Genomic DNA, 61,419 nt, shown 5'->3' on the forward strand with positions numbered 1-61,419 from the left:
CACTTGAAGTAAACACCTTAGAGAGAACAAGAATCAAGACCTATAAGAGATTGATAAGGACTTGAAGGTCTAGAGAGCAACTAGGCCCGGTGAGTTGGTGCAATTTAGTAACACTAGCTAGGTGAAGTGTTGAGCAAACTAGGTAAACCCCATCAAATTGGTATCAGAGCCTATAAGATTTGGGCTAGGTGATTAGATGTCCTCAATGGAATCTATAGGAGATAACAACATGGTGACCAATGCAGAGTTGGAAAATAAAGTGAATGATCAGGAGGAAGAGAATAGACTTCTGAAGGCGAAGTTGCTAGAATTGGAGAGTAAGCTTGGAGAGGTAGAAACCAAGGCAGACGAAGTGTTGGTAAAAGTGGAAGGAACATAAGGGAAGGGTAAATAAGTGGTAGAGATAGACAAGATACCTGAACCTGATCCTATCCTAGATCAAGAACCTTTTTTGAAGTCATTGAAGGCCTTGAGTGGCAAATCATTGAAAGAATTGCCATTGTTCACTGGTAAGATGGAGGCAGAAGTGGTCCTAGAGTGGATAGAAGGCATGGAGAACCATTTTGAATGTGAAGGCATAACTGAAGCCCAAAGAGTCAAGGTATCCAAGTCAAGGATGAGAGGAGTTTCTCTCGCATGGTGGAAATTTGTGCAAGATGAAAGGAAAAAAATGGGCAAAGCACCCATCTCTTCTTGGAAAGGGATGCCAGTCAAAATCAAAGAAGTCTATCTCCCTTATGACTATGAAGTGAAAATTCATAGGAAGAGGCAAAACTTAAGACAAAAAGATCTTGATGTCAGTGACTATACAGGGGAGTTTCACAAGCTTAGCCTTAGATCTCATGCAGTGGAAGAAGAGAGTCTCAAGGTTGCTAGGTACCTAAATGGTCTACGGTGGAACATCCAAGAGAAAATTAGTCTAATGAGCCCAAAAACAGTCCATCAAACCTATCCACTTTCCCTTAAGGTGGAGGAAAAACTGAAAAGAAGACATGACTCAAGCAACAATAGGGGAAGGGATAGAGGAAAAGACAATAGAGGCCATAAAGGAGGCTTTGTAGGAAGAAGTTTTGAACAAAGAACTCAAGGAGAGACTAAACTCACTAAGCAACAAGATAGTGGTAGTAATAAAGAAGGATTCAATAGAGGAAGGGGATCCAATAGTGGTTTCAGAGGAAGATCTAGTGGCCAAGGTAGAGGTTCCTCATACTTTGCAACAATGAAGTGTTACCATTGTAACTAACTTGGTCATCCAGCATATAGGTGTCTAGAGAAGGGATCATCAACACATGGTGGTGAAAGAAGAGTGAGCTATCTTCAAGAAGAGTCTTCAAGCAGCAAGACTTCAGAGGTTGCCTTAGAGTCATAGGTAGGTGACAACTTGATGATAAGGAGAACATTTATCAAAGAATCGATCAGAGAAGAGCCAAGCCAAAGAAGGTCCTTATTTAGGATCAAATGCAAGATTATGGACAAAGTGTGCAAAGTGATCATTGATTCAGGGTCTACAGACAACATTGTGTTAGAAGAGGCAGTGAGTAAGCTCAAATTGCAAAGGATACCTCACAACAATCTCTATAGAGTCACTTGGTTGAACAAAGGCCAACATGTCCTAGTCAATGAGCAAGCATGGGTGGATTTTACCATTGGAAGGTATAAGGACAAGGTGTTATTTGATGTCCTACCCATGGATGCATGTCATCTTCTATTGGGAAGACCATGGAAATTTGATAGACAAGCTATCCATGATGGAGCCAAGAATGCATACTCATTCAAGAAAGATGGAGTCACATTCAAGATTTAGTCTATCCTTGAAGAAGGTGAAAAAAGGGCAGTAGGTCCTAATGTTCTTTTGGTGAGTGAAAAATAGTTCTTAAATACACTTGAGGAAGGTGAAGGTATAGAGTTTGCACTTGTGATGAAGCCCAAAGAAGAAGACAAGAAAGAGCAGCAAGATTTGCCATTAGAGGTGCAAGATTTGTTGAAGAAATTCAAAGGCATAGTAAGTGAAGGACAACCATCCACCTTACCTCCTAAAAGAACCATAAGCCATCAAATAGACTTCATTCCCGGAGCATCCTTTCCTAATAAGGCAGCTTATAAAATGACTCCTCAACAGAACGTTGAAATTGCCAAGCAAATCCAAGAGCTCTTAAACAAGGCCTAATTAGGAAAAGTATTAGCCCTTGTGTTGTCCCTATCGTGTTAGCACCAAAAAAAGGTGGTACTTGGAGATTATGTACTGATTCTAGAGCCATAAATAGGATCATAATCAGATATAGGTTCCCTATTCCTAGAATAGAAGACCTAATGGATTGTTTAGGGGAAGCCAAGTACTTTACCAAGATTGACCTTAAGAGTGGCTATCATCAAATTAGGATTAAGGAGGGTGATGAATGGAAAACTGCATTTAAGACTACTGAGGATCTTTATGAGTGGCTTGTAATGCCATTTGGCTTATCCAATGCTCCAAGCACCTTCACGAGACTCATGAATGAGGTGATGAAGGACTTCATAGGTAAATTTGTGGTAGTATATCTTGATGATATTCTCATTTTCAGTAAAGATAGGGCAGATCACATTAATCATTTGCAAGATGTATTACAAAGATTTTATGATGAAAAGCTAACCATGGATTTAGATAAGTGTGATTTTGTCAAGCAGGAGTTGGTTTACCTTGGGTTTGTGTTGTCTCAAGGAAACCTCAAGATGGATCCAAGCAAGGTTGAAGCCATTGTAAATTGGCCTACTCCTAACACAACAACAGAGGTGAGAAGCTTCCATGGACTAGCTCAGTACTACAGGAAGTTCAATAGGCAATTCAGTGCTATATGTGCACCCATGTTAGACACCATTAGAGGTGGAGCAAAAGCAAATTTTTAGTGGGGTGAAGCAGAAAACAAAGGTTTTGAAACCTTGAAGGAGAAGATAGCTACCCAACCGATGCTAGTGTTGCCTAGTTTTGAGAAACTTTTCATTGTAGAATGTGATGCAAGCAATGTTGTAGTAGGTGTTGTCCTAAGCCAAGAAGAAAGACCAGTAGATTTCCATAGTGAGAAGCTAAGTGATGCCAAGAGGAAGTACTCCTCTTATGATCTTGAGTTGTATGCTTTAGTGTAGACATTGAGGAAATAGAGACACTATCTCCTCCCTAAAGAATGTGTGGTCTATACGGACAACCAAGCATTGAGTTTCCTAAACTCACAAGATAAACTCAGTCATAAACACATGAAATGGGTGGAGTATATGCAGGCCTATACATTCACCATTAAGAAAAAGAAAGGGCAGTTAAACCAAGTAGCTGATGCATTGAGTCCAAGACTTTTGACAGTCCAAGAAATCCTATTGAGAAGCATAGGTGTGGACAGTTTTAGAGACTTGTACCCGGAGGATGAAGACTTCTCAAATGCCTACAAGGTGTGTAAGGAGTACCAAAATCACTTCCATAGTGAGTATTCTGATTTTACTTTGCAAAATGAACTATTGTTCAAAGGTGGGCAACTTTGTGTGCCTAGAGGCTCAATGAGAGAAAACCTTATTCAAGAGAAGCATAATGGCAGCCTTAGTGGACATTTTGGATTCAAATAGACTCAAGAGTTGGTTCAAAGATACTATTATCGGCCAAGAATGAATCAAGATGTGAAGAAATATGTGGAGACTTGCATAGTTTGCCAAAAGGCCAAGGGTACTTCTACAAATGTCGGTTTATACCAACCTCTTCCATACCAAATAAACCTTGGGAATGCATTAGCATGGATTTTGTAGTAGGTTTACCAAGGACAAAGTAGGGATATGACAACATTTATGCCATTGTGGACAGATTTAGCAAAATGGCTCACTTTGTGCCTTGCAAGAGTACTCATGATGCATGCCAAATTACTTAATTGTTCTTCAAAGAGGTGGTGAGGATACATGGTTTACCCATGAGCATTGTTTTAGATAGGGACTCAAAGTTCATGAGTCACTTTTGGAAGACACTATGGCAAAAGCTTGGCACCAACCTCTCTTTTGGATCAGCCTACCATCCTCAAACATATGGGCAGATCGATGTGGTGAATAGAAGCTTGGGAAACTTGTTAAGGTGCCTTACTAAGGAATATGGTCAAACATGGGATCAACTACTCTCACAAGGTGAATATGCATATAATGACACCATAAATAGGACTACCGGCAAAAGCCCTTTTGAAGTGGTCTATGGTGTGTACCCAAGAGGAATTTTGGAGTTGAGAGACTTAGGAGGTGCAATAGAAAGAAGTGGATATGCAAAGGATTTGTCTCAATCAATGAAGGAGGTCAATGAATCAATTAAACAAGCATTAATGGAGAAGACAAGCAAACTTAAACAAAAAGTTGATGAAAAGAGGAAGAACCTACAATTTCAAGTGGGGGATCTTGTCATGGTGCACTTAAAAAAAGCAAGGCTACAACAAGCAGTGCCAAACAAGTTTCAAATGAGGAGGATAGGTCCATGTGCCATTCTAGCCAAGTATGGAGAAAATGCATACAAGGTGGATCTACCTAGTGACATAGGATTGTCACCGGTTTTCAATATAGAAGACTTAGTTGCATACAAGGGACCAGTTCCAGGTTCAGATTGTAGTCACTTAGAGGTTTTAGATGATGTGAACAACCTTCAGTTACCAGCCAAACCAAATCCAAAGGCCGAGAAGGTGTTGAGTTCAAGGATCGCCAAGAAGATAGGGCATCAAGTCTATTTGGAGCACCTAATCAAATGGCAGGGTATGGATGATGTTGAAGCTACATGGGTACTAGAGACAAAGTTTAAGAAGCTTGGAATTGATTAGAATCTGATTCCTAAGAAAGTGACATGATCTTCTTTTGTTTGGGAGAATGGTGCAGGAGCACCTAGGACTTAGATTATTTAGTTTTTTTAAATTTTGGCTTGTACTGACCCTAGCCAAGTCAGAGGTGAATAAGGACTTTGGGAGGGTCCAAGAGTTATATTTTTGAGTCAATATAGGCCTAGGTTGTGTTCTTACTTCTTAGGTTTGCACTTTTGTGTAAATAGTGAGTTTGAGTAGGTAATTGACCTTTTTGATGGTCAAAAGTGTCAAAACTTGGTACAGGCATTAGGGAGGGTTAAATTAGTATTAGGAAAGTTTTAAAAGTCATTTTTTATGACCTCGAATAGGTCTTATAGGTTGGAAAGACCAAAAGTGCAAAAATTGCAAAGTTGCAAAAAGTTGTCATGACAACTTTTGTCCTGAGATGGTCAGCGATGGAGTTAGGGATTGTTCAACGCCCTAGGATGAATCCACACATGGGAAGGATATAAGAACCCTCTCTTTAATGGTTACCAAGGTTGGTGAATATGTTTTACAAGCTTAACAATCTGAAACTACTCATTTTCAGAGTAGTTGGCAACGTTTTGGCTTGATTTTACTCATTTTGTATTCAAAGATGGATTGAATCCATTGATCCAAAAATGTATTGATTTTCTCTTGAGTTTTATTATGTTTTGGTTCAATTTAGATCTTTGTGAATACTATTCATTAGTGTTTTCTTTCTTTAGTTTGCAAGCAACTAGTTTTGGCTTGTATATGGCAGTTTTCTTGCAAATATGGTTGCCCCATGAGTTCCACACGTGCTTCCATCACGGATTGTTGGTACATGATGGGAAACCATATATATAGTGTACATATGCAGGTGCAAGTTCTGAAGAAGAGATTTGATATGACTGTCACCTTATTCTAGGCGAGTCCAGGAGCAACCTGGCTAGAGGAAATAAGGTGAAAATGAAGTGCCAAATGCAGGAGTGGATGTAAAATCACTTTCTAAGATTTGGAAGGGGTCTAAGGAGTTGGGACATAGTTTCCAATGCAAGGAGGAGCCTTTAAGAGGTCATTTAATGCACAAACCCCAACTTGACCTGTCACTACCACCTAGAAGGCCTAGAAACCCTCCAAAACCCTCATTTTGGGGTTAGCACATTGAATGGTGGAACAAGAAGCTAAAACCACAAACATATATTGAGGTTAGATGAACCATTGAAGGAAATCCAAGATTTTTTGGGGTGTTTTGGACCGTTTTCACTCAAGCCCTAAAAAACCAGTTTTAGGAGGCCTAATTGGGCTAATTCCTTGTAGCCCTTTTTTAGGCAAGATTTTGGAATCAGTAAGAAAACTATTGATTGAAAACCTAAAATGGACCCTAAATGCATCCAAAACATGAATGAAGATACCTCCACACCTTTGCATCATCTCACAATGGTAGGAGGTCATTTTGACAACTTGAAGCCAAGAAGCCATAATAGAGTACATGGGAAGCACTATGAATTGGTAGGGTTCCTAGCCAAAACACTTTAAGTAAACACCTTAGAGAGAACAATAATCAAGCCCTAGAAGAGATTGAGAAGGACTTGAAGGTCTAGAGAGCAACTAGGCCTGGTGAGTTGGTGCAATTGAGCAACACCAGCTAGGTGAAGTGTTGAGCAAACTAGGTAAACCCCATCACTCCTCCTCCATAGCTTTGATCCAATGATCATCTCCAAATGCTTCCTTAGAAATTCTAGGCTCAATAGTGGAGATCGTGCAAGAATTCTCTCTAATTCTTCTTCTGGCTAACACTCCATCATCCTTATCTCCAATAATTTTTTCAGGATTGTGATTGAGTCTTACATACCTTGGAATAAGATGATCATTATCTTCAAATTCTTCTTCTTCACTATCATCATCTTCTTCTGAATCTACCTATTCTGGTCGAACTGGTACAACAACATTCTCTTTACCAGTTTCAGGTTTCACAAGTTCTGGTTACAAAAACAAAATGCAAGGATCTTCATCCTTTTTCTCCACACTGGTTTCTCTTGAGACTTCAGGACACTCATCCACTCGAACATTAGAACTCTCAATGGTTCTTTATGTCTTGTTGTTGTAACATTTGTAGGCCTTACTCTTGGTGGAATAACCAAGAAATATACCTTGATCACTTTTAGCACTTTTAGCCTCAAACTTACTAACATAGTCACCTCTCTTAATAAAACATTTGCTGCCAAATATCTTGAAATAACTAACATTAGGTGATCTACCATACCTATATTCATAAGGAGTCTTATCCTTACCTCTTTTTACCAAAATCTGGTTCATAATGTAGACAATTGTGCTAATAGCTTCTCTCCATAAAGTTTTTGCTATACTTCCTTGTATCAACATCATCGTAGTAGCTTCAACAACTGACTGGTTGTTCCTCTCTGCAATACCATTCTGTTGTGGTGTCCTCTGTGTAGAAAGTTGTCATTTGATACCATTTTCTTCACAATATCTAGTGAATTCCACATAAGTAAATTCACCGCCTTGATTAGTCCTCAAACACTTTATCTTCTTACCACTCCCCTTTTCAGCTAAGGCCCTGAATGCCTTGAACCTACTAAATGCTTCTATTTTATCCTTCAAGAATGTGACCCACATCATTATTCAACAATCATCAGTGAAGATCATAAAATATTTGTCACCTTGAATACTTTTAGTCCTTATTGGTCCATAGAGGTCTGTATGAACCAAATCTAACAGATGTTCCGCTGAAAAAGATTTGCTCTTAAAAGTTGAGGATGTCATCTTTCCCAACTGACATTCCTTACATAGAGCATTAACCGGTTTGTCCAACTGAGGCAAACCTCTCACTGTCTTGGACTTACTCACTTTAACAATGTGATCAAAATTAATGACAAAATCTCCTATGTCAAAGCCAACTATCATCTATTTTAGCAATTAAACAGTTGCTGACTTTAGGATTTAGGTGAAACAAATTACCTTTAGTCTTCTTGTCGGTTGCAATTAGTTCACCTTTGCTCCCATAGATTTTGAACATACCATTCTTAAACTCCAATGGATATCCTCTATCATTGAGTTGAGCAACACTCAAAAGATTGTGCTTTAATCATTCAACCCAGTAGACATCATCCGCACTACTCTTTCCATTAAGAGAAATAGTTCCCTTACCTTTCACCATGCAGGGTGAGTCATTACCAAATCTTAAAACTTCGCCATCAAATTCCTTCAAAGAAAGAAATTTGCTTCGGTCACTGGTCATATGATGTGAACAACCACTATCAATGATCCAATCATCAGAATTATCCATGCGAGAAACGAAAGCCTTCTAATCAGATGTCTCCTCTTTAATGGCTACAAAAATAATGTCTTTATTAGCATCACCCTCAAATTCCTCATCAGTGATACCACCATCAACTGCAATAAGACAATCTCTTTTTCCTTTTCCCTTGTACTTTTTGAACTTCTCTAGCTTGTGCTCATTATCACCATTAGGACAGTTAGCTGCAATGTGTCCAATCTTAGTTGCATACAAAACATTTCAAAGTTAATTTACCTCTATACTTATCATTACCTCTAAGCAACCGCTTGGCCAACAATGCTTCAAGCTCAACCAAACTGTCTTCATCATCAACTTCTCTGTTGGATCTAGATTCATAACCATGACTGACATCTCTACTTTTCCTCATAGATGGGTTAAAAACTGAAGCTCTAAATGTAGATTCAAATTTCTGAACACTACCATCATACCCATTTAACTCAAAAGCAGTAAGCTTACCAATGATGGAGTCAAGAGCTACCTTAGTTTTGTCAATTAATTTTATCTCTTGAATGGTTGCAACTCAGATAGCGTAGACCGGTAGCAAAGTTCTCAACACCTTACTAACCACTATGGCATCTTCCACTTTACCACCAACACTCTTGATATCACCAACTATCTCTTTTATCCTCTATCCATATTGTTGGATATTCTCACCTTCAGCCATCTGCATGTCATCAAACTTTCCTCTTAGACTCTCTTCCTTGGAAATCTTCACATGTTCATCACCGCTATAAATCTCTTCAAGTTTCTTCCATGCCTCATATGCAGGTTCCAGACCATGGACATCTACATATTCTGCATCAGACAAAGAACTGATAATAGCCTCCAGTGCTTGATTGTTTTCTTGTTGCTCTTTCTTCTGATCATCAGTCATAATCCCATTAGGTGCAACATATTGAGTACCAACATGTTCCCAGTATTGATTTCCTAGACTCTTGATATAAATTTTCATTCTATCACTCCATATTCTATAGTTCTCTCTATTAAACTTTAGGCCTTCCTTCTTCATCATGTTCTACAAGATCTTTACCTCAAGTTGTTAGGCTTAGACCTTAGAGGACCTGAGATGCTCTGATATCAATTGATGGTATGATGAAAGAATAAGGATCCAATCAACTACTAAGAGGGGGGGTGAATCAGTAGATAGAAAATTGATATAAACTTTCACCAATCTCAGAACCAACCTCTCAAAGCAAACTATAAACTGACAAGTTAAACCACTGAACTATAAATGCAATATCACTGTCAAGATAAATTGGTTGACTGTTACAATAGATTAAAAGTAAACAACTTGAAACTCACAAACATCCAAATACTTTACTGACATAAGTAAAACCTCATTTCATATTGTTGTTGGTTAACATGACTTATCAAAGTGGATTAAGTAGTTAAGCAATTCAACCATAGTAAACATAACCACAAAAACATTCACCACTTGACACAATATTTTTGACATGGAAACCCAAATGGGAAAAACCACGGTGAGATGAGACTCACAAGTTAACTATTGAACTCTTCTGAAGTTCACCCTATTAGGAGCCAAGCCTGTTAAAGCTTTACAAAAAGTCCTGTTAAGTACAAATCCTGTTAGGGACCACCCGGTTAAGGGATTGACTATAATGCCCTATTAGAAGCAATACCCTGTGAGGAGTAACCTTAGTAGAGGATTTGAAATCAAAGCTAATGGACCACCTGGTTAAAGGATTTGAATAACACCAAGCTTGTTAGAGCTTACCTGGTTAGGGGATTTTACTGTTGTAATTGTTAGAAAACAACAAGAGTTTGTTAATATGTTAAAATAGCACTACACTTGCTTGTTCATATCTTTTTCATGCTCCTATCTACCTTTACACAAAATTCAGATGCATCATCTGGCTCGGCAACCACACTCTCAACTAGAACTTTTCCAACTCTGAAACAAAACAACTCATCAACCTTATAAACAAATCAATAGGTCGGTAACACAACAAAAACCTAATTCTCTCATAGAGATTACATAACAATCTCTACACATCATTCAAGAAAGCCTTGACCGCTCCTTGACCACCATTTCATCGAACTCCATAACTCATCACGCGTTTTGCATTACATGCAATATACTTGCTCATTCCCAAGACAAAAACCGTTATCTCAACGCGCCAAAAACACTTTGAAACTCTCTTCATACAATATGTATACGTGTCGTAATCTTTACCGCTCATCATCAGATCATAAACCAATACAACCAATTCACCAAACTTAATTGGTTAGGGTTTATCAAATCAATAGGTAGGGTTTACCGGTTCAACTCTCCAATACTTAGCAATATCGGTTTGCTCCACAAACTCACCTACCAGTTATAGTTCCCTTCACTAGCTCTTCCTACTGGTTACAAAACAACAATATCATTACCGGTTAATTGATATCAATGACAACATAACATATCATTAATGCAATCTTCATGCAGATGCCAACAATCTCTATCGAAATCAACCAACACTATCTGATGAAAAAATTGTTAGGTGGCAGACACTCACATATTTGAACAATCTTGATAACTTTTTATAAATCGATACAAATGGGGAGGTATGTGCCAATGTATGGGGAGATGAGATACCAATGCACTTATGTGCCATGGTCGACCCTGAGGAACCAAGAAAGCACCCTAGGAAGCAACTAGCAAGAGTTACAAGGGAATATTTCGACAAGATTGTTGAGTCTGTAACTACTTCTGTGAAGAAAACTGCCAATGATCTTTCCTCAAAGATTAGAAGTAGATTCCCTCCTGACAACCTACTCGAATCCATGTCTATTGTGTTTACTCAATATTGGAGCCTCAACAGTGCAACTGATTTTCAAAGTAAGCTACTGAATTTGATAAAACAAATTTGCATATCCAGAGAATTGAATGGAATAACTATAAATGAAATATTAGATGAAACTCATCTTAGAGAGCAATCATCTCATTTTGCATACACTATGAGGGAACAATATGGTAGAATGGAGAACCCCCGTGAAGAGGGATCAATAACAAGGCTTTGGAAATATATAGATGAGAACGTAGCTTTGCGTGATTCAATACCATAATATTTGAAGCTTGTTGATTTATGTCACCATAATATTGGGTTCGGTGGAAGATGAGAGAGTTTTCAGTGCTTTGGGGTTCCTAAAATTAAAGCTAAGAAACAAACAAGACACAATTTGAAAAATTGCTTGAGGCTCTATACATCTAGGTATGATGTCCACACTTTTCCTTACGATAGGGCACTGAAAATATGGAGGTCCAAATGTGAAAGAAGAGGTTTGGGAAACACTTCAAACCAAAGTGCCAGTGGGACTATTGACTCATGTACTGGACCTACTGATAGCATTGAGATGCAGTTCAACCAAGGTATGCAAACTCAGAGTGAAGAAAACACGGACAAAAATCAAGAAAGCTCTGAATTTGATGAGGATGAATGGAAACTGTAAGAGATTGGTATTTATTAATCTTATTACTATATCTCATCATTCATATTACAAAATAATATTATTATGGTTGATATCTTGATGATATTTTATGAGTCTATCAACTTTTTTGCAATTAGAATTTAATATTGATTTGTAATTGTATTTTTCAATTTTCTATTTCCAAATTTAAAATAGCATAATAAAACACCATAATGTGTTTATTGATATAGATATGTTTATTTAGACATGTTGAGAAATTAGATTTTCATTAATTCTTTCAAAATATAGCCATATGATACAATTCATTCAATACACCACTTTGTGTGATTCTCCATGCAAAAGTCAATACAAAGTTTCAGAACCCTTTGCAAATGACCCTGAATTCCTTTTTATAGAAACAAGAGAGCAACAACAGCTCCAGGTCGATTTGCAACATGTGAAGACTCAACATCAAAATCAATTACTAAGGCACTGAACATTGAATATATCACCCCAACTGCCATCAGTATCACAAACTCAGCACAAATTTACATGGCCATCATAGGCCGAATTAGTAATTTAGCAATTTAACAACTGCTACATGTCTCTTGTTCAAAAAACAAAGTTCAAAATTAAATATTAATTCAAGCCATGATAAATTAAATATAGATAATAGCAGTGCCCAAAACCTAGTAATCAGAAATATAGAAATACAACAATGTTAAAACTTGGGCTCGAATTTGAGAATACAAATTTACAAGCTGAAGGTTTGCACTGTGTATCATAGATTCATAGGCTGGATTAGCAATAGCGAGTGTTGGTTTTTTCCTGTTCATAAAACAAAGTTATTTCAAGTGATGCCAAATTCCAAACAGAAAAAACATAAAACCTTGAAATTAAGAGTAAAAGCAGAAAACTGTGCAATACATACTATGATTCTTGAGATTTTTGTGCCAATTTTTGTAGGGTGCTCCACTCATCGTTTGATGGAAGGTCAATATTTTTAAACTATGGAAAGTCAACTACAACTTCGTCAACAATCCATATTTAGAGAGTGACTTGACATCATTGTTTCATCCAATACCGCATTCAGAGTTGTAAATGGTTTGATGAATTCCAGAAAGCTTTGGGGAGTTGTGTTCTTAGGAAGCAAGTCTAAATCAGACTTCATTTTTTTCTCCATGTTTTTTTGTAAGCTTCTTTTCCAATGAATTTATTTGATGGGTCAATGGACTTAGGCAAACCAAGTTTAATCAAAGTAGTTGTCTTTTCTTGCATCTTCAATATCTTTTTTCCACATTTATCCATAACTTCTGATGTTTCCCTTAGTTTCTGGCATTTTTTAAGGATAGATGATGTCTTAATTGTGGCATCAATGCGGTTGTTAATTCCCTTGGATGTCAAATAGTTGTCACTAGTACTGTAGACTACTTGCAAAATCTTTTTTGCCATATCCTCTTTTGAATAAACATTTATGCTCTTCTCAATGTGCCCTTTGATTTTCATATAAATCAATCTCAGACTTTCATTCAATTCAAACCATTCACACAACTTGTCACTCCTCTGTATTATTTGCCCCCAAATGTTTTCTTGTATATACTTCGTTGTATTTTTCATATTACCTTTCTATCTATCCTCCAAAGTTTTAATTTTATCATTTGCATTGTGCAAATCTTCTTTCATTTGTGCACATTTTTTTCTTTCTTCCTCTACATCCTCTTCCAAATGTTTTTCTTTTTTCCTTCTCATGATCCAATAGGTCATGTATTTTTCTTATTTCGGCAACAATAGACTCATAACTTTTGTATAATTTTTAAAAACTGGTTCTTTCATCATCAATTTTTTTACTGCTTTTAGCCAGTTTTTCCCTTAGTTCCTTCAATTCTGTCTCCATCTTCTCCTGCTTTGTAATTTCTACTGCAGAGCCCGAATTTTTTATCCCTTTCTGTAAATCATTGCACTTGTTATCTGTTGCTTTCCTCTTTGATTTTTTTGTTTGCCATTTCTGCCTATAACTTTTCTATTTGTTTCTCCAGTTTATTTTTTCTCTCTCTCCATCTTTAGCAGTGAAGTGTAGACTAGTTCGTTAGTCCCTTTTTACACACTAATTTTGTCCACATTTTGTACTTTGGAAAAATCCATTTGGAGGGCGCTAACTTGAAATTTAGAGGCATCTATCTGACTATGTGGTGGATTTTTATCTTTATTTGGGGGCATAACAACCATGAACTCCATCATATCTTTGTGTGGGTCATATGTTGGAAATACCTCGTTCCTTGCAGGTTGTTCGTCTAAAACTTCAGTCAGGGCAACCCTTTGTAATGCTCTCTTTTTTTCTTTATTTGCATTTGTTTTGTGTTCAAATTTTTCATAGTAATCACGAAATTAAAAATCTGGGCTTATTGAAGCAATTGAATGTTTGAAAGGTGAAATAGCAGAGGCTCCAGTTCCACCTATGCCTGTGATTTTAACTAATGCATTATGAGGAGTACCAACCACCATTCCCGATCCTGTCCCACTGTGATGCAAGAGCATCCCCGGTCGATGAGCAATCTTGCATCAACCAAAAACATTTTCCTTTCTTGTTTAGTTCTTTGTGTAGTTTTTGTGTTCTTACCAGTATGTACCGGTAGTTGCTTGTTTGCAGTTTCCTGGTGGTTTCATGTGGTTGATTCTAGATTTCTAGTTCATTTGGGTTCTTCTCCAATAAGTTATCGCTTCCGGTTGGCCGTTTCTGGGTTTTTGAGACGGTTCTTGTGCTTACCAATTGGTTTTCCTTCATTAGCGGCATGATTCATTTGGATCCATCTTGGGTCTTGTTTGATGTTCCTTGGCGTGTCGCTGACCTTCCTGCTAATCCACATCACTTGGTTGTTATTTTCCAAAAGGATTTCTTAAATCTTAGGGCCGACCTATTTACACGTTTTATTTTCCTGCATTGGTGAATGTAATCTTTTGAGGCCGACCCAAATATATTCCAGTGGGTATAAATATGATGCTATGTAGTCATTTGTAGGGTAGAGGAAGTAGAACTAAGAATAAGGATTGAGATTCACATATCATGATCTGGTTGATCTTTAGAGTCCATGTTGGGCTATTTCTGGCTTGAAGCCTGCATGTAACCGGTTAACTACCGGATGTTCTTTGATGATAATCTGACGATTATCAGATGTTTGTTGGACGCTCTATCCCTAGAATATGATCTATTTATATGAATTTGTTATGTTTTCTTGTTGCTTTCGATGTGTTACTCTTGCTGCATAAGCCGATTGACTCTTTTGAGGGTTTTCACCGGTTATGGTTGCATCAATTGGTATCAGAGTTGGTTATGGACCGGCTGGTGGAAGAATCGTCTGAGGCATTCCTTGAGGTGGACAGATCATCGTTTGGAGGCAGGGTGCATGGGTGTTCAATAGATCACCGAGGGGAGGCAATTGAAACCAGTAGTCAGATCGCCAAGTTGATGCAGTTCGTCAGAGTGGAAGGAGAGATGTTGTCGGGAAGGACAAACCCCTGAAGGATAGAACAGATGATGGAAGACTTCAAGAATGAAGTGAGGAATGAAATCCAGAATGCTTTGGCTGGTTTACGAAGAAACCCTTACTCTGAGGATGAATACGAGGAATTCGGTGAAGAGCTTGAGGAAGCTGAAGGACCGAAAGATGAGAGAGAGGAAAGATTCCTAAGAGCAGTGGTGCAAGCAAGTAAAGTGCACAAAGTTGAGGTTTCTAACTTTTCTAGAACACTAAACCCGTAGGATCTGATTGATTGGATTAGAGAGTTAGAGGACTACTTTGAGTTTGAGGATGTCAAGGACCCACAAAGAATATGGTTGGCACAGACCAAGTTGAAAGGGTATTTTGCCTTATGGTGGAAAGAGTTGTAGAAAGATAGAGTGGAGAATGGTGAATTGAAGATCACTCGGTGGAGACAGATGGTTGCAAGGTTGAAGGCCAAGTTCATACCAGGAGACTATGAATTGGAGTTGTTCAAGAATTTGCAAAATGTGAAACAAAGAAACATGACTATGAAGGAATATACTAAGGAATTCTACAAGGTGGTAATCAGATTTGGACATAGAGAGATGGACAAAGAGAAGGTGTCGAGGTACATCAATGGGCTTGCTTTTAACATTCAAGATGAGATGAGTATGTTGAAGGTTTCAATGGTTGAAGAAGCTTACCAGTATGCTTTGAAGCCCAAGGAGAAGGTGAGAAGAAGACAATTGAATAAGGGAAAGGAGAAATTCAAAATGAATGATAGTATGAAGAAACCGGTTGAAGAAGAGGATGCAAAACCTAAGTGGAGTAAAGAACCGGAATAAAAGACACCAAGGAAAGATAGCAACAATATCAGTAGAGAATTTCTTGGAAAATGTTTCAAGTGTGGAGAAACCGGACATAGATCTTATGAATGTAAGCAAGGAATGGAAAGAATTTGTATGGAAAGTGAAGAACCAGATGGTACCAGATCTAACCTGCACCAGAGCAAGGAGAATCCCTTATGTTCAAAAGAAAGGATACTGGATCTACTTAGAGGAGTCTTTTTCGGACTATATGCAAATAAGGTGGTAAGTGTTGCAAGGTCATTGTAGATAGTGGAAGTACTGATAATTTCGTATCTGAGGAGATGGTTGAGAAACTTGGGTTGAAGAGTCTTGAGCATCCTTGTCCTTATGAGGTAAGTTGGTTACAAGATGATCAGAAGGTAGAGATAAAGGAGCAGTGTTGGGTGAATTTCAATATTGGGCCTTTCAGAGATGAAGTTTTATGTATATTGTGTCAATGAATGTTTGTCATGTCTTGTTGGGAAAACCTTGGTAGTATGATAGAGGAGCTATTTATGACTATAGAAGAAACCTAGTTACTATTGAAAAGGATGGGAAAAAGTTCACATTGATTTCTTTGATAGAGAAAGAGAAGGAGGTGAAGAATCTGAGTCCTGAGAAAAGTTGCAGGAAACTGGTAGTAGAGGTTATACTGGAAGGTTTGACAGAACCGGTTGCAGAGGTTTTGAAGAAAGATTTGATAGAACCAGTTGTAGAGATTAACCGGAAGGTGGCATGAGTTGGCAGAAGGATCTGACAAATGAGTCTGATGAATAGATGGAACCGGTCATCAAAGAGCTCATGGTGACAAACTGAATGAAGTCTTGTGGCAGAAGAAATCTTGAGTTGCGGAAATAGAGACAATGTGTTGATCAAAAGCAAGGAAAGAGAAACAAAGAAGATCAAAGGTTAGAGAAGCCGGTTGAAGCACTGAGAGAGATAGAGCTGAGATTGGCAGATAAAGAAGATGTTTGGATCAGAAATGAGCATGGGATCTTCATCCCGAATCCTTTTAGATGTTCATGAGTTGCCTCTCATGGAACATCTTTTTCTACCTGGGTTGTCTGATGCAGGAGCATCCCTGTTTGATGAGCAATCTTGCATCAACCAAAAACATTTTCCTTTCTTGTTTAGTTCTTTGTGCAGTTTATGTGTTCTAGTTACCAGTATGTACTGATAGTTGCTTATTCTTAGCGACAGATCTTGTTTGTAGTTTCCTGGTGGTTTCATGTGGTTGATTCTAGATTTCTAGTCTATTTGGGTTCTTCTTCGGTCAGTTATCGCTTCCGGTTGGCCGTTTTTGGGTTTATGAGATGGTTCTTGTGCTTACCAGTTAGTTTTCCTTCATTATCGACGTGATTCTTAGCGTGTGGATCCATCTTGGGTTTTGTCCGATGTTCCTTGGCGTGTGGCCGACCTTTCTACTGATCCACACCACTTGGTTGTTATTTTTTGAAAGGATTTCTTAAATCTTAGGGCCGACCTATTTACATGTTTCATTTTCCTGCATTGGTGAATGTAATCTTTTGAGGCTGACCTGGATATGTTTCGGTGAGTATAAATATGATGTTATGTAATCATTTGTAGGGAAGAGGAAGTAGAACTGAGAATAAGGATTGAAATTCACATATTATGATATGGTTGATCTTTAGAGTCTCGGTTGGGCTGTTTCTGGCTTGAAGCCTGCATGTAACCGGTTAACTATTGGATATTCTTTGATGATAATCTAATGATTACTAAATGATTGCTGGAAGTTCTATGGTTGGAATATGATTTGTTTATATGAATTTGTTATGTTTTCTTGATGCTTTCATTGTGTTACTCTTGCTGCATAAGCTGGTTGACTCTTATAAGGGTTTTCACCGGTTATGGCTGCATCACACTATCACTTGCATGTGTAGTTTTTATTGTCTTTTGAGGGGTCTGTTGTGAAGCTGCAAATGATAGATATGTAGCGGCATTGGCACTTGATATAGGATTCTGAATAGTATGAGTATCTACCACTAGTGGCCTCTTGCGAGAGATATTTTATTGTTGCACTTGTCCAACACCAAGACAACTAGTATCAGTAGTAGTACCCATGCCAACCCCACCAATCACAGTGGCACTTGACTGAACACTAATAGAAATACTATCCTCATATTCCCCACCAGTGGTAGTGGCACTTGATTCACTACCAATGGGAATACCATGATGTGGTGGTGGTTGTGGATTTGAACCTTAGGTAGACCTGGAGGGTAATGAGTAGTACCTTTCCGTGATGAATCTGATGAATCAAGTCCAATGACTAGTTTAACATGAGCTTTTGATTTTGATTTTGATGGAAGTTGTACCTCAAGTGGAAACCAAATGCCTTCTCCGTTGGGACCTAGACCACCACCTTCAAAACCCATTTTTTCCACAATGTTTTCCCCTTTGCTATATTTTTCTTTCATGGACTCATTGAATCCACCTAATATTGCAGGGACTGTAGTAGTTGTTGGAGTGGCCTCAACCTCGTACTCATTTTCATCATCACTCCTGTCATATGTTGTGGGATGCTCCATATTCCATAATTTGCTAAACTCTAAATCCTCGTCGATGGTCTCAAAATCTGCATTGGTCTTTGGTTCACCGAGATTCCTCCTCATAGTCCAAAAATCATTTATTTTGGTTTGAGTCCAACAACTGTCTTTACATTCTTGCAAAATTGTTTTGGGAATAGATTTGTTAGATGTATTAGCAGATTTTTGGTAGAAATTGTAGGACCTCCTGTTTTGGATGCCCTGCTTTGTTGTCCTTTGTGTGTGCCATGCCATAATTTGTGATGACAATTCTTCTATTGAAATGTTATTGTCAACGGCAATTTTCTCCATCTCTTTTTTTACCTCATCCCAGGAGTCCATGTTTCTAAGCTTTTCTAGCAATGGTTTAGTTTCATGTTGACATAACGCTGAAGAGTTCCCATTTTTCTTAAGCCTTGCTTGAACTACACCGATTGGATCATACTACCAAAGACCCTCATCACCAAAGCTAAAAATTGTCAAAACATTATGTGCCACATTAAATGTTTTTCTCTCAAATGTGAACCCTCCACATGAGAAAGGCAAGGAAGGAAATATACTCTTCTTTTGCTGACCATGAAAGTGCCTATCTGTGCTCTCCAACTGCCATACATATTCCAATGAAAATACCCTCTCTGTCATATGTATTGGAAGTATGTAGGGTTTTACAGCTGATCCATAGAACCTTAACACAGTGTATTCTTCCATGAAGAACCAGTCAACCAATTGTATTTGAATTCCAAGTTGAATGCAATCTCTACAAGACACAAGTAATCTAGGCATTGGAGTGCTTGTAATTTCATTATACATTAGTGCCAAAAAGAAGTCTACAAAATGGTTGTAGTTATTTTTGTTATCATGCATCCTTATCTTAGGTGTCCATTCATATATTGGACACTCTATTCTATTCTGAGTCTTCTCATCAATCTTATAGTTCACAATGTGAAGATTATTGGTCTCGAATATTGCATGATACTTGGATAGAAGAAGATAGCACAAGTAGGATGAGAACCTAAATGTCTTACAAGAACCTTTTTTGATCATTAGTAAATGTTTTTGCATGGATTGAAAAATGTGCTCAACAAAATTATATCTTATTGGTTGAATTACACAATAGATATTAAAAATCATTTCAAGAAGGCTAGCACCCACTTCCCTATCATTTTCCAATCCCAGGCAAAATGTCAGCAAGGAAATAGTATCCCAAACTCATGGAACAAAAATGTTACAATCATAAGGAGGCTTATGATTTTGATCCAATAGAGTACCACACATTATTAGAGCTCTGATAAATGAATCTCTATGACTTGGATCGAGACTCTCATAATTCTCTGCCACCTTTCCTATGTCAATGTGGACGTTTGAGTTTTGTGCTTCAAACCCTAGATTCAATAAACGAGCAAATTCTCCCTCGTTTATGGATAGAATTTCCTCTCTTGTATTTATATTAACAATTGCTTTTTTATCTTCATCATAATTTTCCGTGCAGACCATGACAAATTCAAGGTAAGGGAATACTTCAGGTAACACCATGCATCCCAATCCAGCATCCCACGATGCAGTTTTATTTGTTCTTTGTTTTAACATTGTGTTGAAAACAGTAAATTTTGCCCTGCTTAGATCTACCGCCTTATTAGACAATACATATCTAATTTCTATGATAGGCTTTTCACTATGGATAGCAGGGTCATAAATATCATGGTATTCATCAGTGAAACCTAGTGTTTTAACCAGTTCGATTAGGTATTTTTTTAATTCACTTGGCTTCCTGTTGAACTATTGCTTCCATGTTTCCCCATTGTTGTTATTGTTGATAATTCAAAATAATGCTAGATACAAGCCTGAAAATGCTAACCCTCAAATTGAACCATGAGATTAAAAAAAAAAATGCGGGATGTAGGTGTTCTAGATTTTACCCAAAATTTCTATTTCACTAGATTGGCGCAGACAGACTCTGTTGCATTCCTTAATCTAGTAGTTGTTTCTGAATCTCCTTGGATTTACTGGTTTGTCCATGAAATGAAATACAATTATGAGTCACTTATTTTAAAAACACTGAAAAGTTCAAAAGTAATACCTAAAGGGCAAAATTATCTAGAATCTTGTTGTAATTTTATAAATTATTATTAATATCTATTCGTCGTCGAAGGAAAAAACATTCATTGCTTCATTCTAAATGCTGAGTACAGTGGACACATCACCAAACTCAAGTGATGAGTCACTTTTCTGGACTATTTTTGAAGTCTTTTTAATCCTTTTCAACTTCTGCTAGAAATAGAGCTTAATTATAGTTAATTAAATAAGTCGTTGATCTATGCTCATCCAACAGATGATGGTATTTGTTGTCAGTTGTCATGGGTCCCAGGACTTTTACCATTTTTCGACCACGTCACTAGACTCGAGTCACTTTTCGGGAATGATTTTGAAGACTTTTTAATCCTTTTCAACTTCTGCCCGAAATAGAGCTTATTACAGTTAATTAAGTATACAATTACAAATTTAGAATTTAACTATACTTAATTAAATGTTTATCGTTTATGGAAGTGTTCCGTTAGAAGTTTGCAAAAAAAATTTATCGTTCCCACATTTGGCCCGAAATACACCTCATGTCGTTGATCTGTGCTCATCCAACAGATGACAGTATCCTTTGTCAGTTGTCGTGGGTCCCATTATACATAGGATTTTTGCCACCCAAACGCCATGTCACCTGAAACTTCATCGTCCCATGGGCCATAACCTTTCTTTCCTGTCGGTGTTCAATGACACGTGTTTCCGATGAAAGTTTGCAAAAAAATTTAGAGATCCCACATTCGGCCCGAAATACACCTTAAGTCATTGATCCATGCTCATCCAACAGACGACAATATCCGTTGTCAATTGACGTCCGTCCCATTATAAATAGGATTTGAATATAAATTAAATGAATTAAATATATAAATTTATAATGAATTAAATATATAATTTAAATATGTAATTTCAAAACTTGCATGATATTTCATTTTTTTTTATCAATAATTTTTGGATTGTATTACTTGGAAATAAAATATTACAAATATGCAACTATAGGTGGTATAGTAAAACCACCGGAGTTCTGCCACCGCAAAAACACCCCCAAGGGCCAAAAACACCATTCCTAACAAAAAAAAACCCTACTACATGCAAAAACCCCATAATTCAAATTTGGCATACCAAAATTTGTTGCAGACATCCCCTCATACATACAAAGTTGGGGAGAAAAAGGACATGGAACAAAAAGATACAAACAGACAATACCAAACACCACCGACCATAGCAAGATTAACCCAAAAACAACCTATACTCTGGGTCATCATAGAATTTTGAGAGCCGCTTCATTGCTTGGGTAGTCTTGGGTCTCGGTTGCAACTCTTGACCCACCTTTGCACGTGCCACTTCATGAAGGACCGTTAAAACCTCATCACATTGCATCAACCTTGCAAACATTTTGAAGACCTTCCACCCGCGCCAAGCAAGAGCTCTGCATCTTGCCTTCAAATCATCATCAACCCATTGAATGAATGGTAGCGGCACCATCGGACCAGTCACCCTTGCCTCAGGAACAATGCCCACCTTCGGGACCACACGAGCACACACACTATCCAGATTTAACAGGTAGTGCCCATCAATTACAACTCTCAGGGCATTTTTTACCTTTTCCACCTCGTCCTCAAATTGGAAACCCCAAGCGGCAATCAATGAATATGCCTCCATGTTTGTCCTGTAGCGATGACCTACATGGACAATTTCCTCTCCCAACAACATTTTCACACTCTTGTACAACCACTCATCCTTAAACAAGAACAAACCTTTCAGCCTCATGTTCGTAAATTGTCTGAGAAATGGGACTAATTTCTTATCAGTATGGAAGGAGAAATTGGCTTCAATGTTGCTTAAGAAACCCAAGACAATGTTGCAAGTATAGATAGTATGATACCAAGACTTCCAATCCACTCAATATATAAACACCTCTTACTCAATTCTAATTTTTGGCATCCAACGGTGGTGGCCGTCGGCATTAATCACAAATTCTACCATCATTCCTCTGCACGCACTAGTTCAACCACATAATTCATCCGCACAAGTTGGCATTAAAGCTGCATAAAGGCTAAATGTTAACCATTCACTTTCAGTGATGTGCATACCATAAGTCCATAAGGCAATATCACTGCATATCTGTTGTCAGTTCTCGTGGGTCCCATTATACATAGGATTTCTGCCACCCAAATGCTACGTCACTTGACGTTTCATCGTCCCATGGGCCATAGCCTTTATTTCGTGTCAATGTTCAATGACACATATTTTCTATTTAGTTGGAGTTTTTTTTAATATTGAAATTATGCAGAAAAAATTACAACAAGTTGGACTTTTAATTCACTTGTTTTTCGCGAGATAAACATCTTTTTTTTTTATATTTATAATCAATGATAATCAATGTACAAATAATTAATAAAACGAGTTGGATTATATATATATATATATAGAGAGAGAGAGAGAGAGAGAGAGAGAGAGAGAGAGGAAGAAACGTTACATAAAAAAGATCACAATATTAAATTTATTTCCATTGTTTAACAAAATATTGAAATAATGCAGCTCATAGACATTGAGATCCTTATTTGATGCTATCACTTGCACCCAATCCCTGACATTATATTTTTTCAAATACTTCTTTGTCAAACACTTCAAATATCTTTTAGAAAAGGTCGTCTCAGAAGTGACACTGATTTTGTTCTTTAACTTAAAAGAAGAAATTAGAATAGACCTGCTATTTTTTTATGGTGAAAATTAAATCTTATATCCACATAAATTAATAACTATTTAAGATATTTCAAAACATAATGATTATGCTAAGTATCCTGCCATGGCATGATGGCAGCAACGAATAATAAAATGAAATAGAAAGCATTTTTATATCCATAAGAGGCAAACTGAAATGAACTCGAATTTACAAAATTATCATTAATATATATGTTTCGCAAATTTACAATTTTTACATGTCGGAGTCCCTCAAAAACTTTAAAGCCAAAATGAGTGAGGTTTCGAGGAAATAGCCAAAAAAAAAAAACTACTAGGGGGTCGGGACTAGGGCACAGACAGTGGACACATTCATGGTTTACCCTAAGAATCTTGTCCTCCCTCTATGTAGAATTCTTTAGACATTATAAGTTGTGAGAATTCTTCAAACCAACTATAGTCTGGAAAGTCGTCCAGGAGGAACCATTTCTAGAGAAAGTCCCTACCAATCCGCACCCATTTCCTACGACGCATCAACTGCTCCGCATTCAGGTTCAAAAGAAACGGATGCCTGGCCACTGTTTGGTCAGGGAGGAGAAGCTTGGTTAATTTATTCTCCCAAGGGATCCCCACCCCTACTTCTACAAAGATGACAACAATAACGTCGTCTCCAAGGAAGTCTTATTTAAACATCCTCCTTAACAACATCAACATATCCACCTTGTCTCCTCTGAGGTCTAGAAGAGACGCCAAGAACCGAGACGTAGCGTTCGTGTTAACATGGTATCTATTTTCATTATGCTCTGTCCAGCACCATCCTCACAGCCTCATTAGTGAACATCCCAACCTCCTTACAGACCGGTTGGAGGGTTGGGTCTCTAACAAAGCCCAAAAAGGCCCTCTGGTCCTCTGTAGAAATGCTTCTCAAGCGGATAGGATTGTCCATCTTGAGAAATCAGAATACCAAATTATACAGCCTGAGCCTATAGACCTAAACCAGAGGCATAATTTAAATACTGTGAGCTCCAATGATTTATCTACCAAAGGCTAATTGAAGATGAAAGAAGCAGAGATTGTCTATAAATATCCGAAGCTCTTGATTGTATTAATTTTTTCTCTAACTGTATTAATTTCTTTTAATTTTTTTAAATCTTTCTAATATCTCTACAAATCTTTCCCATAATTGCACTAGTGTGCGAAATTGGAAACAACTATAAACCAGTACCAAATACCATATTGGAAGTTGTGGGGACAGAGTGGATTGCAGTTAGTAACTAGACATATATTAAATGACCAACATTATCGACCGTGACATTTGATACATGTCTATTGAATCCAATTCCATTCTGGGCACTTTTTGGAGAACTACGTTCTCTTCAGAAATTTGGGTCGAAATAAAACTTCAGCCATTGATCTACGATCATCGAATAGTTTAAAATCATTGATTGATTTTAGGTACGTGTCACATGTCAAAGAGGTCGCGCTTATCAATACATCGTGCAGAGTCTAGACTCAATATGATGTACTGATGTGATGTGATGTGCCTTGTCTATTAATGAAAATGAATTCATAAAATTGCCAATAAAATATATATTTTTTCATAAATAACAAAATATTAGCCAAACAGATTAAATAATTTTCAAGCGGTGGATAAAAATCGCCAATACACTTAAATAATTTTTCCTTCAGAGTATAAATTTTTGCCCATACACTTATATATTTGTTCCTCTAAATGAAAATATTTGCCTCCTACAATATATATTTTCCCCCACAAAACAAGGTATTATTTGCCAGAATTTTATGGAATTTTTGTACCCTAGAAAAAAATCACCAATACAAATTAATTTTTTCCTACTTTGAAATTTTTGTTTTCCATCAATATGAAAATTTCCCCCAAAAAATAATGTCTGGTTCGCCAGGGTTTTACAAATTTGCCCGAGGGGTACTTTCTTAAAGTTATCCCTGGAGATAAATTAGCAAAATTTTGGAGATTCGATTTGGCAAACTGCCAATTAGATTCCTTGGGACCTTGCTATTCTCAAGAGCTTGTCGATCATCCTTATGGAACAAACTAGTGGACACTTATATGGCAAGGCTAGAAGATTGGAAAAGTCATTGGTTAATGACGACTAAAAGATTATTAATGTTGAGCTCTATGATTGCTACAATTCTGATTTTCTCTATGATGTGTTTGAGAATCCTAAAAAACCTTCAAAGATATTAACCAAAATATGAGGAAGTCCTTTTGGAATGGAAAGTAAGATCAAGATAGAATGTCATTGCTTGCACGAGACTAGGTTTGTTCTTCTAAAGTAGCTGGTGGTGCAAGCATTTACAAGTGGAGTATTATGAATGAGGCAATGAGTGCCATGTTGGTGTGGAGTATGTAATCCAACCTTGATAAAAAATGGGTTAGGATCCCTAAGCATAAATATCTAGAATCACAAGAAAGGTAGAATTTTCACCATTGAAAATCTAATGAAAGGATCGGCTATTTGGAATTTTTTGGTTACTTGCAGACCGATCATCACTAAGCACATCACGTGGAAATTGGGGAACAACACCTCAACTAGTTTTTTGTGAGGACTCATGGGATGGTCACAAGATGTTGAAAATGGAGCATAGTATCAAGGAAATTAAACAAATTGTTGAAGACAAATGACGAGTGAAAGTCATTGACTATTTGCAGAAGAAATTGATAAATAGGGTGGAGGAATGGTGTTGGAAGAATGTTGATAGTTAATGTCAATCATTCACAAGATAAAAAGTTCAAAGAGATTTTAAATCAACGAATAATTACACTCAAGAGTAAACAAGACGAAATCAAATAGTGTGGAGCTAAGAATGGAAGATGTACAATTAAAAGTGGGTATAAAATTCTTCAGCAGACAAGGGTAGAGGAAGCTTTCCCTTATTATCTTTGTTGGAATAGGAAGGTACTACCAAAGGTGGGAGCTTTCACTTGGTTGGGGTTGAAAGCACACATTTTAACAAGAGAGACTTACAAAGTTTAGATTCCATGGTCCTTTTATATGTGCTTTGTGTAAGGAAGAGGAAGAAACTCTTGCATAGTTATCACGAAGTCATTATTAAATACTCTTATTTGATGGAATAAATCATGAACATTGTAAGAATGATGATGTTTCATCTTCGAAAAGGAAGTTATTTATGATTGCTTATGAAAGCTTATGAACTTGACTTGTGGATATGCCTAGACCATGGCAGTTGCATGCACTTATGTGTTCTTATATTCTTATGAGTGTTCATGTATGCTTTTGAAGTGCTTTTATGTACATTGTTGTGTTTTATCCATGTTTGAGTTAAATTCATGTTTACTTTCAAAATAAATGGAACTGGGATCTTGAAATGATTTTAGATAGTTAAACAAGGATTGTTGTTTCTATTTTTTTTAATGTATGTTACATGCATCTTGCGTGCCCATGATATTGTTACATTAGTAATAGAATGCAAATATATTGTGTTGCACAAACTCCATTACTCTTGCTAGTATCACATTTCTAGTCTTTCTTGTGTTAGGTTGGGTATCTTTCATGTCATGAAAAATTATAGAGAAATGTAACTACTTTGTGGTAGGGTGGAAATGTGCCCTAACAATGTTCTTGCCCATGGTGTGCTCAAGGGAGACAGACGTCAAGCGTTCAGGGTGATCTTCATGATTGTTCATTATGTATTTATTGTATTCAACATGGTGGTCTATTGTAAAGGTATATGCTTCATATTGTTTAGCCTTGTCACCAACTTATGTACTAAATCTTTATGTTAAAATATAATTTCACGTCTTTGACCTTGTAATTTGAACATGTGATATTCCTCTATGCTTGAATATGTGTATTTTATGTTTAATTTTATATTTTAGTGATCCTTATAGTATCTCCTCCTACTACTATCTCATCTTTGGTCACACAAGTGACTCCCCCATAGCTATCTTCTTTGGTGATCATTGACTCTTCCTTACCTCGTCATCCTGATGCCCCTCCTTCAATTGTGATTGTTGTTCCTACAATTGGCAGATCACCTCTTATTTATCCTAGTAATGGGTGTTGAAATGTGGTGATTGATCAGCAAAGTACTATACACTCAGCACGTATCCTTGCCGCCCTCGAGAAAAGCGGGGGTTTGGGGGTGGCAGCCCCTGAGAAATTTTTTTTTGCCGTTTTTCGTTGATGAAAACCGACATTGTTATAAAACCCTAAAAAAACCGACTTTGTTTGTTGCCCTAAAAATGCATGTTATAAGCGGCTGGGATGCTTAAGACATTGCAAGGTTGATGTACTGTTTTTGCTAGATAATAAGAAAGATTGGACGGCTGTGTATGGTGGGCGTAACCCATTCTGGGTGAACCACGTTAAATCTCTGTGTTATCTGTGTCCTGTTTTATTTCTTTATCTTTTGTATTTAAATCTGCATATAATTGTTAGTTCATATTTGCTTCGAATCTGCTTGAAACCCTAACAATGGGGTGTTGAATGATAGCATTGCTTCGACCATTGCTCATAGGAGGAAAAGTCCTCCTTCTCCTCATACTCTTTTAAGTGTGGTGAAAGAGATTTTTGTATAGGATCGAGACCTTAGTCTCCTATGGTTCCCAATTTTAATCAAAAGCTTTCTCTCTATTCTTCTTCCTTTCGCCAATCTCACGTCTCATGAAATTTGCTCATTTTGCCTTGATGGCTATCTTGTTTCGAGTCTAAGCCCTTCACATGCATATCTAATCAAAAAGTTTGGACTATGAAAATTACATGACACTAAATTTTCAATATTTTGTGAGATTTACTTCATCAGTTTTTTATAAATTATCTAGGCAAGATGATTTATATATTAACAATAGGGAATGACAAGCTTTATAATAAGCTTATGACTATATATTAACAATAGGAAATGATAAGCTTGAGTGAATTAATATAATACAATCTTTTTCAAACTTAATACCACAAGCATATCAATTTGCACAATATCATTCACATAAGATGCAATTACACAACATAAGAAAACAAGATTTATGTGGAAACCCTTGGGTGAACCCACAATAGTGGGTTACACTTTTTTGCCAACTTTGACACTGCAATATTCATTTTCTTAAAAAAAAACTTCATATTCAAACACCTATTACTTCTAAACCGTAAGAAATTTGTAGATGATGTGAACTAATGATTTTTGTCATTTTGTATGTACATTCTAAAAAAAAAAAATTGATAATTTTTTGAATCAATTTGCTTCCATTTCTCAAAAGCCAACATTTTTAAAAAGTGATACTCACTCTGTATAGCATAACTTTTTTTCTATAATAGATATGAACGTGATTCTTTTGAATTTGGTTTTGTAACACCCATATCTAGTGTTTGCAATTGGTTTTGTAACATTATCTTTAATATTTCATATTTTATTAAAATTTGAAATCAAATTAACTGTAATTTTGACATATGTTCATTTCATATTACATAACTTGTTGTATATGTAACGAAAATCAATTTATTTATTTTTGCTCAAAAGAGGACTTCAATACCTAGTGCATAAATATTTTTCAAATTTTTTTGGGTGACGTTTACTATTTTTCCATAAACATTGAACAAAGTTCATAAGAAATAAAATAAAAATATATTAAAAATTATACTATTTAAAAAGCTTATAATAAGGGCTAATGTAAAACTGGTTTTTTATCAGCATTTGATAGATACAAAGGAGACTCCATTGTAAGTATGATTTAGAAGTAAAGAAGTTCTATCCAAGAAATTTTGATCTAAGTGTCTTTGATCTAACTCTCTTCAATTAATTACTTCAAATGAGACTTCTAAAATCATTATATTTTCTATAAAGTGTATGATTTCAACAAAAACTAGGATGCACGAAAAAATGAGAACCAGCGTTGTGAGTTCACCCCCTTATAAAAAAAACCACGACGGAGTATTCCTTATATAAACTTGTCTTACAAATTTTTTACATACCAACTCCCACAACTAAATTTGAGACACCAATCTCTTCTTTAAGATGCACCATCTTTTGAATTTTTCAAGAGATGATAACAAAATCTGAGAGTAGATAAACTTTCCTTCACAAATCTACTTGAAAATGATCCAACAATTATCATACAAATGCTCTTCTTCAAAAATCTACTTAATGACGATGCAATACTTTCCTCGACAAATTTGAGTGCAATGTTTTCATGTATATTTATGTCATAGACTCCTCTTTTAAATCTTGCATATACTCTTCTTTACGAATCTGTTATAGATCTCTTCTTTATATTTTTCAATAAATCTATTATATATTAATATTTTAAATTTACATAAAATCCTCTTTATCTGCCTTTTATAAACTTTTTATAAATCTACTCACGACTCCTCCCTAAATCTGCTCATAATCTGCTCAAGTATGCCTCATAAATATGCTCCAAACATCTGCTCGAATATGTCACATAAAATAGCTCCAATATGCAGCAAAACAAATCTGAAATGCATTTCATATTTCTCTACTCCAGGATTGTTCTATATGTGCTCTTATTCAAATAATATTCATTGTAATTTCTTACATGTCATCATAGTTTTATACCCTCTTCACACCTATTCAAAAGAGGAACGACTTTCACTTTAGGTCATGTCTTTTGTTCATGCTCCTTAATGTTTGATTGCGACGTTTAGAAACTCATTCTTAATCGTTGCAGGAGGAGAATGTTGAATTTTGTGCGCTGATTTGTGACTAATTTGTTTCATTGCTTAAACTGAGAGATTCGAACTCTCGACCTCTCTCTTAACCAGTTGTCTGCATTTGTTCTGTCCATGCAATAGAATGCTCCGATTGTTACGTCTTAAATTTATTTATACACATATATACGCCTTCGACTTGGGCACCAAAATATAGTCGGCTAGCATAGATATTGACGCAAAGAGTGTCAGCCAAAATAAATTAAATGTATTACTTCTCCGTGTGACAGTTACAGTAAGATCTTTAAACTTGGGAGTTCTTGTATTGTCCATCTTCTTACCAAAAAAAAATTATTTATCAAGGAAAGAGCATCAGTAGTCGTCATAGCTAATTTTGCACACCTACAGATCTTAAATGGTACATCGGATTTTGATTTTTTTTTAAGTTTCTTCGTATGCAACTTAACTATATAGCTATTGATCTGGCTTCTGAGTAATAACGATGCACGATATGGAATCAGTTATCTACCATCCGCATATTTTAAGAATTCATTATTAAATAAAAAAATGATGTCAACAAATCTATGATATGTTGAGTTTGCTTTGTTGTTTGACTATAGTACTAATTAGTCCCTTGCTTGTATATTGCTTTATCTAATTTATTGTTATCATGCCCACTAGAGGGTTGTGGTGTAGATCTAATCTTTTATTTAAAAGTTTTTGTTTTAGCAAATCTTCATCCAAGTAGTTGATATTGGATATATCTAATTTATTGTTACTTTGCTCACTAGTGTTGTGGTGTAGTTGTTCTATCATTTATTTCAATTGTGAAAGGATGGAAGTGCAAGGAAAACTATAGCTGTTACAAAGCATCCTCTTCAATGTGTATGACTAGCCACAATAGATCTTTCAAATTATGTATTAGAAAAAAAACTCGAGAGGATCAAATACCCCAACCTTGATAACAAACATCAAAATTCTCAACAAATACTCTATAAATATAAAAACAAGACAAATGTGATCCTACAAAGAGAATAATACTTACTCAAACACAAGCCAAGAAGCACCATATGGTCAAGCTTCTCCACAAATAGTAACTTATCTACCATCCACATATTTTAAAATGTTGAGTTTGCTTTGTTGTTTGACTATAGTACTAATTAGTCCCTTGTTTGTATATTGCTTTATCTAATTTATTGTTATTATGCCCACTAGAGTGTTGTGGTATAAATCTAATTTTTTATTTAAAAGTTTTTGTTTTAACAAATCTTCATCCAAGTAGTTGTTATTGGATATATCTAATTTATTGTTACTTTGCTCACTAGTATTGTAGTGTAGTTGTTCTATTATTTACCTTAAAAGTTCTTGTTTTAACAAATCTTCATCCAAGTAGTCTTTTGTTATTAGATATCTTATCATCATGTTAATTACAAGATAGTAAAATGTCATGTTACAACTCTTAGACACTAAATCTTAAGATCCAATTTTTTGCTTATATCTTGAATGAAAAACATGATTGTCCACTATGCACTAGAATCAATAGCATTAATTTTACTACCAACCACAGATTCTCATCCAACATTTTGTGAATCACCCTTTCACCTCATTTCATTTTTATATAATTATTCTAGCATTAATGCTCAAGATTTTGTAAGTTGCATCTTGGAAAAAAGTTTGTAGTTGAGCAAACTTGTTAAACTAGTTCTCAAATGGGTTACCTTCCATGAAGCCTTGATGTTTCACCCCTATAAACCATGATAAAATTTACTAGTCTAACATTCACGATCATAAAAGACGGGTTCTTGTGAACCACTGATAGAAAATATGGGACTGACTCAAGAACTGCACAATTGAAACCTAATAAAGCATCACATAATTTGACAAGCTGCAAAAAAAAACACAGTTGATAATGACTGATCTCTATAATGAATGGTTCACAAAACACAACACTAACTAAAGGTTTTGCAAATAGGATGGACTACCAAGCGAACAAAATCTTGGGTGAAACTCCTCGGAAGTTCCAATGCCTAAATGCGATGAATGTTAAGTGGACAATTCATTCACATGAAGGATGAGTTCTTCTAAACTATGACTCTTGGAATATAGACATGAGATTGACTCAAAAACTACACAGTTGAATCATGATAAAACATCATATAATTTTAAAATAAATGCTTTGGAGCACACTATGCCCATCGCTAGTTCATCTTCAATTCTTCAGAGATGCTCAGTCAACTTTATTTCTCTAGCAATGAAATTGTCACTACGATGGTTATTGGTATATGGAATATTTCTTTATATGTACTTGATTAAATTGTATGCGTTAATATTTCGTTGCTTCAGTTTTTGTAATCAATCTGGGACAATATTACTGTTTTCTAACAAGAAATTTTAAATCCGTTAAAAGGAAAAAAATAATAAATATCTAGTAAATGCAAAAGACTACATTTATCTCTGCGAGAAACTTTGACCTCCCTCCTCTCAGTTTATACACCACAAATTTCTCAAAGAGAGTACCTGCAAAGAATTATTTACATTTAGTTTCATAAAAACGATTTCAAATCAAAGGGCTAATTTAGCTCCATTGTCCATCCCATGCTATCCTCAGACAAGCCCATCTGAATGCCTGTAAGAGCCGAATACAACTCACGGGAAACTCCTCCTGAACTTCCATTCTTGTAAACCACGCTGCGGGCAGCAAAAAGTAAAAACAATCATGTTAATATATTTGAAAACTGTGAGCTAATGAATAGTACAGATGTTTAAAATCTCTTCCAACATTCTCAGTTTTAAAACCGTGCTGTGGATGGTTTTAAATTTTAAATAATTCTACAGTAGAGAACAATGTAGCGTCCGACTGAAGACTAGAACACAATATAGATGGCTAAATTAGTCATATTTTACATGAACTAGTCATATTTTACGCTCTGCCAACTGTGTCTATGATTTCAAACAGTTTGAAATGAATAGGCCCCCGGATAAGTTACTTGCCGGTTATCAAAATAAGTGATGCTGCCGACAGGAGAGACCACCACTGCCGTGCCAGTGCAGAACACCTCATTTGCATCAAGCAATTCGTCTACAGATATCAAACGCTCTTGGACCTTCATAAATAAGGAGCTCAAAGACGTAAATTATAGTATCTGCTTTATTGGACAAATAGCGTTCAAAGACTATGCTTTATTCTATTTTTTACTATGTTGTCGTACAAACACCACTATGAACAACCCAAACAAATGACTAGTTAAATTCAACTACATATAAATACCTCATAACCTCGACTACGAGCCACCTCAATTATACTTTTCCTAGTAATTCCTGGTAGTATAGTTCCATGCAGTGCTGGAGTAGAAATGACATTATCCTGCAGGAAATATCAAAGGAAATTTTTAGTGTCTAAAATATAAAATACTAATGCTAATATTTAGTTTATATAAAATGAAAAAAAACTAATATTTTTCAAATCTGTGAAAAAAAAAATTATTTATAAAAAATGAAAAAAATAAACAAAACAACAGAAGTTGTACCTTCACCACAAAGATGTTGCAAGAACTGACTTCTTCGAGATACTTCTTGTTAATTGCATCAAGATAGACCACATCAGAAAAGCCATTCGCTTTAGCGCTAGATTGTATGCTCAAAACCTGGAAGTAAAAGGTTGTGTTCATTTATGTTTTTGGCAGAATGAAGCCATGCAATCCATATGTTTTGTAAGCAACTCTAAATATATAATAATATATTATGTTTACAATACACACAAATTTGCTGCTAACGATAGGCCATAACTAAAAAAAATTGCTTTACCTAGCATACTAACCTACAGTATACGTTGTCTTCGTCATTGCTAACCCTCTAAGGCCCTCTAAGGCCATCATTCGAGTTTATGTATTTAAGTCTTTTAAGGGTTTTTTCTGATCTTCATTACTATGCTTAATTGTTCGTTATCTCAAACCCTTAGCACCGCTATGCATTTTACATGTTCACATGAGTTAACCTAATAACTTGATTCTGACATTAACAGGAGCCGCACACCAATCTCCATTTAACAATTGTCACATATGAATCATCAATCAACTCAGTTCAATTTATTTTATGGACTTTCATGTATAGTTCCAAAGAGATCGTCTAGGCTTGGAAGCATTTCCATAAATGCCCTTTACAGATTCAAGAAATCATGTTCATTATTAGAATAACTAACTATTGGTGATGATGTTTTTGCTTACCGGTGCATAGTTGCCTATTGTTTTGATGCCTCCAGTTCCACCAGGTGTGGCACGATGATGCTTTGTTTCAACCTTCAAATGGATCGGTGCCAAGCCTTCCTGTTATGGAAGAAAAAGATGCAAATTAATATTCTGCACCATCAAATTCAAAGAAAAATTTGATAACACAATAAACTCCATCTCAAGATTACAACATAATGCCCAACAAATTCTATCTTGTTAGATTCACATCATTACCAACAGAAACACACTATCAGTGGATATTGTGTTCATATTTATACTGAAAGGCTTTATACTCTGGTAAAAATGTTAATTTTTTATCATGTGCAGAAGTATGGACCATAAGATACTGTAATCTCGATAATGTACTCATGGAATGGACCATAAGATACTGTAATCTCGATAAAGTACTCATGGAATGAAGCATAAACTATATTCTCAGACAGCTCAGATATCTGACCTTATCCAACAACTAGACTTGTTATATTCTAGACTAAAGGCAACAATCCAAATTTATATACACTTCATCTTTTTTATTCTCCATATAGAGACAAGGGATGCCAATATGCCATGTCAACCATTTCCTTTGCCCGTTTGCATGCATAGTACAAAAACAAAAACACCAATATAATTAATTGAGAAGCATTCAAAGACAAACCTTAAAATAGTTTCCAACAGGAGAAACATATATGAGAAAAGTAACCTCAGGTGCAGGGGCAAGTCCTAGCACAGGTCCACTACCCATAAGAAGTGGCCTAATATAAAGTGAGCCTTTGCCAGGTGGTGGTATCTGCAACCAATGTCCAATATGAATCTTATTCAGAAACAGCTCTAGACACAGTATTAGATATATTGAAAAGCAAAAAGATCATTAGTATTACCCAGCGTTTGTTGGCCAAGACTGTTTGCTTTACAGCCTCCACAAATTGTTCAACGGATGGGGCTGGCATGCACAAGCGCTCTGCACCATTTATCATTCGCAAAGCATTCTCTTCTGGTCGAAAAAGTACAATACGTCGATCAGCTCTCCTATATGCTTTTAAACCTTCAAATAAACCCTACAGTACCAACCAAAGCATGAAATTTAAAGTGCTTCAGTCTTAGCAAGAGAAATCAATTCTTGCAAAAATATATTTAACTCCTTACGATTTTGCCTACATAATTCAAATTGCTCCTTAGGCCTTATAAATTACAGACCAAAAATTATAGCAAAGCACCTTAAAATACATGACAATAGCTAAAAACAAGTATCAAAGATCCTATAAAGTGTTGATATTTATATGAACGGGACTCGTGTCAGACATCCCTTGATCTGTAAATAGATGTGGATATTCCACCTCTCTACTCTTCAAGTACAGATTTTTATCGCTTCCAAGCTAAGTTGCTAGATTCTGCAAAAAATCCCATGGGTCCTGGTTTGGCTCGCACCAAATTCTGGTCCGTTACAAATTCTCCCCAAATTCTGTCAGGGTTCGATTTTGGCCCAGGAAATTCTCTCAGAGGAACCCTGGCCGAATTTTGAAGTATTTTGGACAAATTTCAGTGCCAGCAGCAGAACCCGGGACGAATCTGATGAAAAAGACATTTTTTTTAACTTCTTTAAAGTTTTTTTTTTTGCCTAATTTAGTCTATTCAACCCTCCAACCCTAAATTAGACCACTAAAAAGGTCAAATAGGTAAAACCTATCTCATTTGTTCAGTGATGGCTGATTGTTAATGTTGACATTATTATTTTTGAACATAAACATTGATATGGTGGTGTATTTTGGCATTTTGCTATATTATTTGCCATTTGGACTAAAAGTCTACAACATTAATATATATGGTGGTGTATTTTGCTATTTATTTGCTGCTGCATATATGTATATATTTTTATTTTTTTATTTCTATATGTTTTTGACATTAAAGGAGAGTTGACTTAGATTAGAGGGTAGCAAAACTTTAAAAATATTAATAAAAATAAAGTAATTATTTTTAATTTTTTTGTTTTAGTTTTATTTATATTTACTTAGGTTGGTTTTTTATTTTTTTGGGTTTTGATAATGGCCTCTAAATTTTGTCTTGATTAGTTAAACCTAAAACATTAAAAAATCAATACAAGAAAAAAATATAAAAAAATTAAAAAGTACACCATGATATGCGCTTTCTTTTGTTTTGCATTCCCATGTATTTATGTGAATATTGTGGATACATGATCTTCACATAGGTTCTGGTGTTGTGTAGGAGTCAGCATTAGAGCACAGTCTTTGCTCGTTTTAATAGCAGAAAAATGGTGCTGCTGGAAATGCAATACATTGTATTTATCTTTATATATATATATATATATATATTATTATAAAATTTAAAAAAAATTATTTTCACTACTTAATGATATAACCAAGGATCAGACTACTTTCTCTAACTACACAGTCTATTTAACCCAACAATTGCCAATTAAAACACAACTACTATAACTAACCTTAACAAATACCCACATGCCAACAATTAAATAATAGATAGTCAGATGCAAACAAATTTATGGAAAATTAAAATGTCATTCTATGCTAACTACATAAATCAACTTCAATAGCCGAAACTCAAGCATCACACCACTAAAACCCTCCCAACAACTCCCTCATAGCCAGTAGTCATTCATTCCACACAAACCTTGGAAGATTTCAGATTCTCTAATCTGATTATAATTCAGCAAAAGGTATACAGGTTCCACACTTTAGGGTTTGAAACAAATTGAGTAGCTTAAACCTTCAATTAGACCTACAATTTTCAGTAGAGTAATTCACATTAACAAATTTCAGCTATGATCCCACTAATCCTATCGAGGTGGAGTTTTGGGGATGGCAATGGGTTTTTGTATGGCTGCAAGGGGGTTGTTACTGCCCTCCTTTCTGTCTGCTTTCCTTTTCTCTCCTATTCAGGTAAAGACCAAGCAAGGCATTGAAAGTTTGTCTCTGTATTATTTGAAGGTTATTGGAGCCTTTTCAAAACCAATTGTTATGGTTATTGGAGCCTTCCAAAACCCATTGCTTATGATTTTCTGAGCGGTCTTGTTTGTTAGCTTCAGCCTAATGTTGTAACAGCAGGATCTTTGATGTTTAGTATCTTTTGTCTTGCTGTAGGTTGGCTGCTGCTTGTTTGTGTTCTATGTTTTTGTAGCATTCTATAAGTGGGTTTCCGATCCCAGCAAAATCCACTCGTACAGGGTTTTGGGTCCCAACAAAATCCATTTTATACAGGGTTTTGGGTCCATTCAAAACCTGTTTTATCCCCCTAATCAAAAACAAACTTCTGAGAGCACAAATAATAAAAACAATAAAACTGAAATCAGAATTCTGCAACTGCTAACAAAAATAAAATTTGTTATTCTAAAAAATTTCTGAATTGATTTTCAGTCTGCAGTTTGGTTGTGTAGAAGAAAGTGCTCATGGTCTTTAATATAACTTCAACTTGGGCAACCCAACCATATAAAAATGCAACCCTATAGGTTTAGTTGACTTCATTACAGAGCAAAGTGGCTTAAAAATAACCTGCAGTGCACCTAGAAAATAATGCAGAAGAAGGAAAACGGAACAAATAATAACATACTAGAGAACAGCACCTAAAACAACTTTTTTTAATAAGATTTTTAATACCCCTATTTAACTATAACACCATATGTTCAACTAAACATTTAAAATCTACTGCTTTTACACCCATTTGCAATTAAAGTCTTGAATAAATTTTGATTGGAGATAATCAAAATAATTTACATTAAAAATATTTTTTTTACTATAATAATTTAGCATTGATCTCCAATGGAAAATCTAATTCATAAAATTTAATGAGATTCCTTTCACATTTACCTTACATATTATCCTATAAGGCATGCATATCATATACCTCTTTTGAATCACCCCTATATCTCCTCAATGATGTGCAAACACATACATTGATAGACCCACTAAAGACAAAAGAATCTGTTTGCAATTCCTACATAATTAACATAACCAATTCTTCTTATTCCCTTATGAAAACAAAAATTACAAAAATTAAAGAGAGATGAACTTAAATTTCTAGTTTTTATTCACCTACTGCTATCCCTTAGACCCAACACACACCCCCTTTTGCCGTCTTGCCCCCAATATCTATGAAAAATGATTAATAGAATTACCCCATCTAACCCTAATACCTGGCAATATATTTGTATGTTTTAATTAAATACCCTATTATGAACTCTCACATGCTATGATATTGCCTATCCAATGATGTCCCCAAGGTTAAAGCCTCTCCTATTCCAAACCTTCAGCTTATTAATACACGATTATTTTAGCTCTCCAAGCTATCGAAAACACATTTTTTCAATATATGTGTTTGCCATGCCTCCTCATGCTAGTAACCACAAAATGCAACTCTCTCATGCAGTTGAAAATGGAATTACCAGAGGGCCTCTTGGCCTTCAAAATATTCAAAATAGCTCATAAAAATGCTGCTAGTTCATCTAAAACAACCATGATGGTTTGGCCCTTGATGAGGAGGACACAAAACCACTTCAGTTATAGTTAAGTACTTACATGCTTACCGAAAAATAGCCACAGTGCATATAAAGATGAACACAGTGAACAAAGACATTGAAAACTCAGAATGTTCAAAAATCTGAAAGGATGCTCACTAAACCTTTAATGCAGGAATAGAACATATTGATATTAAGTTAAAATTCAGTGCATGTGCCATGAAGTAATGCATGCAAGAATGTGTGCAAGCTGATGCTAGAAAACTGTATCAAATAAAGTATTGGAGCTCAACAAACCTGTCCATAATTCAAGACACCAGCTGATGGGCTCAGCTCAATAGTTCCAAACGGTGTTAGGTCTCCTTCAAAAAATATTCCATCCTTGCCACACTTCATAATATACATGTAATCAGTTTGCTTGATTCCAAATCCTAGGCCATCCCAATCAATGTCTGCTAGTTCATCAACCTCCCTGTGTGAGAGACAGTTGAGAAAGCTTTTCAAATTTACATTCAAACATTTTTTAAATTATTCAAAACAATACAGTTCATTGAGCATGAATTCTAAAAGCATTTCAAAAAATAAATATTTGTGTACAAGACATACTATATATCATTTTATTTTTTGTGTTTATCTGTGTTTTAAAAATGTATGTTGATCAACAAAAAATGTCGCAATTCAGAAAACATGCATGTTATGCATAAGCCTGGACAATTAAATAATGACCAATGATAGTAGCAAATATACAACAGATATTTGAGAACTCACTCGGCAATGCTAAAAGCCACAAGTTTAGCTTGTTTGCAATGCTCCCTTACAAACCACAAGAACTTAACTTATAGCTAAATGGATGAATTTGCAAACACTTAAGCTCTTCTGTAATTCATCCATTCAATTTTTGTTACCAGGGTAAAGTTAGAAGGATTTATTCCAACATAAAAATGAGGCAAGAGAGATGTTTACCCATTAATTACAACTATGGTAACAATTAAACCATCATTTTATTTCAGATCCAATAAATAAATTCTTTGTTTCATTAAAGCACCACTGTTTCAAGAAATAGATAATTACGTACAAGATATTGTATATCATTTTACTTCTGCATTTATCGATGTGTTAAAAAAGTATGTTGATGAAAAGGAATGGTCACAAATCACATCAATACATGCACACAAAAGCCCACTACTAACAAAAAAATAGACTAATAATAGTTGCCAATATACAACAGGTGTTGAATTATAATAAAACTTACTCAGTAGTGCTAACAGCTGCAGCTTCTGCTTGGGTATGCAATGCTCCCAAAATGTGGGAAGGAGGGTTGCAATGTTCCCTAACAAACTGCACAGAGAAATAAATTAAGGTTAAGAATAATATACATTTAAACAGACATCCAATATCATCTTAGCATTGGATCTACAGCAATGTTTGCTTTTCTTATTCACAAAAAAAACTACTTAATGAAAACTATCCACCCACCTATCCATTTACCATGTGCAATAACTTCGTTGGAGGCAATCATTTATATAATTAGTAATACTACGAAAAATATTACCAGCACCAACGTTTACTTTATTTCAATCTTCAGGAAAAAATTTAAAAACGAAGGAGAAGCATCAACACCAAACTAAAGTACAAATCTGTGCTTAAATATTTACTCTCATGCTAAATGCCAGTTAGGAAAGGGGATTGGGTATGAAATGGAGCTCAGGTAATAACAGTATAGAAAAAAAATTCCCAAATGGCAAATAAATTACTGAGTAATGTACGGCTGAGTGCAGCCATCAAAATTATATATATTATATATTAAAAAATATATAAAAAAACCTGTAATTTATTAATTTGCAAAAACAAGGTACAGAGTTCATGATAAGATGATGCTGTTCATTGGACTTGAGGATTTGGAAGGGGGATTCCCTTTTTTAGAAGCTTGATAAGATACTCCATTTGCTACATAAAAAGCTCAAAACCCCTCACAAAACATAATTACAAGTTCGGCATACTATCTTTGCTTTTTTAAAGTTCAGCATACTATTTTACTTTTTTGAAGTTCAGCTACTTTTAGTTCATTCAAGTTATTTTGAAAGCTGTACCCCCACTACCCTCAAAATTTAGAAAAAAAAATTGCTCTCGCAAAAAGGCAAAAACCATATACCCACATTCCCATCTTGGAAACTGAGAAAAGCACTGGACAAATCTGATGTTGAGAAGCCCTTATAGGAAAAGAATTGACCATTGTGATTCGGCCTGCTTCAGAAAATGTAAATGGTACCAAGTGCTGATTGTTTGTTTTCCAAATCATGGTTGTTATCATGCTGACTATGGCATCTCATTCGGTATTTTTATAATATTTTTCTACTATCAGAATTCTAAGTTAATAAGTTGGAAGACGGGAAGCACTGGACAAATCTGATGTTGAGAAGCCGTTCTAGGAAAAGAATTGACCATTGTAATTCATCCTGCTTCAATCGATATAAATGGTACCAAGTGCTGATTGCTTGTTTTCCAAATCATGGTTGTTATCATGCTGACTATGGCATCTCATTCGGTATTTTTATAATATTTTTCTACTATCAGAATTCTAAGTTAATAAGTTGGAAGACGGGAAGCACTGGACAAATCTGATGTTGAGAAGCCCTTCTAGGAAAAGAATTGACCATTGTAATTCATCCTGCTTCAATCGATATAAATGGTACCAAGTGCTGATTGCTTGTTTTCCAAATCATGGTTGTTATCACGCTGACTATGGCATCTCATTCAGTATTTTTATAATATTTTTCTACTATCAGAATTCCAAGTTAATAAGTTAAGAAACTTCCTTTAATGTTATCGATATGATACTATGAAACTTCTTAATATCTCGTCAGCATCTAACAGATTTCATGCAGGGTCAAAGAATAAAAGTTTCACAAAGAAAGATGATCACCCTTTTCTCACAAATTTTTGAAAGTAAAGAGTTTGCGGTTGAGAACAAGGTTTTCCAAAAAAAACTTAAATAGTTTGTCATAGGGTGTTAGTAGGTTGCTACAGGCATGCGAAAGGATGCCACAGGTATTATATAGACTGCTAGTGTTAATAAAGAGTGCCAAAGATGTTGGACACTCTGTTGCAGATGTATTGGACACTCCTATAGGCTTTTTTTCTTCATTGGTAATAAATTTGTTGGGCTGTGATCTTTTCAATTCTTGGTAGTTGTTATCCCTTCCCTCCATGCAGTCACAAGATTTGCCTTATTTGTTTGGGCAGACATTTCTTGTGCATAGACTGTTGGCAGCTAATTCAGATTGGAGAGACTGTAGACTATTTTTCATTGGCAATGAATTTGTTGGGCTGTGATGCTTTCAGTTCTTGGTAGTTGTTTTCTATTCCCTCCATGCAGTCAGACAATTTGCCTTATTTGTTTGGGCAGACATTTCCTGTGCATAGACTGTTGGCAGCTGATTCAAATTGGAGAGACTGTTGGAATTCCTGGTGGACGTCATCATGCCTTTGTTTGGCAGTCAGTATCTTAACAGCTAAACTGTTTCTTTGGATGACTGAACACAACCATCGATCTTCAAGCAAGCTACTGTTAGAGTAAAGGTTTTAATTTAATCATGTTGATTAAATTACCTTTATTCCTCTCTTAAGATTTCACTTTAGTTTGCATTTGTGACATTTAATAATTATATTAATTATTAAATGTTTACCTATTAGGGTTTCTTTTAGGGTTGCACAATATCCTTTTATAAGGATTCATCATTGTAATTTATCTCTCTCTTGGATGAATACATTTTTTCAGCTTTCAGAGCACCTTTGCTTGTTTGTCTCCATCTCTTCTTTCTGTGACAGGTTATTTGCATGCAGGTGATCTTCGGGGTCTGTGAAGTTGGCTTTCTCAACTTCTACATGGTATCAGAGCTCGAGACTTGCTGCTTCCTGTTCGTCTTCTGAAGAATTTGGAGCTACGAGGGTTAGATCTGATTTTCAAGTTTTGGTTGCATCAGATCTGTGTTTGTTTTCTATTTTTATTTTGGAATAGGGGGGTATTTTTTTTTCGGTGCACTTTGAGCCCAAACGGACCTCATCGTTGAGCTTGTAGCGCCCAAAAACCCCTATTTCCATTAAAAAATCGTCCGATTTGGACACAGTTGCTCCAGAAGGCAAATTTTTTTATGCCCCAAGGCCGTACGGCCCTAGGGCACGCAGCACGAGGCAAAATTAAAAAAAAACAATCAATTTTTTTTTTTAAAAAGCGGTGTTTTTTGGTTTTCCGGCGCGCGCAGCTGTTCACCCGCCGCGCAGCCGGTGCGCCGCCCAGCGGCCACTACTCGGCGGTCGTCGCCGGCGGTAACCACCGACCGCGGCCAAGCAGCCACCGCCGCGCCGCCGGCGCACCCCGCCGCCCGCGCCCAGCCCGCGCACAGCTCGCCTGCCGCCGCCACCCTTGCGCCACCACAGCGCCGCCAGCCACCTGCGCTAGCCCCTGGTCGCCCAGCGGACCAGGGGCTTATTTTTTTTAGCCCTTGAGGGCTATAAGGGCCTATTTGGGTCTTTTGGAGCTCTTTCACGAAATTGGGCATAACTCGGGCATTTTAGCTCGGATTTTCGAATGGAAATAGGCGTTGGAAAGCTAGTTCCGAGCCCGATCTAATTGATGGAGGTCTTTTTCTCTGATTTTGCCGTTTTGTAGTGTTTTTTGCCAGTCGAAGTCAGAACAAGTTTTTTGCACTCCAGGAACCATATCTTTTGCATACGGACTCCGTTTTTCGCAAACGAATAGGCGTTGGAAAGGGGTTTCTGTGCTTTTTCCAGATCTGTCATTTATCTTTCCAGAATCTACACCAGGTACATTTTATTCAGTACTTTGTGTTTTCACACATCTGTCAATTACTTGGACGTTTCAGACTTGGAAATGATTTGTTTGCATGGGATGGCTTTATTTGATCTGCTTTATCAGTATTAAAGTCATTTAGTCTCAGATTTGTTAATTTGAAGAGTTATCATGGGTTTTTCTACTCACCCTTCAGTTGTATTTCTAGAACGGGGTAATTATGAGTCATGGGCAAAGGGCATACTTACACACTGTAGGTGGCTTAATATTTTGCCTTATTTGTATGATCTCATACTTGAACCAGCAACTTTAGAGGGAAAACTAGCTTGGGATATCATTAGAAATCACATAGTAGGAGTTATTTTGTCTAGTGTTGATTCTGACACTGTGTGGGCTATATCGGGCATTGATTGTCCTCACTCACTTTGGACACGTCTTTGGGAGATCTATGGAGACCCCAGTCTTTCTCCATTCCCAAAGGATCCTGCTTCAGATTGTCTTGTACCCATTGGTTGGAGAGATAACACACCTTTTGATCATGATACTTTAAAGGAACTTCAATATTTAGACACCCTTACATATTCCGATGAATCAGAGGATTGTCTCACAGTTCCTACTCTTCAGACTGAGATTATACATGTATCAACATCATCTCTTTTTGTTCCTGATCAGTTTGATATTGCCTCTTCTTTGGCTCCTATTGATTCAGCTAAGCAGGACATAATACATCTTTCGGACATGGCTACTTGGGATTCTTATCTTGCAGGCATTTCGTCTTTGTTTGTAGAGTCCTATATTGCAGACTTGGAGGATTACTTTGAGGATTTTCAGCTCCTCTTTGTTGATAGCCATATTCCAGCTGTTAGCCCACCATCATCTGTGCATTCAGAGGTTGCAGTTTTTGAGTCTTCAGTTCAGTTTGGATTTGACATCTTTTGTTTCAGTTCAGACAGAGGGATTCTTCAGCATCCTATTATGGCACACATCTTGAGACAGATTGATTCTTCTCTCTTCACAGGGTTTCTTCATCTTCGTCCTTTGGATCCATTTCTTCCGAAGGGGAGGAATATTATATGCCGCTTCAGGATCTCTTTCTGGATTCTACCTCAGGCATCCATATGTGCGACAGGAGTTTCTTCATTATGGGGGGGGCTTCTAGTCTCTTTCTTTTTCTCCTATGGAGACCATTGTATATGTACTTATATGATAGAAGTTGTCTATGGGGGGTATCATGTTATCCACCTCCTATCCTTATGTTATTAGTGCATTTATTTCTTTCATCTCTTTTTGGAGTAGAGTTTTTCCCATGAGGTTTTCTCTATTTCTCCACTTTACAGAGATTTGGTTGTAATTGGGTACCTGATCAGGCCTTGTTGCCGGGACCCAAGTTTACTTTCTTGCATTGTAGTTACCTTTGCTTTCTTGCACATGTTTGTAACTGCACTTTTGCTCATCTTAAGGGGGGGTGTTAGAGTAAAGGTTTTAATTTAATCATGTTGATTAAATTACCTTTATTCCTCTCTTAAGATTTCACTTTAGTTTGCATTTGTGACATTTAATAATTATATTAATTATTAAATGTTTACCTATTAGGGTTTCTTTTAGGGTTGCACAATATCCTTTTATAAGGATTCATCATTGTAATTTATCTCTCTCTTGGATGAATACATTTTTTCAGCTTTCAGAGCACCTTTGCTTGTTTGTCTCCATCTCTTCTTTCTGTGACAGGTTATTTGCATGCAGGTGATCTTCGGGGTCTGTGAAGTTGGCTTTCTCAACTTCTACAGCTACTTCTTGTTTAACAATCGCAGAGAAGGAATAGGCAGATCCACCAGGTAGAGAGGGGAAAGAGGATAGAGGTAAGTCATCCAGACAAAGGAAAGGAAAAGACAAGAGAGTGGTGAGCTCTCTTTAGCAAGGAGTGGTGTTTCCTTCAGAAGAAGCACAGAGAGGTACAGAGAATAGAGATGAGAATTGAGCTAAGAAGCCCACTGTACTTGAAGGGACAGTGAAAAAACAAAAGAAAAAGTAAAGAATCTGAACTTCAAAAAACAACTGTGTAATTTGAATGCTTTTTTGATCATGTTTGTAACCCTATTCAGGAAGATTTTGTAATTCAATGAATTTGTAAGCCTATTCAGGAAAATTTTGTAATTTAATAAGTATAGCATAAAAACAAATGAACAAGAAAAGAATCTGTACTTCAATAATGAACTGTGTAATTTAAATACTTTTTTTATCATGTTTGTAAGCCTATTCAAAAAGATTTCGTAATTCAATGAATATAGTATCGTTGGTCTTGTTTTTGTTGGTTATATTCTTGTATTGGTAAATGTTAAGCTGCTAGGTTTAGACCACTGGCTATGTTCTTGTATTGATAAATGTTAAGCTCCTAAGTTTAGATCGTCCTTTCATTGGACTGCCTTGCCTAGACTGCATCGAATGGTATCAAGGCAAGGCTTTCTTACTGGGTTGTGTCCTGAGAGGCTCTTGTAGATTTGTTGCAAGTGTGAAACTTCTGCAAATGCAGCGAGTAGTGAGAGGAAACAATGCCAAAGAGGGCGTTGTCTTGTAGGGGAGTATGTTTGTGTGTCCTCCAACAAAGGAATACTGAGTATAAGGTGTAATAACATCCTCCAGTGAGCGTTTAGTGGGTAGAGGAGACTTTAGTCTACATCTTCCAGTGAAAGTACGAGATAAGAACGTGTGCAATTTGTGTTTACAGAAAACTAATTGCAAATCAAGGTGAGTGTGCAAAAGTCGATGTCTCAAAGTGTGTGTGTCTTTGGGATTTTGGATGTGTGAAAGTGTGTGTGTAGATGTCTTCAAAAAGGACTAGAGTGAGCTTATGGAGGCATTAAAAAATTTACATTCGTAGAGGTAGAAAGAAAGGGAACGTAAAAGGGTCTTAAGACGTTGGAATTTTTGAAAGCAGGATAGATACTCCTAAAGAGCGAGACAACTCATGGAAGAAGAGACCCTCATTATAGAGAATATGAAAAAATACTTTACTAAAGAGAGATCAAAGGAAATATGCCATTTGGACGGCATGAAGTTGTTGGTGAACTTAGTGCGGATGAGTGGCTAGTGCACGTGAACGGAATGAGTAGAACCCTGTGACAATACAATGTGTACATGTTGCAGAAATAGGATTTAAGGTGTTGGTGATGACCTTTTCAAGAAAATCAAGCAAAGGGGATTCTATTTCAGCAGAAGTGGAGGGTATATTTGATGTTGCAACGAAAGTGGCAACAGAGGACTGAATGGAGGTTCTTCTAAGCTTAGCAGTGTAGGCCACGGGAGGCCATTTGGAAGTTCAAAGTATGATAAGACCATCTGTAATGTCACCTAATTAGTTATACTTTGAATTACCTTAAATTTGCCCAAATCTAAAATATGTAATTAAGTTTATGGAAGTACATTTGTATAGTGTTTTCCTGCAACACAAAATTAGAGAACATATATGAAGTAATACTTATAAACTAAAACATATGCTAAAGAATTAGATTGAGTCATACAATTTTTTTTAATATATTAATTGCCATCAGTATTATATTTGTTAGATAAAATCAGATTGTAGGTTAGTTGCCATTCTTCATTATCCAATTCTTAGTGCACTAGGGTAGGCTAGCTAGATAGGGTGTCCAAGAGACCCTCCATCCTATGCCCAAGAGCAGATGCTACATCCCTCTTGGCTCCATGTGGCAGGTGTTTAGCATCCATCATGGAATGGTGTACCTAGTGAGGTGTCCTATCACCGTTCCCCCTCATCACAACCACCTCCCCTCTTAAGCCCAACAGCAGATGCTACACCCCTCTTGGCCCCATGTGGCAGGGTTTAGGCATCCACTATGGAATGGCATACTTAAGAGAGAGTCACTCATATACAATGAACCATTTGTGATATTCCAATTAAGTTATATTCGTTATTTGCGGTGAGTTCAATCTGCTTTCTTTTTGTTTCCCTCCTTCAGTCTCATTAATCGAATCCCCATGCATGCCACCAAGAACAAGTGTGATACTGCCTGTAACTTAATAAGAGTTCTGATCTGATCTGATCAATGGTGTTCTCACTGGATGCTCTGATTCCTTTCCTTTATATCTCTCAATGTGAGGGAGGGGTCACACCTCTTCATCATGTATGCCCTTTGGCAAGAGACACACCCTTTATCATTAACACCCTTTGAAAGAGTGCAACAATAAATTTCTGCCCTTTGAAAGAGACGCAACCTTTTGCAATCAGATCTGCACTTTTATTATTTCTGTATTTTAATTTTAATGTTATTTTTGTATTTAATTTTATTATTATTATAGATTATTAAATCCTATTTCAAGTGGGGACATTACACCGTCGCCATGCAAGATGTAAGAGAGGAGATAGATGTTGAGGGATTCCATTGAGAAAGATTACACAATATAGAGAAACATAAGAAATAATTTTGATGCAGGCGAACAAATAGTGACCGATAAAATTGCTCTGAAAAATTAATCATCTTGCTAAACTTCAGATTCAAGGCTTCAATTACTAAACAGAAATTCGTCAAGTTATCCCTATGTGTACAAATCTACTACAAAAGATAACGCAAAAAAGGCGAAGCGCATTAGAAATGTGACCTTGTTGTCTCCAGTGTTAAATCTAAGCGTGATGCCGCTACCATTCCAACTCAAAGACCGCCCTGCGCTGCCTGAAAGCCCAGCTTTTCGAAATGGACACGAAGAAGCAAAGAAAGAACGAGGAACAATAACGGCATCGTTAGCAGGAAGAGAACATAAGCGGATGCTCACGCTTTCCATGTTCGGCCAACACGTCTCAACCTGTTTGGCTTCTGCTCCTTCCCTGCCCTCCCCTTCTCCCGCCCGCTTTATTGTGCGCCCTTCGCAACACGAAGGAAATGGGGTTAAAGCTATTAAACCCTGGACAAAATATTTCTGTTGACGACTAAAGCGAGGGGCTAAATGTACCATCCCTGACTCTGGCGCGTGGTCATATGGGGGCGCGAAAGACTTTCGGATAATTCGAGATATGCACGTGAGGAAAAGAGGCGTACTTTTTAATTGTTGCTTTACAACGGCTGACCGCAGACTAGCTATTTATAGCGGAACCCGGAAACTGAAAAGATAACTGAGACAACGTTTATTATAGGTAATCATAATATTTTACTAATATACCGGGGAAGTTATCCGAAGTAGGATTGGGATTTTCGTCATTGACTCAATCTACAACTCCGAAGACGTGGAAAAGGCACCCATGTTTGGAAGTTCGTCATTTACTCAATCTACAACTCCGAAGACGTGGAAAAGGCACCCATGTTTGGAAGCTTTTAGTGGGTATCCTCTTATCCGATGTGCTCACATTTTAAAAACCTTTTTCTTGTTTTTTTTGTTTGAGGGTTTCCGGTTTCTTCCTTGATGAAGATTTAACTATTAGGCAGCAATAATACAAAAGAGAAGAATTGGAAAAAGTAGCAGCAATTTATAAAAGAAAAAGGGCATGGTTATACAAGGGCAAAGTTGTTATTGCATGTTTTGGTCCTTATTCTAAAACAGGACAACAAGCTAGCAATAAAGTTATAGTAACAAATTTCTTAGTAGAGAGTAGAGGTGCAAGGTCATCATGGGCAAATGTGGTTGAAGACTCAATTTTGGGTCTTACATGTCAATATGAATAGTAATCAGCGCCTACCCAGGATTCCTTGAGTTTGGTTTTTTGGAACTGCAGAGGTTATCCGTGGAGACGTGGACCTGGGTTAGGGCCTATTGCGAAGGGGAGAGACATCATTTGTCTCACTGAGACACATGAGCACGAAGGGTGTATGACCCCTTTGTTTAAGGGTTATTCAAAGATGGTGGTTTGGAACAGAGCAGCAGGAAATGACAAAGGTCATGGAGGTATAATTGTTTTAATGAAAGAAAGAGAAGGTCGTCTAATTCAACTAGAAAGAGAAGACGCAAACAAACAATTTTTATGGTTCAAAATTTCTGAAAATGGAAACCTCATTAGGATTGCAACGTGTTATTTTGCTCCAGAAGTCTCAAAAACATACAAAAACTATGGTTTGGACCACAAAGATCCCTTTGCTACCTTGAAAAAAGATATTGCAATTTATGCTCAACAAGGCGAGATCCTCCTTGTAGGATATTTTAATGCTAGGACTGCAAGTGAGCAAGCTTGGATGCTTTGTGGTAAACAAGATTGCAATCCTTTATGGCTCACGTAAGTCAAAGACCATCAGTGGACAAGAGTATCTGAAGACAAAAGCTACAATCACTTTGGGGAAGAATTAATCACTAGTTATGGTGCTTTTGATTTAATCATCTGCAACAGTGTAATTAGATGGGCAAAATCTGGTAATTTCACCTATAACACCTACAATGGGGCAAGTGTTGTAGATTATGCAATTTGTTCTCATAGCCTATGTGAGAAAATGGAGGTAACGATAGTCGGTAAACAACTCTGGGACTTAAAATCTGACCATAGGCCGATCTATTTAAGTTTTTCATGGGCAGATCAAAAGCATCGAGAGGTGAAAACTCAGTGTACTCAGCATTCTTCAAATAAAGGCATAATTCTTTTAACCCAAAACAACTACAATATTTTCAAGGTTGCGCTTGAGAGACTTGTTAGGAAGGTGAGAATCTCGTTCCATGGTCTCCATAGCCATGAACTCACAAATATAATCCATAGTGCACTGTCGGAGTGTAAAAGGGTCAAGAATAAGAAATCTGAAACAAATTGCTTCCAATAAATGCTTGGTTTGACGAAGAATGTAAAATTGCAAGGAGGAATTTTAGAGATCCGCACAAGGAAGAGATCAACATAAAGGTTTACAAGCATATTTTAAAGCAAAAAAAAGTTGATTCTATGCTCACAAGGCAAGAAGAATAATTTTTCTTTAGTAAAAATAACCCCAAGTCTTTTTGGAAGGAGTTGCAATCCAAGAAAAAGCAAATGGAAAACAATATTGCAGCTAAACAATGGTTTGATTATGCTAAACAACTTTACTAGTAGGATGTTGGGGTGGAATCGCCTCCGATTTTCAACATTAATTCAGATCTTTTTACAAAGCAGGAAATTGAAAGGGGTATAAAAAAGTTGGGTGTTGGAAAAGCAAAAGACTTGGTTGATCTTCAAGTGGAATATTTGAAATGGGGTTTGAAATCTTTGGCGCCACACATTATGATTTTTTTTAACATCATACAACAGGATTTTCCCAAAGATTGGACTACTAGTCTTGCCATTCCTCTTTTTAAGAGCGGGGATGTCAATAATCCCTCTAATTACAAGACCATTATGATTAACCCTTTGTTTGCAAAGTTATTTGGCAACATGATAGAGAATAGAATTAGCAAGTGGGCGGAAGAGAATGGTAAGCATGCAAAAAAGGGCAAGCTAGTTTCAGACCTAAGCATTCTACAGTTGATCATGGTATCACTTTGAGACATTTAATTGACAAAAAGATGGGAAGAGAAAGAAGAGGTCTTCTGTTGATTTCAAAAAGGCTTTTGACACAGTTCTTAGGGTTAAACTCTAGAAAATAATGGAAGAACTTGGGATTCCCATTCATCTTAGAGCAGCTATCCATAGGCTTAATGAGGAGGTTAAAGTCAAAATTAGAACCTCTGATGGTCTCTTCCAAATCTTTAGAAGCAATATCGAGGTCAAGCAAGGGTGTTCGTTATCTCCTACGTTGTTTGGTTTATACATTGACAAGTTGGAAGAGTGGTTAAATTCCCAGGATGGTGATGGTGTTCATATGGGTGAATTTGTGATAAAACTTTCGCTTTATGTGGATGACCTCATTCTTATTGCTAAAACAATTCTTGGTTTGCAAGAGCATTTGTATGCTTTGGAGCACTTTTGCAGAATGGTTGGGATGCAAGTCAATATCAGCAAGACAAAAATCATGGTTTTTTTTAATAAGAGGAAACGAAACTAGCATAAGTTTTACTTTGAAGGCAATATTCTTGAAGAAGTTTCAGACTATAAATATCTTGGGATTGACTTCAACAAAAATCTAAATTGGGATGGTTGCGGGAAGAAGAGAATCATAGGTGGTTGGAAAGCTTGGTATGCTCTTTAGAACAGATGTAGAGAAGCAAAGCTTTGGGATTGGAAGGCCTCCCAAACTCTTTTTGGGCTTTTAGTTCTTCCTATTATTCTTTATGGTTGTGAATTATAAGCCAACAACATTTCAAGTTCACAGTGGAAGCAGATCGAGCAAATCCAAAAGCGCTTGATAACAAGCAAGTTCAAGATTAAAAATACAATTCCTTATGATATCATGTTGAGTGAAACTGGGCCTGCTCCTATTGAAGCTATTGCTATGGTTTGTCTCATTATTTGTCTCAAAAGATGTGGGCAAATGGAGGAAGGAAGATGACCTAAAGCTATTTTCAATGACACCTTGTGCAAAAGAAAGAAGACTTGGATGAAACAAAACATCAAATGGTTGAGTAAGTGTAGTATCTACCTAAATTCATGCCCCACAAATAGCAAAGAGATAAAGGCTTTTGTTATGGATAAGTTTCACAAGTGGGCTCGGGGTAATGAGTTAGCGAGAAAGAAAAAATATTATATCACGAAGTTCAATCTTGCTTATGATCATCATCAGAAAGCTTATATAAGGACTAATATTTTGTGGAAAGCTAAGTGTATTATTGCTCAATTAAAAACTAACTATCATCAGCTCCGTAGTGAAACTGGTCGTTGAAAAAGACCAAAAGAAACTTGGGAGGAAAGAGTGTGTATTTTTTGCACATGTGGGAAAGTTGAAATTGAAAAACACTTCATTTTAGAGTGCGATGCCTTCAAAGATGTTGGGGACAAGTATAATAAATTATTAACTATAAGATCGTGGTATGATTTTTTCAGCGAGGATTATGTCGAAAGGTTGGGGGCACTTGTCAGCATTTTACACAGAAAGCGGGCATATTTGCAGAAATCGGTTAGATTTGCTGTGATGTCCCATAGACTTTGTTAAGTCTCGTGGACATTAAAATAAATTTCTTTCTTTCATGTCTTCTACTTTTATAATTGAATATAAGACAAAGGGTCACCTAGGAAGGAGGCTTATAAATCTGCTGACGTTGATGTATCTTCTTACTTTTAGCTTATAATTTTATATCACATAAACGATTATTTGGTCAATAGTTTTTGGTTTTTATATTATGTTTGAAAATTAATATTTAGTTATGTGTCTGCTTAAAAAACATTAGTGATGTGTTTGATTAAAAATAAGGGTTACGTGTTTAATGATAAGTGGATGTATATTAAACAAGCGTCATGTAGTGGCTAGTAGTTGCCTTTTAGATTTGTAATAGTAATTGAGTATTTTTTTTTGCAAACAATTAATAAATAGAAGAGATTAATAATTTTGTAACTGTAACTTTAATTGAATCTTAACCCTAATTAAATTGTAATCTTATTTGAACCCTAACTATAAGACTAATTGAATGTTCATTATAAATTTAATTAAATCCTAAATTTAATGCATAATAATCCCTAACCTAAATTGAATACTAATCTTAAACCTTACACTAGCCCTATTTTAATTCTAATAAAAGTCATGTCTCTAATTCCAATTATAGCTCTAATCTTAATTGAATTATATTCATAACCTCTTTGAATTTTAACCTAACTCTAAATCAAAAGTTTTGCTTATAAGCCTAATTGATCATTAACCCTAACTCCAATTTAACTTTATACCAATCCTTAACCTAATTGAACCCTACTCCTAATTAAACTCTAATACTAAGCTATAAATCTAATCCTAATTGATCTATAATCCTCATAATTGAACCCTACGTCTAATTAAACTCTAATAATAAGCTATAAATCTAATCCTAATTGAACTATAATCTTCACTCTATTTGTAATAGTAATTAAATAGTAATTATTAGCTTAATAATTTATACTGTATTAATTATTGTATGCGGGAAAAGTGGGCTGATAGAATTAAATATGTGAAAATTTAGTTAAATACTAGTCCACACACACACACAGGACTTCTTGGTGCAAGCTATGGAGTAACGTAGTATTACTCAGCTTCCCAAGGAGGGTCCCATGGTTCTCTATCTCACAATGTCCCTCAAACCAATGTTTTTGCTCTCAGATCACTGAGCAAAATGGTTTAGGGATGGCAAATATGAGAACGAGAGATGCTTTGATAGATTTTAGTATGAAATGGAGATTAAGCTATGTATGATTCTAAAATGCAATACACTAGATGATAAGATGACGAGGTTAGTATGAATACTATCCTAACATGATATATTTAGTCTATGATTGAGCTAAAATGATAAAGAAAGTACTCTAGCATGCATATTTAGTCTAATTCCTGATCTAAAAGAGGCTAAATGATGAGCATAAAGATGATATGAAAGCTTGAAAGAATTTGAGCATAAGTGTAATGCTTCAAATTTGAAAGATGATTGTTAAAAATGGAGGAATGAGAGCTCTATTTATAGCACAAACAGGGCAATGGATGGTCAAGATTGAAAGGTTTAATCAAGGGCCAAGTTTGAAAGTTGAGGATCCATGTGCACAATTGGCACCAATGAAATGGTGACAAGTGTCGACATAGGGTTGGGTTGAGAGAAGAGGTTGGAGGCATTAAAGGCCTGAGAAGACCTCGTGGTTATCTAAAGGCTAAGGGTCAAGTCTAAGTTAGGCTTACCCACTGGATTAAGAGTTAATCCAAGGATAAACCTTTGTGCAAATGATTAAGAGATAATCATGGTCAAAGCATTAATGGCCTGATGAGACTCTTGGGTTGGATAGAGGTTGAGTCAAAACAAATGTTTTAACCATGTGGGAGAGTTTGAATTAACCATTAATGGTTATTGGAGACTTTGGGGATTAAGTGGTTGAAGGTTGGAAGCCTTCAATGGTTTTCAAAGACTTTAAGGGTTTTGGTGGTTGAAGGTTGAAAACCTTTAATGGTTATCAAAGACTTTGAGGCATTTGAGAAGTGACTTCCCTTTGCTTAGGGATGTGACAAAGTTTAGAGGAGGGTTAGGTTAATTAGAAGTGATTAGAAGATTCTAGAAGGGATTAGAAAGGGGTTTGGGATTTTGCAAGTGGATGGAGAGATAATAGGATTTAATTGAATTAAATGATTTAATTCAATTTGGTTGTCATTTGGGAAAATTAAATAAATTAGATTTATTTAATTTTGGGATAACTATTTAATTAAATTTGAATTTAATTAAAAGTGGATAGGGGGATTTAATTGAATAAAATGATTTATTCATTAAATGGTATAGTGAATTTAATTTAAATAAATTGAATAATTTATTTAATTAAATAGAAGAATGTGGATAATTTAATTAAATTGGATTTAATCAAATAGAGAAATGAACATAAAATATTCATTTAGAAATATGGTCATTTTTATACGTCTACAATTATAATGAATGAATAGGTAATCAGAACTCAATCAAACTAGTATATATGAATGTAGTAAATAAATGAGAGGCTTAGTAAAGCTATTAATTATATAAATTTATGTTAATAATATTTAATTTTTTTCAATTAAAAATACTATAACACTTCTAAAATTTAATATTTATTTGAGAATGTGATTAGTGAAGAAATCATAAATTATACTTAAATAGTAATTAAAAAAATTAAATATTTACTATAGACGAAAGTGATAACAATTTTTATTTATATTACATTGTATTAACATTTATTATATTAGGCCCGTTAAGGGGCTTAGTTGGGTTCAAACCAATCAAGTTGAGGAGTCTGTAATATGGGAAAGACCGTTGGAGAGTTGGTTGAAAGCGAATTTTGATGGGGCTTCTAAAGGTAACCCAGGACCTTCGGGGGCAGGAGTTATAGTGCGGAATTGGAAGGGGGATACTTTGGCATTGGGGCCCAGAGGTTGGGAAATGGCTTGAATAATCTGGTTGAAGTAACAACAACTTTGCTTGTCGTTACGATGTGCAAGATGCTTGGCGCTAGGAAAGTGCACTTAGAAGGTGATTCTCTAATTATCATCCTTGCTTTAATGAAGAAAGGCATAGATGCATGACACTTACAAGGTTGGATCCATAATATCCTGGAAGAGTTGGAAAATTTTGAGGAGGTCCAATTAAGCCACATTAAACATGTTGGCAATATTGAAGTAGAAATTTTACCTAAGTGGGATCTCAACTTTATTGAAGTGGGTGACTTCAGGTGGGAGGATTTTCGTAATGTTAGACTGGAGGTGGAAGAAGACATTCGTATTAATGACATTGCGAATGTAGTGTACGATGTCAGAAGACAGTGAGAGGATGGCAGCGCTTGAGTATAGCGAGGAGCCTTGTTATTGATGCCTTTATTATTTGCATGAGTAGTCATTTATTTCAATTTCATCTTCTTCGAAGTGTTGGTATGTAGGCATTTACTCCAGAAATAGATTCCTATGAAAATTCGTCACCTACTTCTTAGGGAGAAATTGGTCTCCATGAGAGCTTCATAAGTTGTTTAAATTTCATGATGAATTGCTTGCGCAGAGTGTAGCTTATGTGGCTAGGGGGGATTTTAGCCAGCTCAAATTCTGCTTTAAAACCATAATGGACATTTATGCCCTTATTATGGCTTGGGGGCTGGAATTGGGCGAAGACATGGCAATGGTGAAGAAAGTTATGCAAACAATTATTCATGAGGATTATCTGGTAGGATTGGATTCCTTCTTGGAATGGGCGGAACCGGGAGTGGGTTTTGATGCTCGCAAATCTGTAGAGGACAGAGTGTAGGGTGGCAATGCGGGTTTATTCCCATTCCTCAGGTGGGCGAAAGGTATGTGTAGATATCACTGCTCTTAAGAGGCCAAAAGGGGTTGGGATGCCTTCAAATTGTATGTGGAAATGAAAGACCTGGAAGGTGCCATAGCACAGGGAAAGGCGGAAGCGGAGAAGGAGCCGAGACGAATACTACGACCAAGGCTGGTAAGGTCGCTAAAGAGTAATGGAGCCACGGTGGCGAGAGGCAACCGTCGAAGGAAAGTCTAGTGAGTTGTCATTTTCTGCTTTTACCGGCAATGTGCCTTGTTTTGTATGGTGGTTTTTAAGTCCGGGTTTAGTATCTTTGGATGTTTCTAGGTGGACAGGTAGTTGGTTGGTTAAAGCCATTTTGGTGGGTTTGTTTTTTTATTACAGTACTGGCTTTTTTGGAGTCCGAGATTGTTTAAACTTTACTATGTGGACCTTATTTTGAATTTCAATAAAATATAAATTATTACCGATCAAAGAAAAAAAATTATTATATTATTTTTTCACCAATATTCATTGTGTTATTTTTTTAAACATTATTATTTTGTATTATCTTACATTAATATTTATTGAATGAAATGATGTTCAATGTTAAGCATAATCTAATTTTATATTTTATTTGTATTATAAAAATGTTAATTTTATATTATTAATGTTAAAATTATTAGATTATTATTATTTATTATTTCTAATTACTAATATATTATATTGTTGACTTGTTATATTATCATCAATATTAATACTTTTTTTGTTTTTGGTCGGTAATAGTGATTTTTATTAATTACTCAGGATTTTGTACTAGCCCGAACCAGGTGGTGCTACAATTAGGGAGCCACCTCCCCAGATCCATCTCCCCTTCAAGAGGGGGGTCATCACAACTATTCCCATCCTTGCCCCGCTTACCCTTTTTTTGCTTCACCTCTATCCATTCATAAGATTTGGCATCCTCCAACGATTTTAGATTTTGAATTTCCATTCCAAATAACCCCTTATTATCCCAATAATGATTCTCATAATGATTCCCCTCATCCATGCCTGCATTTAAACCCTTTTGAGAGCTAGGACCATCCTCCATCATCTGTACACCTCCAATAGCATCCTGAGAGAAGCTGCAACCCTCAGGAAAACCTCCCTCACTCGCGCCAACCAAAACACCAACCAGACCTTGCCCATCATTTGAAAGTTTTGGATCCTTCACAATAGAATCATTGATCAATCCCCCAACATCCTGGTGGGATTTCAGATTCCCAGCCACCTTCTCCACCGTGTAAGATTGGGGGGTAGCATCCTTCCACCATGAAGCTAGACTCTTCACCCTACGCTTAGCACATGATTCATCATTATGTCCACTCTTAAGGCATCTCCTACACCTAAAATGAATCCCTTCATAATCCATCGACTGAAGCCAACTTCCCTTTGAAGTAGAAATAGAGATCTTCGAAGGGAGATCCATGGACGTATCCATCTCCACCAAGACACGAGCAAAAGTTGTATGTAGCAAATTGAGAGAACCATCACCAGTCAATAAAAACTTACTGAGGGAGTTTCCAATAACTTCAAAACATGAGTCAAACTAGTATTGCAACAGAAGGTTTGGAAGTCTAATCCACATAGGAGCATGATCAAAAGATTCTGACTCGGGCTTGAAAGTCAGATGCCACGGTTTAAGCATCAAAGGATAATTGTCCTCCCAACACCATTGACTACCACCAAGGATTTTATTTCTATCCTCCACAGTCTGGACAACCACAACAAAAAACCCTCGAACATGAGGGTAAATGTGCACACTATCATCCACAATGGGCTCCCAATGATCAAAGATCCATTTATGCAGAGCACCAAGACTAGGCCAAAAACCCCTAAAACGCCCAATAAGCCCTAATATCAAAAAAATGAGCTCATTATGATCAACCTCTTTCTCCACCGCCTCTGACAAAGATACAGTAGTCTGCATGGTCGGGACAGTCACATTCAAAGTTGATGGGCCCCAAATATCTCTACTATGGGGAGACCTCCACCCATTTGGCAGCGAACCTACCCTCTGATCAGGCATTGCATGGGGTCGAGAATGGGGGCGGAAGCCAAACACACGGCTGTCATGGGCATTTGAAGCGAATGCCCTAAAACCCTGTCGCTCGTTTGGGGACCCAAATCTGTCATGGCTTCGCTCTCTTCCATCCCCGCACTTCAGCACAAACGCCCAACTAACATTGCCCCGATCGGGAGGAAATCCACCACGCCCCACAGGAACCCTAGCCCACGGAGCCACATGCAGCGACATCGCAGTTTTTTTTTCGTTTATTGACTCTAATTTTTTTTATATAATGGTTTGAACCAAGGATGTAAGCACTACAGGAAAGAAGCCCCACTATTTCTCCAAGAAGCCCCACCATTTCACCAAAGGGTCATCCCAATCAATATTAATACTTTAATTATTAGAATATTTTTATTTTAAACATTATATTATTTTTTTATAATTTTTATGATTATATTAATTATGTTTAATATATATATTTTGATGGGTAATGGGTCGAAGCCGATAAGGTGTACATACCCTACCCCCTTGTGGGATTTGAACTTGTGACCTCTCTTCCAAGAGCACAAGTTCTCCACCAGTAGGCCAACTCAGGTTGTACAATTATGTTTAATATTATATTATGTTATTATTCTATTATTGTTTTAATCTTACCAACCAAGAGCTATTTATAAATTACTTAGAAAGTAAAAGATTTATTACCTTGTAATGATAACTATGTAGATTTTCACAATTAATTAATAATCAATTATTTAGCATCAAAATATTTTCAAGAAAAAATTATTTGTCTTGATAGTTACCTTAAAAAAATATCAAATAAAAAAAAAGATTTATTGTCAAATTGAATGAGGAGAACTAAAATAAAGATTTAAAATCAAGAGTATTCACATACAGTTAAGGAATTGTAATACAATTAAAGAGTTGTAATCTTAAATTTACTAACATTTTAAGGTAATTGATTTCGTGGATGTATAAAATAGTTTTGTTTCAATAATTTGATTTATTATGTTAGTTTGTTCTTACCATTCTATAATAGTTACTAATCATTGAACCAAATAAATCAACATATATGAGTATTAGGTGAAAGTATATTCTAAATTAATTTAATGTTTTAAACTTGTAATAAAGATGAAAGGAGTGTTTAGTAAAGTAACTCATACAATATCAAATGTAGAGCACTTGTATTTTTTTTAAAATCTAAATTAAGCAAATACAATTTAATTTTCATCATCTCATTTTGATAGAATAATAATAACTTTGAGTGTAACATAAAATATTTAAGAATAATTTAAAATGCATCAAAATGTATATATTCAATTTATGAACACATATAATTGTTATTGAGCCAAATGAATGAACAAATATGAATATTAGGTGAAAGTATATTCTAAATTTATTAAATATTTTAAAATTATATTCAAGATGAAAGGAGTCTTTATTGAATGTGGAGTATTTATTTCTTTTAAATCTAAATTGATTAATTAATAAGCATCATAATACTTTAATGACCTAAAAATTAAAACATACTAAATCTCATTTTAGTGTCCTCAAAATCTGCCTAAAAAAACTCATACAGAAAGTGGATCTCGGAAATCTGGTAATAAGATGCAAATTATTTGAGCCAATTAGATTGAAGAAAAATATTTTTTGTAATTTGCAAACTTAAAAATCAAGCATCTTAACTATTGAAATTTTATTTTTTAAATCATGGAAAAAAATAATTCATAGATATAATTGGTGGAAAACCAATTGAATAATAACGAATTAATGGAAGTTGGGTGCAATCGATTGCAATAGCACTAGCCTAATGGAAAGTACTAACAAGGGATGCAATGCATCATGTTCCTCCGAAATAGTGTAGTTGGGTGGTTAGTTTAGAGTAGAAAACATAAAAAGATCTCGTTAGTTTAGAGATAGAGGGACAAGAGAGATATAGATATATAGAGAGAAAATGATGTCCAAAAGGAGAGAGTAAGAGAGATATGGAGAAATAGGGATAGGAGAAAAAAAATAACCATAGAGGGGAGGTGTGTGCGTGTGCGCGAGAGATATGGAAATAAAGAGAGGGGGAGGTGTCTATGTGAGAGAGAGATATGGAGATAGAAATAGAGATTGGGGGGAGAAAAAGAATATGTGTGAGTGAGAGAGATTTGTTAATTATAGATGACATTCTAGATATTTGCATAAAAAGAAGTGAATAGAAATAAATATTTAAAAAATAAAAAATAATATTAAAATTTTCTAGAATTAAAGTAATATTATGATGAAATAAATTTAAAAGAAACAAAAGCAAAGAATTTGACAACATTTTAAAATAATATATTCAAAATATTGTAATGAAGGAAATGACTACAAGTATAAAGCTAAACTATATTAAAAATCTTAATACTCAAATTTTAATTTTTACACTAAAAAATGTTACAAATAAAACCAAAGTTTAAAAGTTTAAAATAAAATAAAATTTATTAAAAATGTAAAAAGTGAATTCGTAATTCTCTCAAATTTAAAAATAAAAAAATATTTATATTTGTAATTTTTTTTTTTTTTGATCGATAAAAGGTTGAAGCCAGAGATATTTTATTAATAAAAGATAATTACAACTCCATTAAGTGTGGGCACCGATAGGAAAGAATGGAGGGAAGAAAACCTCTGGTCTAGCCAAGATCCATTAATGGATCAGAGAACTAATGCTAGAGATAGCTAAAATAAGGGACATAATACATGGATCCCTGGAAAATACATCCAGGTGGATCTACAAAAGAATACTTAAGAATCATTCACAATTTCCTTAGTGTTGAGAGTCGCCCCTGCTCTGATAATGATAACCTCGATCATAAATGACAACACAATTCTTTACTTGAATTCTTAATTGCCTGGTATAGATTTGACCATTCCCCTGTTCTGCATAAGAACCTCATTACACCTTTCAGCCCAACTCAATGTTAGAATAAATACAATAATTTCAAACTCAAAAGAGATAATAGCTTGAAACATATCTATATAGCAAATTCTCTCAGCAGGTATCAAAACCATAGATTATCGAGGAAATACGTGCCAGAACTCTCCAACCTGTCATACCATCATAATACCGCAGAAATAGTTAGCCTACACAAGATATCCCTATCCATAATGCTCAGCCTATACCAAAATTAGCCACTAGGAAGCTTTTAAGAAATGAAAAAACAAAGACAAACTATTGAGGAGACTAATCAACCGATTCTTTCCAAACAACCCTCCCAAATCAAACACTAATAAGGATTAGAACAGAGAGACCTACCGGCCATCACAGATCTAAATAATAGCAAACA

The 61,419-nt window shown here is 35.9% G+C and overlaps 1 protein-coding gene across 1 annotated transcript; it reads right to left on the minus strand.

Annotated features, from left to right (window-relative positions):
• Positions 1-32,167: 32,167 nt before the first annotated feature.
• LOC131055847 (branched-chain-amino-acid aminotransferase 5, chloroplastic) lies at positions 32,168-48,245 on the minus strand. The gene is made up of 10 exons (XM_057990167.2): positions 47,929-48,245; positions 39,757-39,842; positions 38,802-38,976; positions 34,900-35,076; positions 34,677-34,808; positions 34,019-34,117; positions 33,323-33,439; positions 33,064-33,159; positions 32,787-32,899; positions 32,168-32,483 (listed from the first exon to the last, which is right to left on the minus strand). Exons 1-10 carry the CDS (start codon positions 48,106-48,108, stop codon positions 32,366-32,368), a joined length of 1,293 nt encoding a protein of 430 aa, XP_057846150.2. The 5' UTR covers positions 48,109-48,245; the 3' UTR covers positions 32,168-32,365.
• Positions 48,246-61,419: the final 13,174 nt, after the last annotated feature.

The sequence above is a fragment of the Cryptomeria japonica genome, chromosome 11, assembly GCF_030272615.1.
Source record: "Cryptomeria japonica chromosome 11, Sugi_1.0, whole genome shotgun sequence".
Taxonomy (NCBI): Eukaryota; Viridiplantae; Streptophyta; class Pinopsida; order Cupressales; family Cupressaceae; genus Cryptomeria; species Cryptomeria japonica.

Excerpts from the sequence above, each read along its gene's own strand:
- LOC131055847 (XM_057990167.2), bottom strand. The coding sequence starts at position 48,108 with ATGGAAAGCGTGAGCATCCGCTTATGTTCTCTTCCTGCTAACGATGCC. Across the intron at positions 33,160-33,322 it reads GCAACATCTTTGTGGTGAAG|GATAATGTCATTTCTACTCC; the intron begins GTACAACTTCTG and ends TATTTCCTGCAG. Across the intron at positions 32,484-32,786 it reads ATCACTTATTTTGATAACCG|CGTGGTTTACAAGAATGGAA; the intron begins GCAAGTAACTTA and ends TGCTGCCCGCAG.